The sequence below is a fragment of the Chenopodium quinoa genome, unplaced genomic scaffold (genome assembly GCF_001683475.1).
Source record: "Chenopodium quinoa cultivar QQ74 unplaced genomic scaffold, ASM168347v1, whole genome shotgun sequence".
In the NCBI taxonomy this organism is placed as follows: Eukaryota; Viridiplantae; Streptophyta; class Magnoliopsida; order Caryophyllales; family Amaranthaceae; genus Chenopodium; species Chenopodium quinoa.
In genome coordinates this window covers 1,809,796-1,881,884 of record NW_018745024.1, presented here as the reverse complement: position 1 = coordinate 1,881,884, position 72,089 = coordinate 1,809,796, and the positions used below count along the sequence as shown (strand labels likewise).

The following is a 72,089-nucleotide window of genomic DNA, read 5'->3' as shown; positions in this document are numbered from 1 at the left end:
GTACCGTACCCGTCCCCGGTAAGGGAGACGGCTCAAGTCTGGCGTACCCGTGCATCATTGGATATTACTCACTTTTGCTCTTCTTCTTGTTAATCTCCTATGGTATGATGTTCTTTGTGGGTTGTAATTGTTGTGAACAGAATTAAGTTCATTTTCCCCTCAATTTTATCATATTAAGAGAATAAAGGGTAAACACCTCACGTCTCGTGGTTTTTACTCCACATTGAAGGGGTTTTCCACGTAAAAGTTCTGTGCGTTATTTGCTTTACATTTCTGTTTTATTGCTACCAATTTGCTATCCATATGGTTATATGCTGGATGAACTATTTTCTTGACTATTTGTGGTGAATTGGGATTGTTGATCTTGGTTGATAGTCTTGGAGTAGATCCTAGTGGGTGTTGTGTATACTACTCGGGTCCTACAGTTGGTATAAAAGCCGGAATTTAATTTGACACAGTATGAAGTCGACTAGTGGTAGTTCGTGGTTAAATTAAAACCAACTAATTATTTAATTTGGAGACCTATGATGGAATATTTTTTATATTGTAAAGACTTACATGAACCAATAAAAACAACCACAAAGATAAATGGTAGCATTGTTAAACCAACAAAACCTAAAAAGATGGATGATAATGATTGGGTAAAGTTGAAAAGGAAGACTTTAAGGACGAGGAAGTACTAATGAAGGTTTGATATGTATTTCCAAATACATATCAAACCTTAAAAATATTAAAAAGTATTGTAAGCACATGGGGGTGAGAGAAATGAGGAGAGAGATTGGCAAGTGGGACCAGTTTTTAAATGTACCACTAGAAGCTTATATAATATCATTGACTATGTAGTGATATTAATTCTATGCGTAGTTGGTACCACTAAATGAATATATAGTACCATTGAATGAATATATAGTACTACTGAATGTTCAATGATACTATTTGATCACCTAGTGATACTATTAATTATCAAGTGGTACACTTAAATTCAGCACGTGGGGGTGAGAGAAAAGGAGGAGAGAGATGGGTAAATTCCATGAGAAATGTCTCAAATGCCCCTTGATATGTATATACAAGTACCTGTCAAACCTCCCTTTAGAAGGCCTCCTTTAAGGACTATTAGAAAATGGATTGATATTAGCATATTCAACCATGTGTCACAGGGATCCGACCCATATGATTTGTGGAAGAAACTTGAAGGTCTTTATGAAAGGAAGACCGCACATAACAAAGCTTCATTGATTAAGAAACTTGTTAATTTGAAATTGAAGGGTGGAAATACAATTCATCATTTTTTGAGCATCTTAATGACTTTTAGGATATTATTTACAAGTTGACTACTATGAAGATTGTTCTTGATGATGAATTGCAGACTTTGTTCTTATTGAGTTCCTTGCCAGTTGGGAAACTTTGGTTGTGACTATTAGTAACTCTACTCCGAAAGGTGTGATATCATTGGATGTGATCAAAGAGAGCATGTTCAATGAATAAATCTGACAAAAGGAGATGGGAGTTAATAATTCACAAGCTCTTGTTGTTGAGAACAGAGGAAGAGGCAAGAGTAGGGGTCCCAAAGGCCATGATAACTCAAGGAGAAGGCCCAAATCCGGTGATGGAAGAAATGTGACTACATGCAACTACTGCAAGAAGCATGTTCATATCAAGAAGTATTGTTTTTGTTTGAAAAACAAACAGAGAAAGAAGAATGATTCACAGAAAGAGGGAGATGATAAAAACACTACAACAACAGCTTCTAAGAGTGATGATGAGGTCACTTTGATTTGTGCAACCATTGAGTGTCATCATGTTGTCAGTTCAGACACAGAGTGGCTTGTAGATGCAGGGGGCTTCATACCATTGTGTTCCCAGGAGAGAGTACTTCATAAACTACAAGTCAGGTGACTTTGGTAGTGTGAAGATGGGAAATCAGAGCTCAGCAAGCATTGTTGGGTTAGGTGACATTCATGTGAAGATAAGTGTTGATTACGTGCTTACATTGAAGAATGTGCGTCATATTCCATATCTACCCCTTGATTAGTTGTCTTCTAACGTTCTTGATTTATAGGGCTTCCGACATACATTTGGTGATGGTAAGTGGAAGTTGTCTAAGGGTTCGATGACAGTTTCTCAAGGCGAGTTGTGTTGCTCTTTGTATAAGACATACTTGACTATATGTTCTGGTGAGTTGAATGTAGTTGAAGAGAAGAATTCTCCTAATTTTTGGCATCAAAGATTGGGACATATGAGTGACAAGGGATTGAAACTTTTAGCATGTAAATCATTGATTCCTGTTGATAAAACGGTTTCTCTTGACCCTTGTGATCATTGTTGGCAGGAAAGCAGCATAGACCTTCCTTTTCTACGAAGTCTACTAGAAAGAAAATAAAGTTGGATTTAGTACACTCTGATGTTTGTGGTCCCATTGAAATTGAATCTCTTGGTGGCAATAGATATTTGTCACTTTTATTGATGATGCTACTCAAAGAACTTGGGTGTATATGTTGAAGACAAAAGGCCAAGTGTTTGAGGTTTTCAAGAAGTTTCATGCCATGGTAGAAAAGGAGACCGAAAGAATGCTAAAATGTATTCAAACTAATAATGGTGGTGAGTATACTTTGAAAGAGTTCAAGTATTATTGCTCATAGCATGGCATTAGACATGTGAAGACAGAGCCCGGTACACCTCAACACAATGGAGTTGTAGAAAGGGTGAACAGAACCATTGTGGAGAAAGTGAGATGTATGCTTAGAATGTCTGATCTTCCTAAGACATTCTAGGCTGAAGCACTTTAGTGTGCGGTATATTTGATTAACTGTTCTCCATCGGTTCCTCATGGACTTGACATTCATGATAGAGCAAGGAAGGGGTGTGATCCTTCATATTCACACCTGAGAGTCTTTAGATGCAAGACATTTATGCATTTGCCAAAAGATTAGAGATCGAAGCTTGATTCCTAGACTAACCCATGTGTTTTTGTCGGCTATGGTGATGAAGAGTATGGTTTAAGACTATATGATCCTGAAAAGAAGAAGGTTGTGAGAAGCAGAGATGTAGTATTATTTGAGCATGAGAAGGGTGCAGATCTTCTGAGTACAACGTATACTTCTACTTCTGAATTTTCTTTTGATACTACTGATGATGCCTCTTCTCGTATACCTCTTGTAAATCAACTAGCATATGAGAATATTGTGAAGAATCATGAAGATGTTGGTAAGGTACAACCTGATGGTGATGTACCAATTCATGATGATGATGGTGTTCATATTGATGAGTCTTCATCATATGAGGAAGAAGTTTATGATGAAGAGATTCATGAGCAGGAGGGGAAACCTACCCCTCAATTTGAGGATACATAGGTTCAAAGGTCAACCAGAAAGCGCAAACCTTCAACAAAGTATCCAAGCTCAGATTTCATTCTACTCACTGAGGGTGGAGAGCTAGAAAACTATCAATAAGTTTTGTCTTTTGAAGAAAGATTTGTGGCTTGATGCAATGAAGGAAGAAATAGAGTCCTTATAGAAGAATGAAACTTATGGTTTCTGAAGCCTCCTAAGGGCAAGAAAGTCTTGAAAAACAGGTGGGTTTTCAAGAAAAATAAAGATGGTGAGAAAATAGTGAAGCGCAAAGCTAGACAGGTGGTAAATGAATGCAACCAGAAAAAGGGAATTGACTTTGATGAGATCTTCTCTCATGTTGTCAAAATGACTTCTATTAGAATTGTGCTAGGATTAGCTGCGTCTTGATCTTGAGTTGGAGCAGCTTGATTAAAAGAAGGATGATGAAGTTACCATTAGGGAACTTTAAAAAATACACACAAGGGTCGGCTGAAGTTCGTTTATAACCATTGCTTGTCATAAACAAATCAAATTTCCTGTACCATTGCCTTAGTACATGTTTAATCCCATAAAGACTCTTTTTCAGTTTGCAAACAAGCTTTTCTTTCCCTTTCTCTTCAAATCCTTTAGGTTGCTCCATGTAAATTTCTTCATGCAAGTCACCATGAAAAAGGCAGTTTTAACATCAAGCTGCTCCAACTCAAGATCAAGACTTGCAGCTAATCCTAACACATTTTTAATAGAAGTTATTTTGACAAAAGGAGAAAAGATCTCATCAAAGTCAATGCCCATTTTCTAGTTACATCCCTTTACCACTAGTCTGGCTTTGCGCTTCGCATTTCTTGTTCTTGAAAACCCATCTGCTTTTCAAGACTTTCTTGCCCTTGGGAGGCTTCAACACCTCATATGTTTCATTCTTCTGTAAGGACTCTATTTCTTCCTTCATTGCATCAAGCTAAAGATATTTCTATTCAAGAGACAACACTTCTTGATAGTTTTCTAGCTCTCCATCCTCAGTGAGTAAAATGAACTCTGAGCTTTGATACTTTGTTGAAGGTTTGCGCTCTCTGGTTGACCTTCGAACCTGTGCATCCTCAAGTTGAGGGGTAAATTGCTCGCCCTGCTCATGAATCTCTTCATCATGAACTTCTTCCTCATCTGATGAAGACTCGTCAAGATCAACACAATCATCATCATGAAAACCGTCATCATCATGAACTGGTACATGACCATCAGGTTGTACCTTACCAACATCTTCATGATTCTCCTCAACATTCTCATCTGTTGGCTGATTTATAGGGGTTATAGGATAAGAGACATCATCAGTAGTATCAAAAGACAATTCTGAAGTAGAAGTATACCTTGTATACAGAAGATCTGCTCCCTTCTCATGCTCAAAGAATACTACATCTCTACTTCTCACAACCTTCTTCTTTTCAGGATTATATAGTCTGAAACCATACTTTTCATCACCATAGCCTAAAAAAACATATGAGTTAGTCTTGGAATCAAGCTTCAATTTCTGATCTTTCGGCACATGCCACTACTAGAAAAAAGCCCAATTCCGACGGATACAGAAATCCGTAGGAAAAATCCGTTGGAGAATATACCATTTACGACGGAAAATTCGTCGGAAATGGTATATTTTCTGACGGATTAAAATTTCGTCGTAAATTTCCGACGAAATTTAGTAAAAAAAAAAATAAAAATAAATGAATAAAAAAGGAAAACCCTAATTAAAACACGGGCCTCCCCCCCACCCCCCACACCCCATTTCATTTCAGCACTCTCTCTCTCTATCTCTCGTTCGCCTCTCTTATCTCCTCTCATCTTCTCTTTCTCTTTCTCTCTCCTCTCCTCTCCTCTCCCCTCTCTTCTAACTCCCCTTCTATCCTCTCCTCCTCCGCCTTCTCATCTTCTCTTTCTATTTCCTCTCCTCCTCCCCTTCTGACGGTGGTGGTGGGTTTAAAACAAAGTAATGGTTTAAGGTGAAATTCGACCATGAAAATACTAGATTTAGTTTTTTCGTTGTCGAATTTGGCCTTATTAAACCAAGTTCGAGGTTAACTTCAAAGCTAATTCAAGTTTAAGGTATGTATGTATTTTTTTAATAATTTTTGGGTTTCCGGCCACCGTAAGTTTGAGGTTAAGTTCGGTCAGGGTTGGGTGTTATGGGTGGGTGGATCTGGGTTTGGCGAGGGTGTAGGTGTTTGTTTTGTCAAAAAAAAGGGTGTAGTGGTGGGTAGATGGGTAGGCTGTTGTTGGGTTGGGTTGGGATTTTTTTTTTCTTTTTTTTTGTTTAATTTTTGGGTTGTGATAGTTTGTTTTGATGGTGGTGGCGGCGTTGGTGGTTTTAGGTGGGTGGTGGGGTGGTTTTCTTAGGTGTGTGTAGGTTAGGGTTAGGGTTACGGGACGGGTAGCGTGGGTGGTGGAACGGGATGGGTTAATTAGGGGGTTGGTGGTGTAGGATAGTGGAACGGGACGGGTTAGGGAGTTGGTGGTGTGGGCTAGTGGAACGGGACGGGTTAGAGGGTTGGTGGTGTGGGTGGTGGAACGGGACGGGTTAGGGGGTTGGTGATGTGGGCTGGTGGTGGGGAGTTAGTTAGGGGCTGGTGTAGTGGCGGTTGTTTGATGTGGGTGGTTGTGGCGGTTGTTTATTTCGTGGTTGGTGGTGGTTGATACGCCGTGCCGTGGTGACGCGACGTTTTTTTTAATTTCTTAAAAACAGCTTCTGACGGAAATTTCCGACGGATTTTCTTGGTGCGGGAAAACCTCCTTCGACATAAAATTCCGTCGGAAATTCTGTCGGAAAATTTTCCGACGGAATTTCTGTCGGAAAAAGACAAATTTCCTACCAAAGCTTTTCCGACAATCGGTTACGACGGAATTCCGTCGGAAATGGGTTTTTTGACGGATTTTGGGGTGGTTCCGACATAATTTTTCGGTTGGAATTGACCCTTTTCTAGTAGTGTGCATAAATGCCTTGCACCCAAAGACTCTCAAGTGTGAATATGAAGGATCACACCCCTTCCATGCTCTATGAGAAATTTCAAGTCCAAGAGAAACTAATGGAGAATGGTTGATCAAATACGCGACACAATGTGCTTCAGCCTAGAATGTCTTAGGAAGATCATACATTCTAAGCATACATCTCACTTTCTCCACAATGGTTATGTTCATCCTTTCTGTAACTCCATTGTGTTGTGGTGTACCGGGCTCTGTCTTCTCATGTCTAATGCCATGCTGTGAGAAATAATACTTGAACTCTTTCGAAGTATACTCACCACCATTATTAGCTTGAAGACGCTTTAGCTTTCTTTTTTGTCTCTCTTTCTACCATGGCATGAAATTACTGGAAGACCTCGAACACTTGGACTTTTGTCTTCAACATATACACCCAAGTTTTTCGAGTAGCATCATCAATGAAAGTGAAAAATATCTATTGCCACCAAGAGATTCAATTTCAATGGGACCACAAACATCGGAGTGTACTAAATCCAACTTTGTTTGCTTTCTAGTAGACTTCCTAGAAAAGGAAGGTTTATGCTACTTTCCTGCCAACAATGATCACAAGGGTCAAGAGAAACTGTTTTATCAACATGAATCAATAATTTACCTGCTAAAAGTTTCAATCCCTTGTCACTCATATGTCCTAATCTTTAATGCCACAAATTAGGAGAATTCTTCTCTTCAACTACATTCAACTCACCAATACATATAGTCAAGTATGTCTTATACAAAGAGCAACACAACTCGCCTCGAGAAACCGTCATCGAACCCTTAGACAACTTCCAGTTACCATCACCAAATGTATGTCGAAAGCCCTCTAAATCAATAACATTAGAAGACAACTAATCAAGGGGTAGATATGGAATATGGCACACATTCTTCAATGTAAGCACGTATTCAACACTTATCTTCACACGAATATCACCTAACCCAACAATGCTTGTTGAGCTCTGATTTCCCATCTTCACACTACCAAAGTCACCTGACTTGTAGTTCATGAAGTACTCTCTCCTAGGAACACAATGGTATGAAGCCCCTATATCTACAAGCCACTATGTGTCTGAACTGACAACATGATGACACTCAATGGTTGCACAAATCAAAGTGACCTCATCATCACACTTAGAAGTAGTTGCTGCAGTGTTTTTTATCATCTTCCTCTTTATGTGAATCATTCTTCTTTCTTTGTTCCTTTTTCAAACGGAAACAATACTTCTTGATATGATCAGGTTGTCTTCTTGCAGTAGTTACATGTAGTCACATTTCTTCCAATACTTGATTTGGACCTAATCCTTGAGTTATCATGGCCTTTGGGACCCCTACTCTTGCCTCTTCCGTTGTTCTCAACATAAGAGCTTGTGAATTATCAACTCCCATCTCCTTTCTTCTGATTTCTTCATTGAATGTGTTTTTTTTTTATCACATCCAATGATATCACACCTTTCGAAGTAGAGTTACTCATAGTCACAACCAAAGTTTCCTAACTGGCAAAGAACTCAATAAGAACAAAGCCTACAATTCATCATCAAGAACAATCTTTATTAGTCAACTTGTTAATAATATCCTAAAAGTCATTAAGATGCTCAGAAAATGATGAATTGTATTTCACCCTTCAATGTCAAATTAACAAGTTTCTTAATCAATGAAGCTTTGTTATGTGCGGTCTTCCTTTCATAAAGACCTTCAAGTTTCTTTAACAAATCATATGGGTCGGACTCGTGTGATACATCGTTGAATATGCTAATATCAATCCATTGTCTAATAGTCCCTAAAGTCTTCCTTTTCAACTTTACCTAATCATTATCATCCATCTTTTCAGGTTTTGTTGGTTTAACAATGCTACCATTTGTCTTTGTGGTTGTTTCTTTTGGTTCATGTAAGTCTTTACAATATAACAAATCTTCCATCATAGGTATCCAAATTGAATAATTAGTTGATGTCAATTTAACCATTAAACTACCACTACTCGACTCTATATTGTGATAAATTAAATTCCGGCTCTAATACCAACTGTAGGACCCAAGTAGTGCAGGTTTTACTGGTCCTCATATACATGATGCCCTCCTATACATGTCAAAGTGACTTATGTTTCCGATCGAGAAGCTCATTTTACAATGTTGATGACTGTAAATGATTACATATGATTCTTCTTTTACAAATCAGGTCAATGATTTCAAGTCAATTGAGAAGTTCAAAATTTTCAACACCAACAACTTGTAAGTACGGTGTGGTAATTTGGAAATTTGTTATAGATCATTTCTATAAGCTATTCTTTCTTACAGGTTGTTGATGGAGTTCAGGTTCTTTAACTAGAAACAGCTACTGGTGCTGCAATTAAGGTACTAATTTTGCATTAAAGATCTTATTTGTATGTATTAGTACCAGGAGAGTACATATTAAAACAAACGCTTCTGTTTTTGCAACAGTTCTTTGGTAATGCTATTGGTATAAATGTGCCTTGCTCGATCACGATTTGCTCCTTGTCCAGGTTACTTAACCTACAATTAGAAATGTTACTAATTTGTATTCTAATACATGACATGTTTTACAATGTTATTTGGTTTACTACAGTTGGATCTGTACACTGTTGTTAATGGCTTTGTGATAAAGAACCGGGCTAAAATCAACCCCACTTCAGGAAAGTTCTTTGATTTTTGATGGTTTTAGGTTCTTAGTTAAAATTAAATGTTCGTATGAGCAGGTCAGCAACTTCTTTAGCCAGTTTACGTTTAAACCTGTACCACTGAGCTAGATTGATTTAAGGTGACAAGAGATATGTGGTTTGGTGCTGAAATTGCTCTCAAGGTAATAACCTTATTTTTTTATCTGTTGATATTTGCTAGTTTATTCAAATTAAATTGCTCTCAAAACACCTCATCCCCAGATTTTCATTGCAAGATTTTTTATGAAAAACATTAAGGAAAGTTGAAAGTTGTCTATCAGACCTTGCCTCTCCGGATCTCTATTGCCACCCTTCGATGTAATAAGCTCCAGTAATTGTGCCATTTGCATATGAATACTATACATTGTGTAAGGAGGGTGATCCCATCGTAAAAGGGTCCTTCCTTAGATGCCCATGGCTATTTAAAAGCCTAGGACTTTACACTTGTTAGGGTGTATTAGGATTTGAATTCCTGACTGTTTGGGGGACCTCGAATTAGAATTGATCTTGTCATCACGCTTTTTTTTTATAAGAAACAAGTAGGGAGTCAACTTGACTGTGTCGCTCTGGGTGTTGCGCGCATCTCAATGAGTCGCGCGCGCCAGGCGCGCGTAACTGATTGAGTTGTGCTGGTTTGCGGTTTGCCTTATACGAAAACGCGATTTTAAAACTTCCATAACTTTTTATTGCGAAGTCGGATTAGGCGTGTGAGATATCATTGGAAAGTTATGAATGTCTACTTTCTAATGCCGTTAGAATTAGGTTATAATATTTTATTGATCAAAAGTTATGGCTGTTAGAGTGCAAGGGTGTCGGTTTTAGGGCCCGGTTTAGTGTTTTGATCATAACTTCTTTGTTTTGGCTCGGAATTAGGCTTATAATATACCGTTAGAATTCTCTTTGAAAGGGATATCCATCTGTATAGGACTTTCATAGGAATTTAATGTTTGTTTCAACTGTTTTGCTCGCTTTTTCAACAATGTAGGTTCCATTGGATCCAATCATTGCATTTGACGCATTTGGGTCCGTTATTAATCAAGCTTAAACATGTATGAACATGTTTTAGGCCTAATTAGTAATCATACAAGGCTCTAAGATAAATTGGTTTCAAATATGGGTTTTAACTTACTTCATAATTCTTTTCATAGTCCATAAACATTTCAACTTTGATCTAACATGAAGAACGGATTTTTGTAACATCATCGCACTTCTTTTTGGGACAAGAGGCCAAAAGTAGGTGTCTACACATTGGAAATGAGATGATTATGAACTGTCCTGTGTGTCCAATCCAGTTGACTGATGTGCAATTTGTCTGTTGTCTGATAAAAAAAGTCCAATCCAGTTAACTGATGTGCAATTAACAACTTCCATTTGCAAAATACTTCATATGTCATTAGCCTATTTGCAATTTTTATTTTGAGCAATCACATATTTCCTGCTAAATTTAAGCAAATGTAGGGTTTTTTAGGTATTGAAACACATCCACCTTATATTGCAACAAGGAAAAGTGACCAATAGAGCCAAGTATAGAGTGAAACTGGAAATTTCAAATGGTGTAGTAATCGCAGACAAGGTTAGCAATTTAGCACTCAACATCGATACATACATTATTAATTGATAATTCTCGAGTATTTATTTAAAAGAGTTGCTTCCTTCTGCAGGAAATCAATGGAACTGAGGGACCCTTAAAGTGTTGAGTATCATTGGACCGAAACATACATGATCATCTGACTGATCTTTCCTGTATAGTAATTTCATGGCTCATATATAAGAACGAGGGACAAGTTAATTGAATTTTAATTTTTGGAGATGTATAGTTTGTTTAACAATTCTTTAGCAAAATTGACATCAAAACTTAAGGAGTTTGATTTATACACATTTGTTTTTCTGTTGGTGACAAGTGACACATCTTTTTCTTTCTCTCCTATAGGGTAAGGCACCAAAACTTAAGGAGTTTACATAATTTAATACTTCATATACGCTTTTCTAGATACATAATATGAACCCATTGCATGTGTAAGGAGGGAGATCCCATCGTAAGGGGGTCCTTCCTTAGATGCCCATGGCCATTTAAAAGCCTAGGACTTTACACTTGTTAAGGTGTAGTAGGAATTGAATTCCTGACTGTTTGGGGGACCTTGAATTAGAATTGATTCTATCATCACGCTTTTTTAATAAGAAAAAGTGAAGTAGGAGTCGCCAATGAGTTTTGGGAAAACTCATAAACCTCGTTCATGCCTTTCTTCCATGAGGAGTTCATGGAATAATTAGCACGAATCGTAAGTTTACCCATGCCCAAATTGGTCTACATAAACCAGAAATGAGTTCGGGAGCGAGGGTACTAAAATAACGTTCCTTTTAGGGAAGAATCGTTATCCTAGCCCTAATATGGCCTCTACTAGCTCTTCCTTTTTTACAATTTCATCACCAAACAATATATGCAACGCGATACCTAAAACTAAGTTAATTGATTTTATTTACACACATTAATTCATGTACGAATTACATTGCAACGTAGTTATTCTTTATTTAATTAAATTCGTGAATATGACAACTAAACAATATTCGTCTTGGCTTAAGTGATCAACCAACAATTAATTATTCAATTCTAATCTTATTTAATGCAAGATACTATGTGGAATTAATTAATTAAACCTTTTAAAGTGATCAAGCAACACTAATTAATTAATTAAAGTTCTTTTAAACAAGAAAATAAAAATTATTTATCTAAGTGCTCGGGAATTTACCACTTCTCTTTGCTAGATCTCCGTTTAGAACACTTATGGACACCTTCTTGTTGGGGAACCTCCACCGTAGTAACAAAATATCAAAAGGGGTGAGTGTTTAGGACAAGAGGGGTTAGGTAACACAAGCTCACAAGTTTTTCGCCAGAGTTTAGGGTTGATTTCTGTCTGTTTAAGCCTCTACTTATAGGGAATGAGTAGGTTTAAGGTTTTGAACATTCTGCCGCAGCAGGTGTCGTGCGTAACTAGATTAGTTACGCACGGCCACCCAGCACAAGTGATTGAGATGCGTTGCTATAGGCAGCGAAACTATTTGTCTTGCGCGCAGCTTTATGGCAAGACTCGATTTCCAATTTTTTAGAAATTCCGAATCTTTAACGAGCGCAACTCTGGAAATTGCGCTGAGTGTCACACGCAACTGAATTAGTTGCGTGCGCCAGCCCAGTGCGACTCCTTGAGATGCGCGCCTTGTTTTCTAATGCAACGCTTATTTTGACCTAGGCGCTCCTAAATCCGTCATTATTGGGTTTTAAGTACGGGCTTAAGCCTAATTATGATCGGATTTAATTAATTGGACTTTATTTGGCTTTGTTTCTTGGTTTGGGCTAGTCTTTTGTGTTTTGTGGTTTTAACCAGTTATCCATAAGCATTCTTCAATTCGATCCAACATGAAGATGGTTTTATTTATCGTCATTGCACTTCCTGTCAGGACAGGAGGCCAAAAGTAGGTGTCTACAATATGTATTAATTACAACTTGGATACAAAGCACGTAATTTCAATTTAATGAAGTCTTGAATTAGAACCACAAAACCCCTATGAATTATCAAAGATAATCTTATATGCGCATTTTCATAAACTACTCTGAATCATTGAAGATAACTCCCCTTTGAATTTATGTGTGTACATGTACAACTATAAACCAATCGGTAATATATAGAGTAGCTTACAAAATTTATATGTTGATCATCCGACCTTTACCTATTTATTGTGGTGTGGTACGAGCATTTCCACCCACATGTAAGAGTTATTTTCGTCTTAAAATAGAATATGAATTTTGAGTAAGTTTTTGTCCTTGTCCCCTATGGGCAGTCTTCAAAACAGGGGTGAGCAAGGATCAAGTATCCGATCTAAACTTTGGGATATCTAAATAATTTTTCAGATATCAAACCAATATCCAAAAGTTTTTGAATCGGATATATCGGGTATCTGATATCCGAAATAATTTTAATTTTTTGAATATGTTTTTAGAAAATGTGAAATAATATCCAATTTTTGGAATTTTGGATTGGATATATCCGAAATCATGATATATTTGATGGAATATCTCTTATCCGAAATCATGATATTTGAATTGGATATTCGTTATTCGAATTATTTCGAATATCGAATATCCAAAAATACTGATATCTTAATAGTTATCCAATATCCAAAATTTTCAATTTGGATATCCAATCCAAAATTAGTATCAAATCGAATATCCTAAAATATAGAATCAGATGCGATCGAGTCTTTGGATATTTTGATTGGATATCTCTTATCCAAAATCATGATATTTAGATTAGATATTCGTTATCCAAAATATTTAAGATATTTTTCGAATATCAACTGATACCTTAATATGTATCCAATATCCGAAACTTCCAATCCAAAAATAGTATTGAATTGAATATTTAAAATTATCGAATCAGATGCGGATCGAATCTTTGAATATTTGGATCATTCGATAGTTTTGCTCAACCCAATCTTCAACCTGGAATTTTTGTGTTTTAAATAAAGGGAAAATACATCTTATGTAAACAAATCTATAGCAAATATTAAAGTAGCAACCGCTGACATCATTCTATTTTAAAATTGGACACATGTGATGTTTTCGTTGAAAAAAAATCCTCCAAAACTATAAATGATGTCATCATTTTTTTTTTTTTTTTTAAAACAAATGATGAGTGATTTTATTTTATTTTTTAAAATTCTGGCCAATTACATTATTATTATTATTATTATTATTATTATTATTATTATAAAAATTTCAAAAAAAACCTACAAAGTCAACCAATTTACAAAAAATTGGTGGGGAGCCGAGATACAATCTGGGCCCCCACCCCTCTAGCTATAGCGAACCCGATCCTGCTGAAGATGTGAGCAGCTGCACGAGCACCAATATCTTGAGCCTTAGCGAACGCCTGAACCCGCTTCAGCAACGCAATAACATCCTTCTCTAATTCCCCCAACGAAGAAAAAGGAGAAAGGAAGAAAACCATAGCTTATAGCCCTGCAACGCGCCCCATACTTGTCTCGCTTCCTCTGAGCCGCTGCCGACACAACACGACCAGGAACGAAGTCAGACAACCCCGATTGCGTTAAAGGTGAAGACCCCGTCAAGTCAACACATACATCAAGGCCTCTATCCCAGGAATAAAGCAACACATCTGCTGGTCGAAGAGCCCCGTCGTTCCCTCCAGTCAACCCAACGTTAACCTCTTTTCGAGCAGAAATCCCAGACCGAAAACATATATCAACCAGGGTGTCACGAACAATGTTATGCTGATGCTTAATACTCACAATCCCAGCACAAGACATTGCATGATCCCCATAAATATCCCCATCAAAAACCCTTGAGCAAGCAGAACACGGTCTTGAAACGGAGAACAATGGAACACCCAACCGGTAGCAAAGAACACTACGGTAAGTCTTACCATTCATAGTCTGGACCAAACCCGATATCGGGGTTGTCCGCAACCAGGCCAAAGAGTAATCCCCCTGTTGGGACTTCCATAAGGCAACCTGACGCGCTGATAAGGAGAAAGTGGAATCCGCAGATGCAGTGACCTTCGTGAAATATATATCTGTCAATTTTTTCATGAGTCTGGGGGCAGCGATCTCACTAGGGTTACTCATAAGGTCAGCCTCCACAGTCCTGTTAAAAAGACTAAGAGCACCATTGAAGGCCGGACCGGGACCAACAATACTAGAATTGCTAAGAAGCGAAGCCTGAAGACCAGAAGACTGCAGACGCGGCGTAAGGAAAGCATATTATTATTATTATTATTATTATTATTATTATTATTATTATTATTATTATTATTATTATTATTATTATTATTATTATTATTATTTCATCATCATCATCATCATCATCATCATCATCATTATTATTATTATTATTATTATTATAAAATAAAGTCTTAAAAACGGTTTATTATCTTTAACAATAAAAATTTAATTAATCTTCCTTGGATACTCTTTTATCATTCAACAAGATGAAGCCCGTACGATGCATGATTTGTTAGTATTTTTAAAAAAAAATTAATATTTATGTGATTAAAATTGTTATTATATTAGTTTTAAAATATTAGATAAAATTCATAATCTCAAAAGATAATATTTTGTATTTAATAAATTTAAACTACAAAATTTCATTCGTCAATTTTGCTTACGTGGCATCTGAATTATTTAATTGTAAAAGAAATTCATAATATCTTATTTAATTGTCTACAACTTAAATTATAATCCTACATGGCGCATGGTAAGAAAATTAAATCCTACGTGGCTTTCTAAAAACTCAGGGAATATATATATATATATATATATATATATATATATATATATATATATATATATATATATATATATACATATATATATATATATACACTAGTTTTGTGCCCGTGCGATGCCCGGGTTGTTTATTGAATTTTAAAATATATTTTTAATCTGTATGCCAAATTTTAAAACATATCATTGATACAAAATTAGTTAGAAATTGATGTGTTTTTGTGACGATTTAAACTTGTAGACATGTAATGACTAATAATAATAATAATAATATTGGTGAAAAATATTTCTTGACCCTTAACCTGAAATAATGACCCTGCCTGAAATGACTGGTGACCTGACCTGTACAGGTTTACACACAGTAATAAAATTATATTAGATTGTGAAGTATATTATTTTAATCGATTAGAATATATTATAAACAATGGATGCGGTACATTTTGAACTAATTCTTTCACTCCAGAAAAATAAATTTATATGATAATTTATGAGAGTTCTAGGCAAATGATCATTTACATGTTCCCAAAATTGGTAACAAAGTTGATGATGTTATTTGGCTTCGTAATTTGGAAAACCCTAATTCTCCTCCATTTCAGCCTCCTTCTTGGCCTCAACCTTCTTATCAGGTATTTTCTCCGTCTTTCTTCAATTGCTTTACAAATTTATTGCTATTTATGATTTTTTTATTGGATGAATTAAAATCACGTGTCAAGTGAATTGTGCTACCTCCTTTGATTTTAACTTGAAACTTATACAAATGTTAAGAAATTATGTCTTCTGTATCCGTAACGCTTTGCTTGTGGACTATTCATGTACTCTTTATGGCGAACTTTTAATAGAGAAATTTTGTTTGAGCAAGAAAGCGTGAAAAAGCGGGTGGGTCTAAGAAAAATAGACAATTTTTATAATCAGGGGCAAGAACATTGACTTTCTTTCCAAAATGTTGGATTTAATACATTAAAAATATAAAAAATTAGCAAAAAATAAATTAAATTAAATAAATGTACAAAACCAGTTGGATTGACCTGAACCCAAAACTTTGGGTAAGGGTTGAACATTTCTTGACTCATAACCTAAAGTGACTTAATCCGAGATGACTCATAAACCGACCCTAATTGACAGGTCTATATAGTAATAAAATTCTATTAGATTGTGAAGTATATTATTTTAACCGATTAGTATATATTATAAATGGATGTTTTACGCTTTGAACTACTTCATCCGCTCAAAAAAAATATTATGATATAAAAAATAAATTTATATGATAAATTTTGAAAATTATAATCTAATAAATTTTTTGAATAAAATTATAATTCAATTTGTACATCTGAAATATTGTTTTTTTATCGAAAATAAAATCCTAAACTAACAATTTTATCCTAAAATACTATCCAAATAGAATTCTAAACTAATTTTTTTATCTTATGAATTCTACATATATGTATATATATATATATATATATATATATATATATATATATATATATATATATATATATATATATATATATATATATATATATTCATAATATCTTATTTAATTGTCTACAACTTAAATTTATAATCCTACATGGCGCGTGCTAAGAAAATTAAATCTTACGTGGCTTTCTAAAAACTCGGGGAATATATATATATATATATATATATATATATATATATATATATATATATATATATATATATATATATATATATATGTATGTATATGTATGTATGTATATATATATGTATGTATATATATATGTATGTATATATATATACATATATGTATATATTACATATATATGTATATATACATATATATATATACATATACATACATATATATATATATATATATGGGGAGGCTCTCGTGAGAATATTTCTTATGTGAGAACACTCTTTATGTTCTAAATTTTTACTCGTATGTTCAAAATTTTAAATCTGATGTTCCAAACTTTTCCTTAGGTGTTCTAAATTAAATCAAATGTTCTAATTTAGTACTCACATGTTCTAAATCATAAATTAGTTAAGTTTAATATCATAAATTTTATTTTAAATAACTTGTTCCAAAATTTTAACTTATATGTTCTAAATTTTAAAATGCGTATTCTAGGATTTTTAATTATATGTTCCAAATTTTAAAGCGTATGTTCTATTTTTTTTACTCGTATGTTCTAAATTTTTACTCACACTTTCTATATTCTATATCAGTTTGTTCTAAATTTTTATTCACATGTTCATAATCTTAAATTAGATATTCTAAATTTTACTCATATATTTAAAATTTCATAAAGTAGATTTTATAAATTTTTAATCACTTGTTCTAATTCTTAAATCAAATGTTCTAAACATATTACTCGCATAGATGTTCTAAATTATAACTTAGATGTACTAAATTTTTACTCGTATGTTCTAAACTTTTACTCACATGTTCTAAATTTAAAATCAGTTCTCATATAAGTATGAATTCTCACATATGAACCTATTCTCACAGGATCCCTAAATAATTTAATTTGTGGGACATCCATGAATTCATTACAATGTGACAAATAATTGTTGTACACAATCTATCTATATCTATATTATCATTAAAAATCAAAGGCATATGAGTGTCTCCATGTGTGTCTTTTCAATTTCATTTTGCCACATCATTTTTCATCAACTTATAAACTTGTCACATAAACGATTATATGTTATTGATGTATCAATTAATAATAAATAAATTTACAAAAAATTATTTTGTCCCAATTTAAAATTTATAACCGGCATATTTATAATGGTTTTAATTATTGATCTTATTTAAGAATTGAATAATTATATTATATTATTATTGAATAGCTTGAATTGGAGCAGTTTGTAAAGATTGTAACCGATAATCAATTGTCAATCAATTGGAATTCTACAACTAAATAATGAATGGGCGAGTAATTTATTTTTTTAAAAGAAGGAATGGGCGAGTAATTAATGAGTAATTAGTCAATAAATTCATCCCTATAAATAATTAAACGCAAAGTATAATTGCTGGAAATGACTCATTGACCCTCTTGGAAAAAGTTTTTTTTGGTTAGTTTTTCATATTTCTTATTTGTTTATACAACCTTATTTGGCCTTGATATTGGCCCTGCGCTGATTTGATATGCAATAGGTGAATATTATCGTATTCATGTTTTTATACATATATATCAATGCAAATAAATTTTAGCCTATATATGGTTTTACACTTCTTTTACAAACATCTTGGCTTTAATAATTGTGTGATAATATATATGAATTAGCTGTAGAGTATATTTTAGTCTCGAATTCCATTGATTAGCTCAATATATAACTAATTGGATGTAAAATATTCATATAAATCTCTCAAGGTTAGTGTATAAACTTCAATATATATTATACTAGATGAAGCTCATGCGATGCACGGTTTATTTATATACGCTAAAATTTATTACATATATAGATAAAATTCCTGATATCAAAAGATAATATTTTATATTTAATTAATTTAAACTGGGAAAATTCATTCGTCAATTTGCTTACGTGTCATTTAAATGATTTAATTATAAAAGGAATTAATAATCCCGTATTTAATTGGCTACCACTAAAATGTATTATCCTATATGGCGCGCTGAAAAAATTAAATCTTACGTGGTCCTCTAAAAACTCGGGAAAAAATTCCCCTTTATATATATATATATATATATATATATATTATGTAGCTAAATGCTTATTATTATTATTGGTCTTATTTTGTTGGTATTATTTGTACATCAAATAAATTAACGGGAGGTTAAAGAGTCAAATTATTAGTGTAAGTTGAAAAAATATAATATTATATTACATCATTATGACTCACAGTAGTAAATGATTCAATAAATAATTGTTCAATCATGTACTACCTTGGAATTTATTCTAGTTACAACTTTGGCTTATTATTTGTGAGATATAAAATATTTCAAAAACTCATAAAAATCGGAGGTAGTATTTCTTTTCAAGTATTTATTTGTTAACAAAGCTGATTTTTATTCTCAAGAAAGTTTAGCTCAACTCCCACCATTTTCTGTATAGCATTACATTATATGTTTTAATAAAATTAACAATTTTTAATTACAACATATATGTAATGAATTGCGGCATCATATGGATCATACACTAATAATTATATATAAATTGGTATGATAGAATTTGGGCGCACATGAGAGTCAGCCCCGACCCTGATCATAAGCGAGAGGTGCAATGGTTTAGGGAACAGGGTTGGTAGGGGCCCATAAGTCTCAACTTATAGAGTTTCTTATATGTATAAAAATTAACTCAATTCTTAAATGAAATTTAATTTAGCCTAACGAATTCTAGCTTGTAAGGAACGCTAGCTACTTACCTAGAAGCAAAAGGTGTCAATGATCGATTCATATAACTAACCTTTTTAACTTTTTGCACTTACAACTTTTCCTATCTCTCATGTGATTTTTGTTTAATTTTTTGGTGACTCATATCACTAGTTTATTTTACTTTTTTTTTTATATATTTTTATATAAAAAATAGTTTTGTGGGTATTTATTGAAAAACCGTATCAATAAATTAATTTTTGTTTTCAATTGTTATAATTCATAATTATTGATAATTAAATTCACATTTTTAGTAAAAGATTTGTTTTGTAATATGTATTTAAGAGAAATTGAGCACTTTTATATAAACGAACCACACTGCCAATATTATTTAATAAGGGCCCTTATTTTTTATTTTCCCTAGGCCCATAAAATTCCATGAATGGGATTGGCAGAAATGTAATGAACCTTAAGGACATATAACAATTTTATGATTTCATAAGTTTCATCCTAAATTATACAACAATTTTTTTAGTGGAGAATTATATCTACACTACTCATATCTAATTTGTGAGAGTTCATGTCTCTCACTATCTTGGTGAATACTTCTCTGACCACATCAATGAGAGCTCTCTCAATTGACTTAATTCTAACCCAGGTACATTGAACATATTTATAGTGGTCGTTCCTACCCTTTAGATTTTTCTACACATGTCTAATATTATATGTATCTAGATCTTTTTACATCAAATATCTTAAATATTTTTACAAGATATTTCTAAATACAAACCTCTCTTGATTTTTTAAAATTCATTCTAGAATTTTCTAAACTAATCTTAGGGTTTGTTGGCATCATTGTGGTTTTTTTTTAAGTTTTTTGTTTTTCAAAATCATATGATATAAGGCCTCGTTCTCTTCACCTTATATTTGCTGAACTGAAATTATTTTTACCGAAACAAAATTATATTTGCTGAACTTAAATTATTTATACTGAACTTAAATTAATTTTACTAAATGAAACGCTCTTCTAACTTCAATTCACATTTTTCTCTTTGAAATTTGGTAGAATTTAGTGAAGGAAATGTGAATTAAAGTTTAGAGAGCATTTTTAAAGAGAAAAATCAGGGGAAAAATCAGTCAAAAGAGTCAAAGAAAGTGTTAGGTGGGGCCTACAGACGAAAAATCCAAACGGATTTTTAAAATGGGTGGTAATCTGAGCATTAATTTAAGGATATTTTGGATTTTAACACCTGACAAAAGGCTGAAAATGGTTTTTAACACCCCCCAAAAAAAAACTTTTATTTTAACACCTCCCAAAAATATAAAAGTTGGAAGTTAACACCAGTTAACGATTTCCGTCACGGAAATTTAACGTGGGTCCCACAAATTGGCTTCAACTTCAATTTTCACCCAGCAAAACACGAAACTTCCTCTCTGAACCTTCATTTCATTGATTTTATCCATTACAGATTTTTGGTGCTCATAATTTACAGATTTACAGATTTTTGGTGCTCATAAATCAAACCATACAAAAAATAAATAAAAATTCAACACCGGTTCATCTTCTCCTTCGTTGGAGAACAAAGCGACTGAGAACTTCCATTTTTTTTACCACCAATTCCGCCGCCCATAAAGGGCCCTGTACGGCTACTGACCAAGCCTTCGCAGCCAGCAAACATGTTAACTGGGGACCGGCCACCAAAATTAAATCAACCACCCAAGAAACCAACCTTGCCCCATCCCGTTAGCCACCCAGCTCCCTCCCCCGACCGACGACCGGCGAACCCATCCCACCCCTTTTCCCCACAAACGCAACCCAACCCTCTCCCTTTTCCCCTGCTGCCCCGACCCAAGCCACCACACCGAAACCACAATCAAAGATCTGAATCGCCGCAACCACCACCACTACCACCACTCTTCTGCAACACTTTGCTCCAAACCCTAACGAATCGACCCGCCTTAACCTTTTCGGCCACCCTAACCCCTAAACCACCACACCGTAACTTTTTTCGGCAAACTTAAATTGATTTCTAGACGAGGTTCGATGGATCTGCGATTTGCTCTGATTTCGGGAATTGATGTTGGGAATTGATTTTTTGCGGTTTGAGTGAGGAGGTGGCTGCAGGGGTTGCGATTGTGGGCTGGTATTTGGAGAGGAGCTGATTTGGTTGCGAGAACGGGGAAAGGGAAGGGGGGTGGGTTCGGTTGGCAGCGTAGGGGTGGGGGAAAGGGAGGGGGTAGGGAAGGGGTGGCAGTTGAGGGGAGGGTGGGCAAGAACGAAGGAAAGAGTTTGGGATGGCAGCCATGAAGATGAAGGGAGGAAGAAGACGAAGAAAAGATGAAGGGAGGAATAAGAAGAAAAAATGGGATGGCAGCCACGAAGGTGGGTTTCGTAAAAAATTGAAAACGAAGGAGAGTTGAAGCCAATTTATGGGACCCACGTTAAATTTCCGTGACGGAAATCGTTAACTGGTGTTAACTTCCAACTTTTATATTTTTGGGAGGTGTTAAAATAAAAGTTTTTTTTTGGGGGGTGTTAAAAACCATTTTCAGCCTTTTGTCAGGTGTTAAAATCCAAAATATCCTTAATTTAATTTAAGGGGTGGTAATTTAAAATAAAAAATTAAACGGGTGGTTAGTTCGAAAATGGTTACATTTTTGGGTAGTAATTTAAAAATTAACCTAAAATGTACAACACAATGCCACACATATTATACACAATAAACTTCTCGATCCAAATCAAAAAATTCAAGCTCGTGCTATTTGTTCACGTTCCGTGAATTCATGTCTTCTTGATTTCCTTAATTTTTGTTGTCTTCCCTTTTTTTTCCTTAATATTGTGTGGTCTAACTCACTATATCCACGATTCTTTGTTCAACTAATAGACAAAAACAAATGAAGTATTAGTTAGATTTGAACAAGAATAAGTGTCGAAATGAACCAATTTTCATTTGAATATGAATAGTATAACAATTGAAATGATCAATATGAAAATGATCATTTATCAGTATCCCTACCTTATAAAAAGTAGAAAATAACTCTTAAGAATAGTGTGCTACCAACTATACCCTGAAAAATATGTACAAAAATATGTATTTATTTTTTTACTCTCATTAATATGTTTGCTCCCATAAATATATTCAATGTTTTTCTTATCAAACATATCATTAATTAATTCAAAAAAAAAAAATTAACAAAATATTGTAATGCCTTTTTTAAAATATTAAAATTATACTTCATATGTTATTATTATTATTCAAAAAGATAAAAAAAAAATGTATTTACGAAGAGATTGTTTTTTTTTACCATGAGACTATTTATTTTTACTCCTTCGTGGTTGCTCTTTTTATTTACAATTTTGTCGTCCTTTAATTGCAACAGTATTGTTAAGGTTTATTAGCTTTTGAATTGTACGTTGTTTGATGACACATAAATAACATTATGGAGTTTGAATAGGGTTCATATGAAATAGTGATATTTAAGCAAATATTATTAAGAGGTGTAAAGAACTTAAAAATCCTAAAATCAAGGGAAATTGATGGGAAAAAAAAAAAAACTGGTACGGAGTATTAATTATGGAGAGGTTTTACGGGGGAAAATATAACTAAGTGGTAATTGATTTAATATTAGATATAGATTTAGATATTAGATGGTTGGGAAAAAAAATAGATTATTAAGGGTTCGTTTGGCATTGATGTGTTTTTTTTGTTTTTTGGTTTTTTGTTTGTTAAAAGTATATGATATATTTCCCATAATGAATCAAAAATTATATAAACTTATTAAAATCATCATAATTTTGAAAACTGACAACAGAAAAATGAAAACACCTTTTTCTTATTTCCTGTTTTTGGTTTTTTGTTTTCAAAAAAAAAAAAAAAAAAAAAATAGGAAACTGAAAACAAAAAATGATGCCAAACAAGGCCTAAGTTTTTAGCTAAAACGAACATTTCACATAATATTACTCCATATGACCAAAGCTCAAATGAAAATCCCTACCTTATAAAAAGTAGAAAATAACTCTTAGGAATAGTGTGCTACCAACTATACCCTGAAAAATATGTACAAGAATGTGTAGAAAAATGTGTAAAAATATGTACAAAAATGTGTAGAAAAATGTGTATTTATTTTTTTTACCCTCATTAATATGTTTGCTCCCATAAATATATTCAATGTTTTTCTTATCAAACATATCATTAATTAATTCAAAAAAAAAATTAACAAAATATTGTAATGCCTTTTTTAAAATATTAAAATTATACTTCATATGTTATTATTATTATTCAAAAAGATTAAAAAAAAAAATGTATTTACGAAGAGATTGTTTTTTTTACCATGAGACTATTTATTTTTACTCTTTCGTGGTTGCTCTTTTTATTTACAATTTTGTCGTCCTTTAGTTGCAACATTATTGTTAAGGTTTATTAGCTTTTGAATTGTACGTTGTCTGATGACACATAAATAACATTATGGAGTTTGGATAGGATTCATATGAAATAGTGATATTTAAGCAAATATTATCAAGAGGTGTAAAGAACTTAAAAATCCTAAAATCAAGGGAAATTTATGGGGGGGAAAAAAACTGGTACGGAGTATTAATTATGGAGAGATTTTACGGGTGAAAATATAACTAAGTGGTTATTGATTTAATATTAGATATAGATTTAGATATTAGATGGTTGGAAAAAAAAATTAGATTATTAAGTTTTTAGCTAAAACGAACATTTCACATAATATTACTCCATATAACCAAAGCTCAAATGAAAATCAATTAAATGTTATTTAATAATAATTTTGTATTGTAAAATAAGGAGAAATATAAAGATTGAGAGGGAATTGAAATGTGTATTCTACTTATCTTTATATGATGGAGGTATGTATGTATGTGTGTGTGTATATATATATATATACAGTACAATTGATAGAATTTGCTTGGAGAATAATAAACCCTAAACTCTAGAAAGTTCTAGAGTGATACATGATGGACATCCACAAATATGTTTAGATAAGAATAAACCATATATCTAGAATATTCCAGAATGATATAAGGAGCATAATGGTCACCCACACGATATTTCATAACACTCCCCCTTGGATATCCATTATCGAATACTGTGCCTCGTTAAAACCTTATTAGGAAAAACCCTGTGGGATTAAAACCTAATGAAGGAAAAATAGTACAACATTCTTCGTAATACGCTCGATATGATGCCTCATTAAAAACCTTACCAAGAAAACCCAATGTGGGACAAAACCATGGTCGATGGAAAAAGAGTGCAGCGCGTATTTTCTCCCCCTGATGAATACATAACTTGAGATCTTCTAGTGCCGCAACAACGAATTCAATATGTTTGGATATCTTCTCATATGTAGTAAGTAAAATATAATACGTTGATCTTCTAATCTCCTAAGTTGAAATTGCATCTTCAATTCTTCAAGTCTTCACGTGAACATGTGAAGTGTCTTTATTTCACCATACATGTGTTTATCTCTAATATCATTATTTCAAATCTCTGTTTAATAGTTGATTTAAAAATTAAACTCATGCGATTATGACTTCTTCTGGAAGTTGTTAATAATAGAAATTGATGATCATTATTTGATCAAACATTCATTAATAATCATTTGATGACAAAACTTGACATTATTAATGTCATTCTTCAATCTCATATGAATTATAATATAACATATGTAATTATATACATTGATCATGGTTCTTCTGGACCATAAGAAAGCAGTCTCACGCATAAGTATCCCGTTCGTTTAGAAGTTTCGTAATTAACAACACAATAATTTTTCTACGAATACAAACAATAAATCTCACTAACTCTTATATACTCAAACTTTAGGTTAAGATGTCAATGATATAGTCACATAAAAGTTTCAAGAGTTTGATAATTGTAATATTCAAAAATTTGTAGGGCTGGTTATTTAAATACGTCGTATATAAGTTCTTCAAAAACTCTTCTTACATGATTCATAACATGTTATTAAATCGACGTTTTCAATAATTTCATCACAACTATAAGCCCATTGGAATATAAATATATCTTTGTAATTTCCTTCAAAGTTACAAATACGCCATACTATATATATTTTGAACATACATTCACATATACCACAATTATTGTATAGAACTAATGCATCAATATGAGATATAGAAAACAAAATATACAATGAGTAATGCATCTAACAACTTTCAATATACGCAATGAATAATCCATTAACCTATGACTCACACATGTATATGAACATACATAAGGCTCTAAATAATGCAAGACACTGTATAGTGTGGATTTAAAAATCCATATTTCATTAGACTTCTGGTCCATGATAAACTTATGATTATTATCATTATGTCGACATCAAAATGGACATATATTTCAGATCTCTTATTCACTAGTCCACTCTATTATGCATATGCATATTATTCATCAGTTCCATTATGTACCGCTATCATAAAATTCCTTTAACTTACATTCTACATGTTATTTTACTATGATATCTTAATACATTTCTCATTGGTACCACTTTCTTACATCATAGGTCATCTATTATAATAATTTAGAAATCTATACCACTTTTAGGGTATTTCATTCACTATGGTATTTATATACTATTACACTATTAGTGTTAACTGCACTATCTTGCCAAATACCATATCTATTAAACATATATTTATTTTGGAACCGATCATATACAACCTACACTTCACGTGTAGTGATTCAAGTACAATTGGCAAGATTTTATCTCAATGTATACACATAATTAATATGACCAAAATGTATCTTCAACGCAATGCAACATGAGTCATAATTGAATACAAATCAAATCATAAATGTGCAACATGTCTTGATAATGTATAGTATATACAAAAGTTGGCATATATATCAATTTTCAAACTACCATTATAGGGATCATAAATATTCTTTATTTATTTATTTTTTTTTCGATTTTCCCAACTTTTGCTATTTCTTCTCCCCCTAAGTTGGTAAAATATCTCTTTTATAGGGGCGTATAATCCTATACCAACTTAGTATATAAATTTGCATTAAAATTCATTTCATTGGGAGAATCACAATCAAAATTTATCTCTTCCGGAGAACAATTTCAATGAAGAATCATTTATTCATTAACTTTATATTTCATGTGTATTTATTATTAAATTTTCAATAATATTTTCTCTTCTGGAGATCAATGTCAATGGGGAGACATATGTTGTGCAGTTGTACGTTTTTCTTTCTTCTCCTATTTTATATGTGCTGACATATAATAGCCCCAATCAAAAGAATTGTTATACAAGCATAAATCACTTGCTCGTAATTCTAGTAGGTGATGATCTTCTGGATCTTTAAAGACTTAAATAGTATATTAGGTGAGCTTCTGATCACTTGATAGTTGACAATAATATATAAGTTATTTTGGTGAACTTCTGGTCAACCATTACTCCTTTATCATCCATTACTCCTTTATATAAAAAAAATCAAAACATATTAAATCTTGAAATTTTCATCAATACAAATTATTATAACTCACAATCCAAATATAACTAATCTCAATGTTACGTCTTGTCATTCAATTCATTTTATATATTTAATATTGAGAAAGCGTCAGCACATTATCAGATGAAACTTCAGGTTTCCGTTACGGGTAATTGTTATTAAACCCGGATGACCTAATTTAATTATCACATTCAATCACTTCTCTAAATTTGAACTCTAGTCAATTTTCAACACTAGCACTTTATTAAACTTACTATATGCATGGTCATGAATGTGATGTGATATTAGAACACTAACATGTGTTTCTTTATACAATTGGCAAGACAATTAACTAATTAATATTTTATCTAATAATTACTTATATATACTCTGCTGGAGTTTTGACTATAATCTTGATACATGTTAATCTGTTGGACATTTCATACTCTTCTGGAGTCTTTTACATAATCATGGAACATATGAATCTTACTAAAAGTGATTTTATTCTAGAAATGTAATGAGATTTATCATTTTCTCAAATTTGTGATGATTGTCAATAGATACTCCATTCCTTTTCCAAAAGTTTCTTATATTTTAACTCTATTGGATTGCAACGCTTCAGACGTGCTTTAGGTTCATTAATAACCTATATTGTCCTTTTGGGACGGACAATAATTTAATTGGAGCATTTATAATTAGTATATGATCAATAATTTTCTTTTTCTCCCTCAATATTCACCAATTACTCGTGAATTGTTGATAAATTCTCAACTTATCAACTCTTATTTTAATATAAACTATATATTTGATCCATATGTTTCAATTTATAAACTATAAATGTTCAAACATTATGTATTAAATCAAATGTAATAAATTAAAAATAAAAAAAAATCTTTCAAACATATATTTTGAGACATCTATAACATAAAACAAGTGTTGTGTAAAAAAGGGGATAGAATAAATTTGTTAAATTACAATATATCCTTTTACCCCTTTTCCCAATCAAATGGCGAATTTAATTAGTTTTAGAAGTGTAACATACATAATGTGCATATACATACATACAATGCTCCTGTTGAAAAACTATGGACCCATTTCACATCAAAGCAGTCCCCTCATGAGTCGTGAGGAGGAGGGGTTTTTAATGTTTTTCTTTTCTGGGCCTTAAAAAAAAAAAAAAAAAAAAAAAAAAAAAAAAAAAAAACATATCAAAGCATCTAGCTAGTAACCCAAGCCATTTTCAAGTGATTAAAAAAAACCCAATAATTACTTGTATGATAATTAACTTCATGCATAATTTATCCAATATGAATAATAGCATGAAGAACATAATATATGATAATAAAATGAATTAGCAGAATTCATCTTCATTCAAATATTGCATCCATTGCCCATCTCCTATATCACATAGTGATGAAGAAGATCCATGAGTAGCACTAGTTGAACATCTTTCGATAGGAATCGAATAATCGGAGCTCTCAAAATCGTCACATCTTCCCTCGGTGTACATGTCGATGCTCGACGATTGATCACTTGACATTTGAACTATGTTGGTGAATGAATGTTCTTGTGATGAAGATGCAATATTATTTGAGATATTTATCGCGGTTTTCTTGAATACTCGACATAGCGCATAGGCATCCTGCGTTTAGACAAGAAAAACATTTAGCGTCATTTATAAGGGAGGGAAATTGTTGGTGCAAAATAATAGTATTGTTGATTTTTTTGCGTGGACAAAGTCATAAAAGACAATGATTGATCTGAATGAGATACATACACAAATTTAGAAATCACCCGCATGATTAACCAACTAATCTAATTAGCAACAAGAGAATGAACGTACAATAAGTGTACATGTATAAGCTAGTATACATTAAAAGCGTACATATTAAAAGCGGTGCAATAGTTTTGTATTATATATCAATCTATGTTTGAATTAAAACAAATTTGTTTAAGAACCTAGCCTTGTACTAGTTTAAGAAAAAAAAATTATACATTTTTCTTTTATCGTCACTCTTCAAAAATATTGAGTACTTAGAAAATTTTGACTTTAAAAAAAAAAAAAAAAAAATTAACATGTTATTACTGCATGGACTTGGTGAATATTGAGGGAGAAAAAGAAACTTTAAACTCCAAAGGTGTGATTTTAATATTTTACTGTGAAAATGTTAGATTTTTAATGTGCAATTTCACACTCTAAGTAGAATCACTAACTTTTTTTGCTTGGATTTATACTCTAATCCCAAAGATGATACAATTACACTCTAAAATATGAGATATAAGAGTGTTCAAGTTACCTGTAAGCCAGAAGGAATTTCACACTCTCCCTCGTCGAGGCGGTATTCATGCATAACCCAATCACTTCTATGGCCATTAGGTGCTCTCCCTTGGTAGTACACCAATGTCTTCTTCATCCCTACTGCTCTCATTTGTGAGTTTACCTTTCGATCTTTGCCCGTCGATTTCCAATAGCCTGCCTTTGTTGCTCTATTTGTCCTTGATCCATTCGGGTATTTTCGATCTCTTGGACTAAAGAAATACCACTCCAAATCATTGCTTGGTAATAATGATTTACCTTCAAAAATGTATATATATCATCAAATCATGTTTTATGTTAATAGCTAGGTTAATAAATCTATGTGACCATATTGTTAAAATACAAATAACAACCCTCAATTTTTTGTTCACACTAAAAAAAAATGAAAGAGCATGATTTATTAAAATTAAATTACATATGACATTGTTTCAAAAAAAAAAAAAAAAAAAAAAAAAATATATATATATATATATTACATATGACATTTTGTGATGGTCCCAATATAATTTAAATTTTGTTGTTTTAAGAGCCTTAAAATGCAATCAACATGGTTGAAATAACTGATTTTTGAGTTTATTAATGTAAAGTGATACATTAACAAATTCAGATCAAGTTATATTATATATGATGGCTTGAGTAAAATGAAAGTAACATATCCAAGGAAGAATTTAGAAGCCTCATTTAGGAAGAAAAGTATAGACAGCAAAAAAGCAAGTAATTCTACTTTGATGTTGACCATTTTGCTACTTAACTATAATATAAATTGTTTCGGATGAAAACAATCGAATCTCGGAAGATCCTTTTATCTTGAGGGAACTTGGTCTCGGTCCGAACGACGCAGGAGCCGAGGGTTTCCTGCACAACAAATACACGTAAACTAGCCTCGGGGGGACGCCGAGGAAGGCCCCTCCGATGCTTAAGTCAGTATATTAGAGAGAGAAAGCTGTGCAAGAGTTTAGTTGCTTGAGGCTTTATTGTCTTACCAAGAATTGACCAAATTGTTGGCTTTTATACCTTGGCTAATGAAGGAGGCGGATTGGGCCCGGAAGTCAGTTGGGCTGGGCCAAGCTGATTGGGCCGTTGACTGACCTTGACATGGCTTTGAGGATGTTTGATTTTTGACTTTAGCACATTTGGAGAGTTGAACCTTAACCTTGGGCTTTTAATTGGATCATTCAGTGACCAGGCCCAATTGGACTAAATTGGACCCAAACAACTTGCCCCCCAGACCCGATTTGGAAGGATGACGGGTCGGGTTTGATTTAATCAGAAAAGGAGGGAAGTGAATGATTTGTTAATCCAAAAATGTGAATTTAAACCATAATTAACCCATGATTAATGAGATAACAACAGTTGATGTGGATAATTGCGGAAGTTGGACGGGTAGTGGGCGATTTAACTGCAAGGTCGTGTGTTTAACGGTTACTTAGTGGGGTGCTTGAGAGAAATTGAAACGCAGACTCCTTGAATTCCCATTTCTGGAGATATAAATAGAGGCGTGTCTTCTCTCCCCACTCATTCATCAACACAAACCCAGAATTCTCAAGAACGCTCAAGAGCCCGCATCAAAACTTCGCAAATTCCCCGAGCATTAAGCTTAGAAGCTGAGACTTGTCACTACCAATTCGTAAATCGGCGGCTTTTGCTTCAGATCAAGGTAAATTCCTTTGATTTTATTTCATCTTTCTTCGACTTTGCACTCTTTCCCCTTTTTCGACTTTTTCCTTCGAAATTCGTCAATGGTGAGGGGAGTTAGAGGTAGAGCCCGTGCTCCAAGAAGAGCAAGGCCGATTCCCGATCCTAGGAATAGGATTGGGACCTGGAATGGTCGAAGGCCGGAGTCTGACCCTGCTGATGGGATTAGGGCGACTCCCCTTTCCTCGGCTCCTCCTCAAAGAACGGATGAGCCGAGTGCTTCTGGACGGGACGATGAAATTCCCGCTGTCCTTTGGGATATCCTCCCTGGGTTTTCAGAGTGGGAGAATGCCGAAGTCGCTTCGGCCATGATAAAGAACCGCCCCTACTCATGGTGGGTAGAGAACGCCGATCAATATCGATTTGCCGAGCAAATTGAGTTGCACTACGGCATTTTTGAAGCTGATGGATATTGGTGCCGAATGCCCTCAGCATCCGATAGAATCCATCGTCCACCCCCGGGGTATGTGGGGGTGTACACGAGACAGCTTCAGTATGGGCTGAGGTTCCCTTTGGACGTTTTCGTCCGAGACTTGCTGATCCATTACAACATTTCCCTATGTCAGCTAACCCCCACCAGTATCCGAAGGGTGATGACATACTTATGGGTCTGCAAGTTCTTCAGATACGTGCCGAACCTGCACTGCTTCAGAAAGCTCCATCGGCTAGTGCCAAATATTCAGAGTGGGCACGGAAGCCATGGTTCTGGGTGGTATCGGATTGAGTCCCGGCCCCAATACTTGACCATGTGGCCAAATGACTCTTCAGACAAGGACTGGAGAGGTCAATGGATTTGGGTTAGGGCACCCATAGATCCGGGCCACCCTTACGTTTTCAGCGCTCCCCGGTATCTTGCCGAGCCGGATCCTGATATGGGAAGTTTAGGTCCTCCCGAAGATAGCGGGCCAGACCCGAACCTTAATCAGCAGAACATCTTCGGCAAGCTGCCGAACCGGGGAGGCAGCGGCCGAATGCAGCATATCCCGGAGACTTGGCTCCCCGATACGCACTATGTTTTCCAAGAGAATATGCTGGCAGCTGTCGGCCTCAGCCGAAAGTTTAGGGATGGTAATCTTCTTCGGCTGGGGCCGAGGCCTTTTAATTATCTCTTTTCTTCTTTCATTTTGCTTTCTTGTGATGTGCCGAACTAACTGAATTGACTTCTCCCCTTTTCTTTTTCAGAACGGGACGAGACCAACGTCGGCATTGATTACGCTCGCCTTGGCGTCAACCGAGAACGAGTCGTAACTGATCGGGCTCCCCCTATCACTGAACCAAGGCGCCGAGAGGTTCACCTAGACTCTTCCCACTTCCAAATTGAGGCTGTTGCTCTGTATCAGAGGCAGAAGCCTTGGTGGAAGAAGAGGGATCCCTTGTTTCAGCTGCTGGAAGAAGAAGCTGAAGCTGCCCGTACAGCCGAAGAGGTTGCACGGGTTATTGAAGCTTGTGAAGGTGGAGAAGGGTCCTCCAGAGTTGCTGAAGAAGCTGCGGCTAGGGCAGCTGAAGAAGACGAGGCTTTGCTGAAGACCTCGGTGAGCCTTTAGACTTAACTTTGTCTTTCTTCTTTTTTTTTTTTTTTTACTCACACTCTTCTTCCCCCCTGTCTGTTACAGTCTGAAGAGAGTAACAGACACAGAGAAGGCAAAGCTCCTGTTCGTCCCGAAGATCAAATACAAGAGTCTTCAGACTCAGATATGGACGAGCAGCCTCTTCTGAAAAGGCGCCGAAGGATGGCCATCATCGGCCCTCATGACTTTCAGCAGAGGCCGATGACCATCGGCGTCGCAATAAGGGAACCTGAGGAAGGCAATGGATCGCCGAGGGTTCCCCAGCCAACACCCCAATCTCCTCAAAAGACCCCTCCGCCACCTCCTGAGATGGAGGTGGATCAGAGGACTCCCGAACCTAAGGGAGGGGTCCAAGAAGAAATCAAGGAGAGTGCTGCTGAGCACGGAAATAAAGATGCCGTGATGTCAAGTGCTGAAGGCTTCACGGCAGATATCGCAAGAGAGGTTGAGGCTTTCGTCCTCACCCCTGAAGAAGAGGAGGTCATAGTACTTGACTCCTCTGAGAAGGACGAAGCTGAGACAACCAAAGCTAATCAAGCTCCATCGTCGTCCCTCCCTTCTTTCCAGACTCTGCATTCTGGAGAAATGGGTTTCTCGGCCCCCCGAATTCCAATCCCAGATCACATCTGGGACCTCATATGGGGTCAAAACCGAGAAGGAGCTGCAGCCTACTTCGGCAATTTTGCTGGCATGTCCGAAGTAGACAGGGCAAGGATCTGGTCGCTGAAGGCCACTGCTGGGATGGGCGAATCCAGTAGATCAGTTCCTGACCCAGCCAGGTCTAACCAACTGCTGATGATGCAGGTAATTTTCCTTCATTTCCTCCAAAACTCAGCTCTATTTTTTTTTTTTTTATTACTTATTTTTTTTTGTCTTCCTGTTTTCAGTTCGTGCACAATCAGACTCTCACTGTAGAGCTGATTGATACCCTACAAGATAGGGTAGACGCTGCTGTGCACGAAAGGAAGGTGGCTGAAGAGGAAGTTAAGCTTGCTAAGCTGAAGCAAGCAGCAGCTGAAGAGAAGCAGCAGGAGGTTGAGGAGTACGGTAAAAAAGCTGCCGAAGCTCTGAAAACCTTCTGCGATGCTATGGAGATGGAGGTTTTTCCCCCACTGATGGAAGGGGAAAAATTCCTCCAGGAGCATATGGGAGTGGACGTCTCCAAATTCAAGGCTGCTATTGAGAGCCGAATTCAAGAAGGAACTGCTGCACAAGCTGAAGTGCAGCAGCGTCTAGAGGCTCTTGAAGCCAGCCGAATGGCTGCTGAAGAGTTGCTCTTGGCCAAAGACGTCCAACTCTCAGAGGCTGCTGCTGCTGCTGAAGCTCAAAGAGCTAAATTCCAAGAGGCTGAGGATCAACTGCTGATCCAGAAAGTTGAAGTGGCCCAAGCTCAGACAAAGGCTTTCCAAATTCAGCAAGAGCTGAATGAGCTGAAGGGGTCCTCCTCCAAAGTCGCTGAACAGCTGAAGAAATCCAAGGAAGACTTGGAGGAGACCCAGAAGAAGCTGGCTGATGCTGAGGCTTTACTCAAAGTCCGTGTTTACACCCAAGAGGAATATGAGATGGGTTTCAGAAACGGATTCCGAGTATGCCGAAGACTCTGCCTTCATGCTGAGCCGAAGCTGGACTGGTCTAAATGTGCTGAGTGGGTCCAGAATCCCGAAGACCCTCACATGAAGTATGCAACTCCAGCTGAAGCTGAAATTCTTAAGGCTGAGGAAGCCGAAGAGGAAGCTGAAAGACTGGAGTTGGAAGCTGAGCAGAGGGAAAGGGAGGCTCGGCAAAGTGCAAAGCCCGCCTCTTCTGCTGCTGGAGCTGAGACCACCATTGGGCCCAATGAAGCTGATCAGTCTGATCCTCAGGCTGAAGCATAGGAACTCGGGCAGTCGTCTTCAGAATCCTGCGGTTCATCATGCGCTCAACTTTAGACTTGCCGCTTTCTGAATTTTTGCCTTTTGTTTTTTTTTTGCTTCAGCTTGCCTTATCGTACAACAGCTTATTATATTTTTATTTTGCCTGTACGTATTTCGGCAGCTGTTACTTTCCGCTTGTGGGCGGCTGCCGACTATTTTTGTAATTCAACATTTTTATTTCAAAGAAGTTCACTTTCTCAGCTTTCTTGTGTATTTTTTTTTTTTTCTTCTTCGCTTTACCAGTCTTCGCACTTTACTGCTTTCTTTGAATGATCTTTCAAATATTTGCTAAGTGCAGAACTTCGGCTAGCGAGAATCATTTCTGCTGAGACTTCTTTTTGCCGTTTGTACTCGGATGTTTTCAACTTGTGAAAAAACTGACATAAGTATCAAACTTCGGCTGAGCTGAAGGGTATTAGATCAGTTGTGCCATTTCTCTATTTCCCTCTGCCCCCCCAGAAATCTGAAGATGAGGTCTTCTGAATTCTGGAATGGCTGATAATTTTTCTCGGCTAAGCCGAGGATCTTTGAACACTTTGCTTTATTTTCTACATCTGTTTTTAAAGTACTGATTTCCCACCTGAGAGTTTTCACTCTAGAGATGGTACTCTTGTGACACTTTCTTCAATTCATCCAAGGGAACAACTATCCGAAACACCATGCCGGGGCAGCAGTTTATCTGAAGTACGAGGCATCATCATGCAATACTTCAGAGTTGCAACTACCACCCGGAACTGATTCATCCGAAGTACAAGGCATCACTATGCAATACTTCGGGGCTTTATCAGTTCCTATTTTTTAGGCTATGTTTCGGATAAGTCTATGGCCTTTTTGCCCAAAGGAACAGATTCTCCGAAGTACAAGGCATCACTATGCAATACTTCGGGCTTGTATCTTTTTTTGGCAGGTTTTACGGCTTGCCGAGGTACAAGGCATCATTATGCAATACCCCGGACAGCGCCGAATGAAACCTTGAATTTTTGAAAAACCGTAGAAAGCATAAAGAATAGATTGTACTATCCGAAGGATTTACACATAGTATTTTTTGAGCACATCGGCATTCCAATGGTTTTTCAGCTCGGTGCCATCCATTTGTTTGAGTCTGAAGGTACCGGGCTGAAGCTCTTGATAAATTTCATAAGGTCCCTCCCAAGATGCTGAGAGTTTGCCATGAATGCGACTTTTTTGAACAGCTGCAGCATTCCTCAGAACTAAATCCCCAACTCTGAGAGGTCGTTGATAGACTCTTCGGTTGTAGGACTTGCTCATTCTGAGCTTGTGTGCAGCCATCCTTTCTCGGGCTAGATCTCTAATCTCGTCAAGGAAGTCGAGGGACTCTTTCATGAGCTGCTCATTTTCCTCGGCTGAGAAGAGATTCACTCGTAGGCTTTCTGAGCCCACTTCCACTGGAAGCACTGCTTCGGATCCATACACCAGCTGAAAAGGTGAATGCCCCGTTGCCTCCTTCTCGGTTGTCCGGAGTGACCAGAGGGTTCCCGGAAGTTCCTCTACCCACTTGGACTTTTGATCCTCTACTCTTTTTCTGAGAGCGTTAAGGATCTGTTTATTTGCGGCTTCGGCTTGGCCATTACTCTGAGGGTGGCAAACCGCGGAGTAAGCCAATTTTATCCCGAATTGATCAGTGTATCGGCGCAAGGGCAGGTTGTCAAACTGTCTGCCGTGGTCGAACACAAAAACTTTTGGGATGCCGAACCGAGTTATTATGTTCTGCCAGATGAACTGTCTGACAGTTTGCTCAGATATGCTTGAAGCAGCTTCCGCTTCAATCCATTTGCTGAAATAGTCGATTCCGACTATCAGCCACTTTCTTTTGTATGGGGCCTCGGGAAAGGGTCCCAGAATATCCAACCCCCATTGTGCAAATGGAAGAGGATTAAGAATTGGCTGGAGATCTAGGCATGGCCGATGGATTACCGGTGCAAATTTTTGGCATTTCTCGCATTTTCTGACCATGTTCTTTGCATCCGAGATCATTGTAGGCCAAAAATACCCTGCCCTGAGAGCTTTGTGGGCTAAGGTTCTCCCTCCTATGTGGTTTCCGCAGATGCCGAGGTGAATCTCTCGGAGAATATAGTCGGCATCCGCTGGACCCACGCATTTCAATAATGGAGCGGAGAAGGATTTTCTGAGGAGTTGGCCGCCGAAGACGAGGAATCGTGAACTGATCCGCTTTATCTTGGAGGCCGAATTCCTATTCTCGGGGAGCTCGTCCCTGAGTTTATAAGCCAGGATGTCATCCATCCAGCTCGGCTCGAGTGCAGCGCAGCAGATTGATATTGCTTCGGCTACACTCTTTTCTCGGCGCACCTCCACATAGACAGAACGGCTTAACTCAGTCAGAGTTGAGCTTGCAAGTTTGGAGAGTGCGTCCGCTTGAGCATTTTGACCCCTTGGGATCAGCTCTACTTCGAAAGATCTCAGCTTCGCAATTGTCGATTTGATCCTTGTGAGGTAAGCTGCCATTGAAGGCTCTTTAGCCTCATACTCCCCCCGGATCTGATTGGCGACCAGCTGAGAATCTGTCTTGAGGTAGACATGCTCGGCTTCCAACGATATGCACAGGTCTAAGCCAGCAATGGCTGCTTCATATTCGGCCTCGTTGTTAGAGGCTTTGAATGAAAATTTTAGTGCATACTCGAAGGTTTTGCCTTCGGGAGAGGTGATGACGACCCCTGCCCCCGAACCGTTCACGGTGGAGGACCCATCCGTGAAGACGGTCCAGATTTTCCTCCTTGCATCCAGAGTCTCCTGATAGGAGCACTCGGCCAAGAAGTCTGCCAAGGCTTGCGCCTTGATGGCTGTTCTCGGCTGATAACCGATACTGAACTCGGTGAGCTCGAAAGCCCACTTTGCTAGTCTACCGGATTTTTCAACCTTGCCGAGGACTTTCTCTAACGGCTGATCAGTTAGAACCGCTATTTGATGAGAATCAAAATAGGGTCGCAACTTCCGAGCAGCCACCACCACTGCATAAGCCACTTTTTCTAACAATGGGTAGCGCGTCTCGGCATCCGTCAGGGTGTGGCTGACGAAATAGATCGGCTGTTGAACTTTTTCTTCTTCCCTTAGCAGCACCGCGCTTACCGTGGCTGGACTGACCGCCACGTATAAGTATAGGATGTCTCCTACGACTGGCCTTGCCAGTGTTGGGAGTTGAGCCAGGTGTTCACGGAGCTGCTGAAAGGCTGACTTTTGTTCGTCTCCCCATTCAATGCCTTTTGAATTTTGGAGCTTCAGCGCCTTGAAGAAAGGGAGCCCTTTGTCTGAGGCTCGTGAGATGAACCTGGACAAGGCAGCCATTCTCCCGGCTAGACGCTGAATATCCCTTTTTGTCCTCGGCTCGGGGAGGTCTAAAGCAGCTTGTACTTTGGCGGGGTTTGCATCAATCCCCCTCTTGCTGACCATGAAGCCGAGGAACTTGCCTGACTTCACGCCGAAGACACATTTCTTCGGATTCAGCTTCATTTTGTATTTTCTGAGGGTGGCGAAGGTTTCGGCTAGGTCCGTGACATGATCTTTTTCTTTTATGCTTTTGACGATTGAGTCGTCAACATAAACCTCCATGTTTCGGCCTTTTTGCTCGGCGAAAACCTGATCAACCAACCTCTGATATGTTGCCCCCGCATTTTTCAATCCGAAGGGCATCATTCTGTAATTGTACAACCCGGAACTTGTTATGAACGCTGTTTTAGCTCGGTCCTCGGGGTGCATGAAGATCTGATGGTATCCCGAGAATGCGTCCATGAAACTGAGCAGAGCATGCCCGCTTGTCGAGTCGACCAGTTGGTCGATCCTCGGCAGCGGATAGGAGTCCTTGGGACATGCCCTATTCAGGTCCGTGAAGTCAACGCACATCCTCCAGTTACCATTTGCCTTCTGAACCATTACAACATTGGCCAGCCACTCCGGATACTGACAGGGTTCAATGAACCCAGCATCTAGGAGCTTATCGACCTCAGCTGCGATGTTCTGGTTCTTTTCGGCGGAGTAGTTCCGCTTTTTCTGCTTAATGGGTCGACTGGAGGGGTCGACATTAAGCCTATGGGAGACGAAGTCCGGATCAATCCCGGGCATTTCTGCGGCTGAGAAGGCGAACACGTCTCCACTGGCCCGTAGGAGTTGGACGAGTGCCGCACGGGTGTTTGGCTCCAGTGACGACCCGATGCTAACACATCTGTTCGGATCTCCTACGGTCAGTTCTATTGACTCGGTCAGGTCATCCGTCTCCATGCTCTTAGAGTTGGATTCCTCGAATTCCGGCCTGCTATCAATATTAGCAGACTTTCCTGACCGCGGCTGGCCATCAGAGTCGTTCGGCTCTGAGGCGGAGTCAGCCTTTTGGCCCCCATCAGATTTCTCGTTGTCTGGGGCTTCATTAGCCGAAACGTCTGAGCCTCTCGGCTTTTTGGCGTTTCGGTCCCGGTGCTTTTCCTCCCCATCGCCACGGTCGCCTCGGCGAGACGTGGATGGCTTGAGGTGATTGCATCGGCGGGCTTCTTTTTGACTGCCCTTTATTTTCTCGGAGCGTCCCTCGTCTGAAACGTATATCATGATTTGATGATACGTGGAGACGACTCCTTGAATGCCGTGAATGAGGGGTCTCCCCATGATCACGTTGTATGCAGATGGAGCATCTACGACCAAAAATTCGGCCATGATATTCCTAGCTGCTCGGCCTTCGCCGATGGTGACAGGAAGTGTAATCTTCCCGTCAGGATACGAGGAAGAGCCGTTGAATCCAGACACCGGGTAGGGTGCGGGGGCCAGGTGCTCGGCTCCCATCCTCAGCTGGTCGAACGCTCCTCGGAAGAGGATGTTCGCCCCGCTACCGCCGTCGACGAGGGTCCGCCAGACGTTGCGGTTGGCGATGCCCAGAATGATTACTAGTGGGTCATCGTGGGGGTATACCACCCCCTCACAGTCTTCGGCTGTGAACAGGATGTTCGGCGCCGGTGACTGGGACTGCCGAAGCTCAGCCTGATGAATCTGATGGGTTAGACCCCTCAGTTGGCGTTTGGCTGTGCCTCGCGAGATTCCCCCGGAAATAACTAGGATGTCGAGGGACTCCTTGCCCTGAGGTCCCTTATCCTTCTTCCGAGCGAAGTTGAGGTCCTGCCGAGAATCTTTTTCAGCTTTTTTCTCCTCGCGCCTGTCCGCGAGGTATTGGCTCAGGTACCCCTTGCGGACCAGATCCTCAATCTGGTCCTTCAGCTGGACGCAGTCCTCGGTGCGATGTCCGGGTGAGTCATGGAACTCGCACCACTGGTCCTTTCCCCTCGTCTGATGCCAGGGAGGCAACGGACGAGGTTTTTTGAATCTCCCCTCGTCCTTCGTCGTGCTGAAAATCTTAGCACGGGGAAGGGAGAGTGGAGTGTATGAATCGTACCTTCCCGTGTAGGGAAAGTGTCTTTCCTTCTTCGGCTCGGCAGCAGAGGACGGTTCTGAGGCCTTAGCCTTCCCTTTCCTCTGTGCCGAGACTTCGGGCTGCTGCCCTTTCGGCATCTCAATTCTCGGACGAGACTGAGACCTGGATCTGTTCCACTCCTCGGCTCGGATGAACCTATCCGATGCTTCCAAGGCTTCCTCCAGGGTCTGCGGGGGATGCATGACCATGAAGTCCAGGAACTTTCCAGCTTGGAGGCCGTTCCGTAGCGCGAACACGGCCAGGCCTTGATCCAGGCTTGTGATTCCGGATGACTCGTTGCTGAAGCGAGTCAGATAGTCGCGGAGGCTCTCGTCCTCCGCCTGCTGCAGACTCATTAGCTCTGCAGTGGTCTTCTCTCGGCGGTTGGCCGTAGAGAATTTGCTCTTGAACTTGTTGGAGAGGTCGTTCCAACCGGTTATGGAGCCTTCCTTGAGCCCTTTGGTGATCCAGGATTGGGCAACACCTTTGAGGGTCGTAGGAAAGTATTTACACCAGGTAGCCTCAGACCTCGGGTTCAGATACATGTGCCCCTCGTAAGAGGCAATGTGATCCTTAGGATCTGAGGTACCATCGTAAGTAATATGTGCCGGGATTTTGACCGTTGGCACATGCTCTTCCAGAATCCACTTCTGGAAGGGCGAGTTCGATGGAACCATGACCGCCTTCCCCTTGTACCCGGCCTCAGGGACCTCGCTCCCTCCTCTCTCAGAGGTGGAAGTGGTTTTCGTCCCCGGCTGAGACAAGGTTGGGTGGGGTCCGGTATCCTCTGGGAAGGTGAGGCGGCTATGCACACTCACCTCCCTCGAACCCAAGCGTTCATGAACGCTTTGGCGGGCGAATTCCGGGTCCTTGGAGGGCCCCATGGAATTCTGAGCTTCGGAGTGGTCAGAGGGTTGAGGGTTCCTCCTCCTCTCCTTACTGGAGTTTCGGGTGTCCCCTCGCCACCTCTGGCCGAGCTGTCTATGTGGTGGAACTTGTCCACCATCATCCTGACCGATCCTCCTTTTCAGGTTTCTCGGCTGGTGATCATCAGGCATCTGGATTGGAGCCCCTTGAGCTTTAAGGAACTCCATGCAGATGGCCACTGCTCTGGCCACTTCCTCGGTGGAGGGTCCGGAGGGAGGAGTCTCCCGCGGATGTGACCTGGATTGCACGCTATGGCGCGGCGGGGAGTTCCTCGCTCCTGAGCCACTCGGTCTCGGGGATGGCCCCGGCTGCCGAGTGTGGTGCGAGGTGTTCTCCTCCTGGAGGCTAGGACCTCTTGAGGCTTCCCTTTCCGGAGAAATGGGGGCCTCCGATTCGGAAGAGGCTTGCTCCGGGGAGGGATAAACCGGCTGGCGTTCCCTCACCGTAATCCGGCCTCCTCCCTTCTTAGCCTTCTTGGAACTCCTTCCACTCTTAGTCATGGCGACTGCCGGAGTGTTTGATGACTGACGCGAAATTTAGTAGCATTCCCCACAGACGGCGCCAAATTGTTTCGGATGAAAACAATCGAATCTCGGAAGATCCTTTTATCTTGAGGGAACTTGGTCTCGGTCCGAACGACGCAGGAGCCGAGGGTTTCCTGCACAACAAATACACGTAAACTAGCCTCGGGGGGGACGCCGAGGAAGGCCCCTCCGATGCTTAAGTCAGTATATTAGAGAGAGAAAGCTGTGCAAGAGTTTAGTTGCTTGAGGCTTTATTGTCTTACCAAGAATTGACCAAATTGTTGGCTTTTATACCTTGGCTAATGAAGGAGGCGGATTGGGCCCGGAAGTCAGTTGGGCTGGGCCAAGCTGATTGGGCCGTTGACTGACCTTGACATGGCTTTGAGGATGTTTGATTTTTGACTTTAGCACATTTGGAGAGTTGAACCTTAACCTTGGGCTTTTAATTGGATCATTCAGTGACCAGGCCCAATTGGACTAAATTGGACCCAAACATAAATTATGATTTTTATGATTTATGATAATGATTATGATTTGATCATGATGATCATGCAACAAAATTATTCAGATAATTAGCAAAGTTGCCAAAGTACATAGAGGGTTAACTACAATGATCATGTTCTTTCATTATATATTATTTTTCTCTCTTATTTGCAGTTTTGTTCATCTCTTTTAGACTCTCAGCTCGGTCGCCCACCCTCTCCCTCATTCATTTATAAGCTGTATAGTATTATAGATTTAAGTTTCACGAGTATACAATTTAATAGTCACGGTGATAGCATAATTTACTTAATAAAGCTGTATACGTGACAACTAAATCTAGATAATGGGAGTATTTGAATTATAAAAAATAAAAATAAAAAAAACTAGATAATGTAGTAGTAATTTTAGATTATTGAACTGTGTATGCCTATTATGGTCAATTTTTTGTGTTAAGGAAAATGAATTTGGTAATGCATTGACCCTGTAATTAAGTGCTACCTTTTAACTATTTAAATTACTTATGCTTTGAGTTTTTCTGTATATATGCACTTGACTTTAGTACTATTAAAAACTATAATTTTACCTTTATTTACGAAGAATGTTGTAGCAAGAAGCCACACACTACTTTGTGTACATGGATTTGCTAAATGTGTAATTTATACGTCAAATAAAATTCATGAAAATACAAATTTTAAATAAAATATAGACCTGACAAAGCTGACTCATACCCTATTATCATCTTAATTGGCCAAACTAATTTTTAATAACCCGCAAGTTTTTTTTTTTCATAACAAATGGATACAAATTTACTTGAATTGACCCATACCCTAGTATTAGGTATAACATCTTTCACAAACTGTGAACTTAAAGACTTTAATAAATTAATGGACTACAAATAGTCAAATAATCAGTTTTGTGCACATCATTTCTTTTTACACTTGGTTAGTAAAGCTTACTACATGATCAATTATATTTTGTAAAGTTTGTAAAATAAATCATGCAAACATGCCAATAAAATAAAATAAAATAAAATAAAATAAACTCCATGATATATACATACGTACTTGGCAACTCCCATGGCTCAAACTGATAAAGATCAATTTCAGGGATTATTTCCAAGTCAATCTTATGACCATTGATCTTCCTCTTGAGGTAGTAAGCCACCAACTCTTCATCTGTTGGGTGAAACCGAAAACCGGGTGGTAATGCAACAGGTGCCATTAATCACACAACCACCCGGCAATACTTTATGTAGCGTATATTATGGTATGGGTTCAGTGGGTTCAGCTAACTTAGTTTCAGTGTCTTCTTCACTTACATCTAGAAAACCGACGTAAAAAAGCTGAGAAAGGAAAGAGAGAGGAGTATATGAGTAGAGGAAGCAGGAAAGCTTATGTAAGGAAGATACATTGTGATATAAAACAAAAAGAAAGAGATGTAAAACAAAAAGAAACCTAAAGAAACAAAAAGAAAATAAAGCAACTTCAATTCTTCCTACTATATATTCTTAAATATTAATTTGCTCTTTTTTCTCTGTTGTTAATATCTTATTAACTAGTTTTTATGATTCTTGTTATCGTTCACTTGAAGCTCTCTCGCTTTCTCTCTCTAAAAAAAAAACACACATTGTTGATCCCATGCTTGAGTTATGTCCTTTGGTATTATTATGGAATCAACCAAAGGTAAGACTTAGCTTAGCCACGTGGTTATGTTGGTATGTATTCGATCGTCGTCTTTCGCTCTCTATGATCGAATTCAGATCTTTTATCTCTCAGATGATCTGCTAAAGAGTTCTTTTTGCGTTCATTCACACAGATTTATATGACTAATTTGTACTCTTGATGATGTTAAAAGTAACATGAGTCTACGTAATTATGAACATGAAAGTCTGTTAACTTGCCTCTTTTTGTCCTGCTACACTCTCTTTCCTTTATCCAAAATATATCTTATGTTTGGTATCAGATTTTATATTAGATTGCCGACACTTTAGTATCATCATATCTAGGTGATAATTAAACATTCGTATAAGATAAAATATATTATATTAATTAGCTCGAATCGGGTTTAATTTGTTAATTAATCTCTTTTAGTCTGTAATAATCACGAGGAGCAAGCATTGTTGTAACTTGTAAAGACATTACCTAGTTAGCCAAAGATAAGCGTAGGATACGGCGATATAAGCGTAGGATTGGCCTGGTTCATCCTTCATTTGTCTCAAATGTCTTGTATGATGAGTTGGCAACTTGATCTACTTAGACTAATTATGGAATAAACATCATGTATGTCTAGGGTGATAGTGAGCCGAGCTTAAGTTTGGGGTTGATTATTTCCTAACATGTACATGATTCAGGATTTTGTTTCATTTGGTTATGGACTTACATTCAAATCAAATTGAACTCAAGTCGAGTTTTGGACCTTTCCTGATTGATTTCAAAGTTTAACTTGTGTAAATTATGAATTTGGTTATATAAATCATGAACAATTTATTATTCTCACTTGCAATGTTTCTAATTCATGCATACGAGTGCATCTTGTCGCATAGCCTTTAATTTCTATATGCATTTGTTGCATATAGGAGGGTAAAAGTGGAAAAGCACATTCAGAATGGTACTTTTTATAGTGTCAATTGTACATTATTGTACTATTATACATGTATATTGTACAATTTATGTTTTAGTAGTACTATTATATCTCACAGTAGTGTAATATTTTGATGTACCATTTACATACTTATTGTACTATTAGCATAATATTTATACCACTACAACATTTAATGACACTATTTATCTATTAAATAGTACTTTATACTCCCACTACAAGTTCAACTTTATTACTACATTGTCATCTATGGAATGTTTGCATAGAGGAGTTATGTGCTAGACCTTAACCCTAGTTGCACATATATTGCTTGTGAAGTATGGGAAAAAAAAAAAAAAAAAACCAATAGTACGAAGTATATAACTTTTGTATGATAAAGTATTTGGTAATTGTTTTTTGTAAGAGATCAGAATTGAGAAAGTACATTTGTTTGATTAATGTGAGGTTTTTATGTTTTTTTTTTTTGGGGGGGGGGGCGGGGCGGAGGAGAGCGGCAGGGACCCAAGGAAGACATGAGAGGGTTGTATTGCCTAGTGGTACAACCGTCGAATGAGATAATTTCTAGGAGAGAACGAGGGGATAGTTATTGCTCATCTGTTTTAATTGCTTTCCCAAGCAAGCCGTAATTGTTTCAATGTCTCTTTCGGCTTTATTAAAGAAACACGTTGAGATAATTCTTTTCCCTATAATTTTTTTAGTAAGGGGTAGGACCATTTCACGCAGAGAATTTTAGTGGATGTAAATATCTTGAAAATCACACTGCGAAAAACACCCATGACTCTTAATGTATAACTATTAACTATACAATACACAGCTTGTACAGTTTAACTGGCTGTATTTAGCAAACACATATACGAATCAGAGAGCTATACAAGGTCGGCTCGTGTAGCACCTTCAGTCCTTAACCTTGTCGTTTGATTCACCCCTCGTTTTCTCAAGTGAGTCATGCAAACGATACATGGAAGAAAGGGGAGTCTTTAACGGGAAACCATCTAAGTAAAACAAGGTTACTTTTTTCTCAAAAAAAAAAAAAAGGTTACTTTGTTATGTACAGACTATTGTGCTTTACAGATTGCATACGTAAACAAAGAATGCAAGGGTGCGTAAACTAAATTAACCAACGTGGGAAACCACAAGGCCAGCTGAGCGACATATACAGAAGTTAACCAGTCTATGTAAAGCAACGATTATATGGCGAAGGCTAGTGATGGATCAAATACACACATATGTGAAGGTAGTGATCTGGGTTCATTAGGTTGTTAACTACCCAAGAGAAAGGGATCTCGGGTTTTGGCTTGATACCTTGAATTCGAATGAGCTTGATCTCAGCACTTTCTGATGGCTGTTTCGCCTCAGTACGTTCACTGACTGATGCAGTCACCTCTTCTGTAATTTTTGGGTCACCAGCAACTTCTGGATGCACGTCTTGAACCTCCTCCTCAATTGTTTTCTCACCGTTGAGTGTCCCTTCTCCAAAGTACTCTGGCAGGAGAGTCTTCATAGCATCAGTTAAAGTAAAGCATTTTCCTGCAGTGATTCACATTTTGAGTATTTCGTCTCCAGGAAAAAGGACATCTAAGTAACCATTACATACACGCCTATAAATTATTCTACTGATATATAAGGTCAGAAATCCAAGCAAAGGCCCATCAAAGAAAATCTCTAAGCATCTCAGCAACGTATGATGGTAGTCAGTTTTCAGCTATACTCCCAAGTATATTGCATAGCAATTGGCGCCTATATAGTCAAATGCAGAACCATGGTGAACAACCAAGTCAACAGTTCCCATTAAGTGCTTAATCAGACTTCGTCAAGAACTGCCGTGATTTCAGAATCAGCACAAATAAAATATTCAAAACCATTGTAACATTTTTATGCTCAGTAAAAATGCAAGAAAGCTCAAATGCTTTCTTCATAATTCAAAGGAGAATTCAACCTGATAGTATCAAATGAATGATATTGTCATTTGCCGGTAATCAGAAGAAATCACAGAGTTGCCAAACATGACATGGGAAACAGAAACAGAAAATAAACATGATTAATGACTGTCTGAGGGCATGCAGTACAACTTGTAGAATTAAAACAGTAGTTGGCATATTTCACACAATGGATTTATTAGACATCCTAAATGACCACATCACCAGACAATTAGAGTTTTATCGTCTTAAGAAAAGGGGCTGGTCAGGATTCAAGAATTTGATCTACTAGTAATGTCCTTAATTTAAAGACATGAAATTTATACTGACCTTCATCTTTATTGAGTCCAACGGGTCTGTTTATGTAAGAAATTTTCTCCCAGCTGTCAATCTCAGGAGCCTTTTCCAAGTCATCAAACATCTCGGTGAAAATCCTAACATACAACCGTACTGGAATCCTACCTGCCATAATTGGTCAAACATGGCTTTTGAAATTGTACCAGAGAGGAACAAAGAAAAGAAAAATTTATCCAAAAGGTACCATAAATCTCAATTCATCCTAATTCATACTATCTGGCACAAGAACAACTTATACTCAATATAGTTTTTCATGTATATCAATGCAACATTTCTGGCAATTTATGCAATACTTTTGCCAGTTTTTAACATTAACGCAACAATTATCAACATAATACATGTGTGTAGCCTCTAAGACTCTTTTAAGGGAATGCAAAATGTAGAATTTGGTGAAAGGGAAATTCACCCTGAAAAGAACGAATTTCAAATTACTCAAAGTTAGCATAACATATACCAATTGCCCAAACAAGAGCACAGAAATCTCAATGAAGATTTTAAAGCAGCCTTTAATGAAGAAAAGTACATTCGTAAAACAGTTTCCTATGGAACATGAGTTTGTTAGTCATTTCTCAATGTGTGCTATGATATTAAAGGGAGGGTCAACTTAGTTGCAGACTTGCAGTATGATCTTGTGGCTTGGCTATAAGCTTGGAGACAAGAGAGAATCATGATGAACATTGATGAGACTTCTCGTTAAGTTTTAATTTGTATTTTGGAAGGGAGAAAGTCTCTCGGATGCTTATGCTCATAGGTTATACAGTTAATTATTCACATTTTCAGATCATCAATCATAAGCACTGTCATTATGCACTAAAATCAACATCACTAAATAGGTCTAATTATGTCAGTTCATAAACAAGTTGTGGGTCACTTTATGTGACCCTCATTTGTAAACAGCAACAGTTTCTTCATTAAAACTACTCAGAAACCACAGCCCGGGGGGGGGGGGGGGGGGTGGGGGGTTGTACCCCATCAATGGATAATGTTAAGATTTTCAAGTCTTGGATGGTTGTTAGCATGTATATTTGAACACGGGTCTAAGAAAGTGTTCTCTTCACTTTATTTCAGGTTTTCCTTGTCTGAATATTCTAAGCTCAGGTCTGATTTATATTTATGATCGAACTCATTATCCTAATATTGTCTAATCTCTCTGAAATTTTCTGATCTAGCCTGATCTAATCTGGTTTCAACAAGAATAAGTTTTAAAAATAAGGTAAAGAGAACTGAGTTTTCATGGAAATAACTATACAGCTAAATCTGGGCTGAAAAATCTGCTCTGCCCATGTTAAAAGCATCCATTTGCCTACCAATATACATCTATTACTGCCATTTTCTTGGATAATTACAAAAAAAATTGATGTTTCGGACATTGCTCTGGACAGTAAGCGTGAAATTTTGGTAGAGAATCCTTGGTGAATATGATTTTTTGTTCATTTAATAATCATCTATAGGCTCATGAATGACCATCATCATTTGTCTCCAAAGTTGTCAGTGATAACTATTTTGTTTTCCTCCTAACTTTTTTTTTTTTTTGAATAGTGTTTTCCTCCTAACTTAGCTATGTCTAAAAGGTGGAAAATATAAGAAAGGAGATCCAACTTCCTTGACAAGTTTGTTTCGCTCTCTATTTAACTACAGAGGGTCAAAAGCAGAAGTCATGCAAGTAAGTTCAGGACAGTTATATGATGCACTAGGAAAGTAGGGATGATCCCTTATGGAGTCGTAAGAGTTTGTGTATAGATAATACAATTTGAAAATTTTAGGCAGGCTTGAAGTACAGAACTACCTGTTGTGGCAAGTCCGGGATTATCTGTATTACCGGTATCAGATGAGGATTTTAACGATGGATACAGTTTTGCTGTGTAATCATCTTCAATGGCTCCTAGCTTCAGCTTTAATGTCACCTTAAGGAAGGACTCCAAATTGCCTGATACAACCAGATAGGTAAACTATTGATGCACAAACACAAATTCTGTAATGAATTAGAAGATGATAAGCTCAAAAGAGAAAGAAATAGTAAAATCCGGAGATAAAAGCAATCAGAAGAAGGGCCTATTATAGAAATTGTTCTTTGATTGAGTTCTAAAAAACCTTTTAGGTATGAACATGAAGTCTAAAGAAAAACAGAGAGGAGGGGTCCCAGTCAAAGTCAAAAAGTCACAAGTCCCTTATATATGCATCTAAGCATCAGCTCTTGAGACAGCATTTGAGTATGGTGTTTAAATTTTTGACATTTCCATGCCCTGGGAGGTAGCAAATGCAAAAAGCCACTTAAAGTAGCTTTCAGCAGAGAAGACTGAAGAGAGATATAACTTCCAAGAAAATCCTAAAATGAGAAACATTTAATCTAAATCCTAAAAATTATCGCAATTGTTCACTCTAGCATCCTAACCACATGCTTACAATTACAATTTCACCAAATTTAAAATTTTAGTTTAATCTGAGTTATTTCTAAATGAACCAATTAGATTAGCCTACAGTTTTTAGACAAACATCCAGGCCAGCGGCAAAGACGCAGGAACAGACATGGCGCAGAAACACATACAAATAAAAAATCTAAAGACAGTAATAAAAATGACCCCATCCCCAATTCATGAGGATCGACAAGCCCAATTCAAACAATATGGTGAGCTTACCGGATCATAATTTTCTTAAAAAAAAAAATATTAAAAAAAGGTAGCTTTTAAGTCGAAATAGCCCTAGAATCCTAGATGATATAGGGGTTGGATCATTAGGACTGTTGCTTACCGGTAATTGTAAAATGAGAAAGGGGACATATCAATGGGAGCAATCACTCACCTATGTCTCAATTGTAATAGCTGCAGTAATAATATGAACGTTGTGGCACAGCAGAAGAAGCCTAACCACTTGTAAATTTACACAGTAAACACCTAAAACTCAATCACCAGTCCATTTCTTTGTTAGAATTAGATTCATATGGGATTTTGGATACTACAAGGACCATGAAAAATCTACAGACCACTACAAGCCTGTGCAGGAAAGAACAATACTCCCTCCATCCCTAAATTAGATGCCTACTTTCCTTTTGGGGGGTTTCAGAAATTAGATGCGTATTTCTATTTTAAGAACGTACATTTTGACAATAATCCCCCTTTTTGATGAGTTGTCGTCAATTTTCTTTTATTTATTTTGTACTTTTGACATCATTTTCAAATACTTTCTCTCTCTGTCTCTTCAATAATTACCAACTACTTTTATTTCTCTCTATCTCTCTCTAACCCCACATGCACTTTGTACTTTCCAATCATGGTTTTTAAGGAATCTCTAAGTTCCTTAATTCCCGCGTAATTTTAGAAGTAGGCTAGAAGGGACAGAGGGAATACTTTTTTCCACTTCAGGAAATTCAATGTTTTATTCTGCCACAAATGAAAATGCTCTCACAGTAAAGAAGGCTAAAAGATATAAGTGGGTGGAGAAGTGCAAAAGTTGGTCTGGACAATGCTGAAGCATAGTACTAACACTTTAAGATGAGGTACCTCTCTTCTACGTAAATATGGAAGACTATGGGTAACTAACTTGTTTTCATAAACAACAGCCTACAGTAAGCTTAGCTCATGATACTCATCTATTCTATATCACTGCTTCCACAATCTGACAACATCTTTTCTAATGTGCTCCCGCAAAAGATTTGAATCCTTATGCAGCTATATAGATGATTGTCTAAATTTAATGAATAAGCTGTCTCACCATTTAAAACAGAGCGCCATAAATCCAACTGATCAGACTGTGACATGTTCATTACATTCTTGCAGTTTCCATTAATTATGTAGGCAGCCTGAAAAGACAGACAGACATCAATTATATGATGTACTAACAGAAATCAAGCTTAACTACAATGAAATTCCAACTGTAGAGGTAGAAACAGAAAACAGAAGGTGTTGCCAATCTAAAGTCTAAACCTGGAGAGTGAATTTACAATAAGTACACAATACCTGTGAGCTTTTCAGTCAGTAAGATTAAAAATCTTAGGTTGGCATATTACAAAAACCTTGAAATTAACATTATTACACTTAAGCACCAATGAATCAAGGATTTCAATCACATAGCTATTGCCTTGTCAAGTTGTCATGCAAGAGCCAGCTAGGCAAAGACATAATACTTCATTCTTTTATAATTGCAATAACTGGAGTTTAACACATACATGCACAACTTTAACTATTAAAATCTTTAAGAAAATTAATAATTATAAAGATTTAATATTATGAAAATAAACATTAAGATTAATCTAACAAGACCCCACAAGATTGTATTTTCTCTTACAAAGATATCACAATATAAAGTCATATGATTGTATGTGAATAGTGTCAAAATCCAATGTGTTTTTAATTTTTTATAATAAAAGAACGGGGAAGTATATTTTTGCCATATGCAAGGCTGCTGAACATCTCTCAATTCAGTGTCCAAGAGGATACATGGTTCCTGCAGATTATTTCATACATTTGAAAAGAAATAAGATATGACTTGTAAATGGAAGAGACAATTCATTATCAGAGAAGGTTATGTTTGATATGCCTTTGTTCAATAATTTCATAGGTATATGTTGGACCAGATGGAACTTGTTGAACCACTAGGATAACACATGGTAGAGGTCATCAAGCTTTATTGACTTGCATTGGTGACAGATAAGATCGTGAGCACAACTAGTGGAAGTGGAGAAGGGAGCATTAATAAGATAGCACAAGTACACTGCAAATGATACCAGCACGTGACAGTCAACATGCATTATTTCCAATAAACAAGCACAAGTGACAATAACAGAAGATGACCTTCACAAGGATACATGTACAGAGAATATACATGTCTTATAGCCGCTTAATGTAGTTTTTGTACATGCAACTTACCTCTTTCAGAGAATTGATGAAGCTCCACTTAACAGCATCTTCACCTTCACAAGGAGTTAGTGTATTACTTGGATAACCTCTAAAATGAACCTGTATATAGTACATAAAGTTAAATACAAAGTAAAGAAGTGATTCACTACAATGCATAAAAGGTACACGACATTACTTAGTAGGCATTCCATTTGAACATATACAGAAAATAACCTAATAAGGTAGAAAAACATGTGATTGATAAGGACTCTTTGTTAAAAAAGCTAAATCCAGGCCATAAGCAAAACTAATGTCATCAACATGCCGTCATAAAGACATAAACTCATAAGTCATCATTTAACCTCTTTACAATTTTTTCCCTGAAGCATATAGCCACAGACTTAACATTTCCATAAGTTACTGGAAGACAATAAATCCTTACAAAAAATGCTCGAGATGACAGCAGACAAGTGTAGAATATGAACCATACAATTCATCAGTTAATATATGAAATGTTTAAGACACGATAACGACCAAAATGCAACTTATGCTTCCCTTATTGAAAATCTCACATATAAATTCCTTGATTTCCAACTGATACACTTAAGCATTGTACATACTAAATACAGCCAAAATTAACAAATAACGTGACATGTTCAATTGCATTCATAATTTTAAGAAGATCAACCAGCACTTATACCGTAAGATTCCAAGGTCTCTCAGGCTCCGCACACAAAAGATCGAAAAGAACGCCCGTTGGTATATACCTGTACAAGAAACACAACCATGGTGAAAAATCCAAATTTAATATAGAAAGATGAATACAGGAAAAGATGATTTCTGAATGCCCCCTATGTACAAATATAGGTCATAAATGCCCTAAAAATGTTTAGACTCCAGAAAATTCGATCAATGAATATAGTCACTGCAAAAACAAGGGGGACAGTGTAGCCCACAACTATATACCAGTTGACTCGACATCTCATACTGATCTTGGTAGGGTGTACCTTATGTGAGTTATGACATACATCACTGCGAATACAGGCTAGGGTGTCAGATATGCTAGTCTCATGGTATACTGATAGCAAAACATGGGAACATATACAGCAATGAAAAATTCCAAGGATATGAGAAAGCACATCACTTTTAACATTGACAATTTGATAATTAAGGCGCACAAGGGAGAAGTCATGTTTCACATTTTCACAAACTCCCTAACTAATTAACACTCATTAGAAGCATTTAATATTGGATACTCCAGTTTTTAGTAAAGTATTCGGTTATGCTTGAATGATGATATGCAGCTACAGTGAAGTAGTGAACTACCCTCAACCCATATCAGGTGTTTTATAAATTACTATACCTCATATCTTAAGATGCTGCTGCATCTTTCATGTTTGGTAGCTTGATTATGATGACATTCATGTGCTCGCTCTAGCAATTTTTAAGCTGCACAAGTGCTGTGTCAACATGATTGTGTAATTTATTTACTAATATACAAAAGACTTAATTAAAGTTGAGGTATGTATTTTTTTTATTTGAGCCATAATGTAGAAAATTAATTAATAACTCATGAGTTGTTGACTTGTAGAGACTAGAGATAGCTGAAACTCTTAAGCTGGTTGACAGTTCAAGAATTTAGATTTATCCATTTCTTGCAGTTGTTTGAGTGGATTAGGGGTGCTATTTTTGCCAATCATAACATTGTTTAAAACATCTCCTTCAGGAATAAAACAAAGAAGCAGGGTATAAGAAAACATGTAAAACAGATCCATCAGAGCTTGAATTCATGAGTATAATGATTATGCTATTCAATGTATAAATCAAGCATTTACAGCAAGACCAGAACTTTACCATTTCAGGGGCAATCCTTTGTACTCAAACCAAATTGTATCTTCCCCTGGAGGAAGTGAGTTGCTGAAGAGGGGTTTAATTTGAGATGCTAGCAGTGGAAGATAACCTATTCGTGGCGCTAACAACTGTAATACCAAAAACCAGCATACATCAATAGTCCCTTCACACACACACACACACACACACACCCAAAAAAAAAAAAAAAAAAGACACACAAAACAAAAGGAAATCTGCTGTTATGTGTAAAACAAAGAGAGCCCTGTTAAGGAAAATAAAAGAAAATAAAAATAAATAAATAAATAAAAAAGAAAAAAGAAATAGCTCTTGGAAGCTCACTCCATAAGAAAAAGAAAAATTACAAGGAATATAATTTGTGAATTTTGACACATCAAACATTCCCTTGACTATACACACTCTGACACTAACTCGGTCACTCTATCTCAATATAGCCTCACTTTTAATTACTGTGGAATCTAACATATGGGAGATGGAAAAAGAAATATTTTCACCACAAAATAGCAAGACATTGATCTTTGTAAGGAAGAAGCAAATGGTGGGAATAAAACATACTTTTTCTCCATTGATCCTATTTCCTTCCTTGAGTCCTCAAATTCAAATAAAATTCTAATTTCATAATAAGCTCCAGGACACTGATCTTAATTTTCATTGCTTTCCCATTTCAAAATCTAAAGAATATTCTCCACGTGATACCTAAAGGTAACCATATCACATGCAAAAGGCATACTACATTCTCATCTTTTTGCAGTTGCAACATATCCTTACCTTAAATTAATTAAACAAATAAACATAGAGTCCTAGAATTTGATGATATTAAGTCATTGCTACTCTTCTTGTGATTGTGATGATACCATTATCAGAATTTGACACACTCCCTTTTCCTGTCATTCATCACGATCCTCCATTCTCCAGCACTCAATCTACGAGGAAAGTAACTGTTTTTCCAGAACATCCTTAAAAAGTAGATGTCGGCACTATTTCCATAAGAGTAAATATTCATTTAATTATCTGTCATTGGACATTAACTTGAGGGAATTATATACACCAATAAATCTTCCTGCGTGGGTTGCAACCCCAAAGGACAGCCTCTCCTATAATCTTAGAGTGATCAACTAGCTTAGTTGGTTAAGTCTTGAGGGGTTGTATAAAAGACATGGTAACAAATCCAATCTACATCATTGCCCTTATGGCTCTCTCTCTCTCTCTCTCTCTCTCTACACACACACACACACACACACAAATAAATAAATAAATAAAATCAGTATCTGGAGCTCTTTCTAAGGTTGATCGCATATACTAAAAACTTTATTACTTCACACATGAAGCCTTAGTTACTTCACAAAACAAGCATCAATGCTCTTGAGACCAAATTAACATCTTATTATAGAAAAGACCAAATTAAGATTAGTTGAGCACCTAGTCACACCTAAGAATAACTTACAGCACAAACTAGCATTCAAAAACTTGATGGTTCAATGCCTGTCATTCATTCCATGGCAAAATTCACTTCTTACCAACAGAACTACAACTCCTATGAGGTAGCACCAGCATCAATTTTCTACTTAGGCTATGAAGTATGAAAATTAAGAACAAGGAGGCAGCATAAATCAATTGAAAACTAGGTAGTCAGCAGGCCAAGGTGGAGCAAGTAGTGGTGTCATGCTCAGAGTGTGGTTAGCAGCAAATGGAGGAATTAAATGCCCTATTTGGGAGTACATTACTGCTCGATCACGAGATAAGAAAGCCTATTAAACCCTTTCGGACACAATCGACATAGTAGTTTGCCTCCTAAAGTAGCGCCACAACTGTAAATTATGATTACCCCTAAATGATTATCCTCACTCCAAGCATTACCTTACAAAGTAAGAAACAGTTTTAAGTCTTTATTCCAGTCGACACCACAACATACAATCACCAACTGAAAATGCCCAGCCAACCATAATTGGCAACAACATCGATTTGTTTTGCACAAATTAGTATCAACAATTCTAGCATAGACCAAACAAGCAACAAATTGCATTAATATATTTTACAACAAAACCAAGATTCAAATTACAATCAAACTAACAACTAGAATTATAATAAACCCAACAAGAACATAACTTGGAATTAATTCATATGAATAAAATTGCAACAAGAAAACCCAAATTCATGCTACAAAGAAAAAACCCAGAAGAAATTAGAAGTGAAAAATGAAAGAAACGAAGAAGAATGCAAACCAGAACTGGGGGAGGAGGAGGAAGAGTGGCGACTTCAGAATCATGGAGATGAATTTGAAGGGGTATTGCTCCTTTCCAAACGTACTTGAGTGCTTCTGTTCCTTCGTTACCCATCTCTCTGTTTGACTCAATTACGGAAATTCTCAATTGCCCCAATTATACCGCAAACACGGCAATATTGCGATTGATCTGCCGTTGAGAAAATGAAAATTATAAAATTGCTTATGATCGGGGAAGAACTACGGGTTCATGCACTCGTTTTAGTGACGGTTCAATTAACAATGTGCGTGCAATCTATTTGAGATAACGGGTCAGGTTCCGTTTAGATTTCAGGTTAAATAAAAAAATTTTGTAACTCAAAATATGATAAATGGGTTAAATCGGGTTGAGTTTGGGTTGGGTTCTCTCTCAGCAACCACATCAAGTTTGGGTCGGGTTAGGTTAAGAATTGACAACTCTAACTTATGTATAATGTGTGTGTGTCTCACTATTTGAAAGAACATAGGTGAAGTATTAAGAACATTTTATTTGGCTCGAATGAATCATAAGGGCGATACGGCATTACATAATACAAATGAAAAGAGATTTGAATCTCTGACATATTGTATATTTGTACGCATGACCTTAGTTTGAACCAGTAGCAAATTACAAATGGGAGTGAAAAAATTTGAATGTGACCTATCAGTCTTAACAACTAGTAAATTACAAATGGGAGGAGAGGGAATCTTAACATGTGACCTCACTCTTAACCACTAACAAATTACAAGGGGGTGAGGAGATTTGAACATGTAATTTATCGTACATAGACCCTCAATCTTAACTACTAAAACAAGAGTTGAATGGTAAAGTATTAACAACATGAATCAAATAGCACACTCCCATCTTGTTTACTGACATTGTAGAAGTTGTTGGAAATTCAAGGAATTTATCTAGACAATTTGATCAATGCTCGATTGGGCAAGCATACTTGATAAACCGGACATAGCCATGTTGTCTTTGGAGCATTTCATGCACCTCCGAACGATTTCCAACTTTTTTACATTCATAAGTAAGAGATATGAGGGAATTTTTTTTTTTTTTTAAAGACAATAGGTTTAATATTTTATTTGAAAATAAGATATGCGAAAGGGGAAAAAAAATACCCGAGTACAAAAAAAAAAAAAAAGTAGTAGAATTAAACCTATTCATTTCACCTTATTTTTTCAAATTGAAATTATTTTTACTTAAATTAATTATTCTTTGATTTTTTTTTTTTACTAATTCTCTATTATATATCTTTTTTAAACTTAATGATTTTTATTGAATTGAAATTGTTTATTTTATTTTTACTAAACTAACATTCTTTTTTAGTGAATACTCCATATTATTATTTTTAACGTGAACATGACCGAGCCTAAGCGAGGAGCATGAGATCATAGAGATATAACATAAAAATAGACTAGTTTGCCAAAATTGAAAGTACAACACTTAAAAAAACACACAAATGTTTAAAATAATCGAATGTATATTAAACATTGTACATCCACTAAGTTGTCTATACTGTCAAGGATTAACCCAAACGAAATAAAATTACCTTGATATAAATAAAAATTATGCTTGTATATACTTTATTGACATAGTTCATTTATGTAAGTGAGAAAAAAAAAATTCATACACTGATAGTGAATAAATACTTTTATAAAAGCTATCACATTGCCCTTTTTCATTAAAAACAATCAAGTGAGACCGAGTTTATTTCACCTTCACATTATTACTTATTTCAAATCAGAAAAAATAAGTTTAACAAATCATATAAAAAAATGAATTCTAAGGGGTTGTTCTAAATTACAGAATTGAGCTGAGCTGAAATGAATTGTTTATGATAAGGAAATTAGGAGCTGAACTAATTAAACTGAACTGAAATTAAACTGAAGAGAATATACCCTTAATATACTTTATTGTTTAATGAGCGATTTTTTTTATCGCTAAGTATAAATTTCGTAATGAAAAAAATTATAAAAATTACAAAACCATATTTGATGTGTCTTCTTTAACTTAGCACAGGTCAAAGTTTGATCAAATAAGAGAATCATATCTAATTAAAATAAAAAATGCAAATTTTTATAAGGATGGCCAAACCGTGTAGTCGGGGTTACTTTAGTGGTGATCATTGGGCGAGCCGGGTCGGGTCGAAATATAAAAATTTGTCCACTTTTCGAGCCGAGTTGGGCCAAGCTTCGGGCCAAAATCTATGTGCCCAAACCCGCCCAAACTAGCCGGGTTGTGCAAGGTTTTCGGGCCATTTTCACGCTGAAAAAAAAAACTAAAATTGTATAAAATTACTTTTTCAAACCCGCTCAAAAAATTTTAAAATCCGGCCATACCTGGGTTACTTATTCAAGGGTTACTTATTCTGGGAATACTCAGTCTGAGGTTATTCGGTCGATCGGGGTTACTCTCACACAGAAAACTCGCTAACCACTAAGTAACCTTAGAATAAGTAACCCCAACCACATGGTGTGACCAGCTACACAAAAAAGCACAAAAAAAAAAATTATAAGTTCAAATTAGATTAGAAACTAAATTGAGATGAACTTTTTTTTTTTTGAAACAAAATTAAGATGAACTTAATAGAGCCTAAATAATTAATTTATACCAAATTGATTCCTTATTTGATAAAAAAACACATGTACAATGCCTATAGTATATGAGTATTATTGTAAACCGAGTGTATATAAAACTCATACGGGGTATCCGATTCTAGATCAAAGTTGAACCGACCCATACTCTCATAGAGGCCTAAGCCCAATAAAACTCTAATTCCATCCAATCCCAATTTACGCAGCTAGTCTACTCCGCACACCAAAACCCTAATTTCAGCAGACGAACAAACAGAAGCAGAACAGAAAAGGAAAGAGAAAAAGGGCGAATTCGAAGAAGAACAACAACTGCACTCAGCCACCATGACGGTGGAAATTGATACAATGGCAGCTCGTCTCAACGTCGATCTCTCCCAAATCGACTGGGACAATGTTCGTCTTCCTCCCGGCGAAGATTTCGGCATCATAAGGTTGTTTAATTTCTTCTTTTTGGGTGTAAAGATTCTTCCTTTAATCAGTTTTTTGAATTCGATTTCAGTAATTTTTGAGTTTTGAATTTGGAGCAGTGATGATGAAGATCTTAGAGAAGAAGAAAACTCAGATTTCGACATTGGGTTTTCAAACATTATTGTGGTTGATCATCTTCCGCAAGTTCCCAAGGAAAAATTCGATAAATTGGAAAGTGTTATTCGTAAAATTTACAGTCAAATTGGTGTGATTAAGGATGATGGGTTTTGGATGCCGGTTGATCCTTCAACTGGGAAAACCCTAGGTTATTGCTTCATTGAGTTTAATACACCTCAGGTTAATGTTTTTAATTTTATTTTTCTCTTTAATTTGGTTGTAATTGATGAAATTTGGTCGATGATGGTGTTATTTGGGATTTTCTATGATAGGAAGCTGAACTTGCGAAGGAGAAGACTCATGGGTATAAATTGGATAAGTCTCATATCTTTGCTGTTAATTTGTTTGATGAAATTGAGAAGTTTATGAATGTTCCTGATGAGTGGGCTCCCCCCGAAACGAAGCCGTATACTCCTACGGTAAATTTGATTACTTTTGAAATTGATTTCGGGTTTATGTATTCAATTTGTAGGGTAATTTAGTTCTTTAAACTATTAGTGGATTGATTTGCTAGTGAATTTTTTGGTATTAAATTATACTCGTTAATGAATATGGTGGCCGAATACATAATCAACTGAGTTCAATATGAGGGATATAATACTGTTTACTAATGAGGAATTCAGATAGCTCTTTGAAAGATATGACAAGCAAAATTTTAATAGCTGTTTTTGGTAAATGTAGAACGATTGCTTAATGCTTAATCCCGCATTACCTGTACGAATAAAAGAATTGTTGTTTTGGAGAATTGGGGGTGAAAAGTTTGATAATTGTCTCAAATTTTTTCAGAGATTCTTGTATATAGACATTTATTTGTTGCCTACCTTTTGAGATGTTGTTTGTCTTCCTTTTTTTCGTGTCTGTTTGTGTTTTCATGCTAAACAGTTTTCAGTTCTCTTCCTCTATCTCTTTTATTGTACCTTGGGTAGCTGGGTATTGGTCTTGTTCATCTTGGGTACTCCCTCCGTCCCTAAATTACATTCCTCCTTTGTATTTTGGGTATTCCAAAATTACATTCTACCTTTCTATTTTTAGTAAGTTTTTTTTCTAAATATCCCAAATACACTCTCTTTTTCAGTTGTACTTTTAATGTATAATTAATGTATTTACATTCCACTTTTAATGTTTGGTTGGCTAATGTACTTTTCCAGCCTTTAATTTTTCAGAATCTTTGTGCCAAATTACAATGAATATGATTGGTTAAAAATTTTCAATTAGAAGCATGTGATTGATCCTTTTTTTTTTCAAAGGATTGATGACATGTCATGAGTAATCACTAATTTATCTTTGTTTTACTCAAAAACATTATTTAATGTTTTGTACTTCCCATTGCATTATCTAATTATTGTTATTTGTCTTATTTTTTCCTCCTTAATTCCCGTGTAAATTTCCAAACAGGAATGTAATTTAGGGACGGAGGGAGTACTCTTTAGTCTTTACACTGCTTCCTTAGAATGCCAAACTTCTAATAAGTTGTTGTGATGCATTCTGGTGGCTCTCAGACTAATTATTTGGAACGAAGTGAGTTACTCATGTGCTCCACTTTTATGCTTACTCTGCTTCCATGACCTTGCAGGAAAACCTACATCATTGGCTCACTGATTCGAAAGCTCGTGATCAGTTTGTTATTCGTGCTGGCCAAGATACTGAGGTCTTATGGAACGATGCTAGACACATGAAGCCTGATCCCGTTTATAAGCGACCTGTATGTTTTATTAAACTTTTTCTTCCTGTTCCTCTATACAAATTGTATTTTCTTCCCTCTATTCGTTATGAAGCTAAAGTTTTTATCTTGACTTTCTTTCACTGACATATACATGTATGAGCTTTATTTTGATTTGTTTATTGAACATATTTGAAATTTCTTTTGTAATATATGCAGTGTTGGACCGAAGGTTTTGTTCAATGGTCACCTTTGGGAACTTATTTGGCTACTGTCCACCGTCAAGGAGCTGCTGTCTGGGGTGGGGCCTCATCTTTTAATCGCATACAACGTTATGCTCATAATATGGTTTGCTTCTAACCTATAGCTGTATCGTGCTTGAGGTTTTATAAATTGATTATTTTCCTACGGATTTTAATTTTTGATTCCTCTGTAGGTTAAATTTATTGACTTTTCTCCTGGAGAAAACTACCTCGTTACTTACAGCAGCCAGGAACCAAGCAACCCACGTGACACACATGTAGGTGTTTTTGCATTTTACCAAACCCTCTTTTTGCTTTACTATTAAGCTTTATTATGTTGAAACATGGATGTTACTGACCTAACTTTGTGCATGTGTCAGAGGGTTGTAATCAATATCTTTGATGTAAGAACGGGAAAGGTGAGGAGAGACTTCAAAGGAAGTGCTGATGAGTTTGCAGTTGGTGGAACTGGTGGTTTGACTGGGGTCAATTGGCCTATATTCAAGTAATGACCTTTGACTTCAATGTGAATCCAGTGTACATCATTTTATATTTTCTTATATGGATGTTTCTTTTGTGTGTTCAGATGGGCTGGTGGCAGGGATGACAAATATTTTGCCAGAATTGGGAAGAATGTTGTGTCTGTGTATGAAACTGAGACATTTAGTCTAATAGACAAGAAGTCCATTAAAGTAGAAAATGTTATGGACTTCAGTTGGTCACCTACAGATCCGATTTTGGCACTTTTTGTTCCAGAGCTTGGAAACCAACCAGCTAAGGTAAGTCCCATGTTTTTATCTGCTTCCGTTGCCTTGTATAAATTGGTGTCCGTGTGAAGGGGAATAGGCAGTATTGGGTAGCTTAAGATGTATTATTAGCTTGTTGTTTAGGCAGTTGTCATCTACTAATGTTTCTGTTTTCTGCAGGTGTGTCTGTATCAGATACCTAGCAAAGTGGAAATCAGACAGAAGAATCTTTTTAGTGTCAGTGATTGCAAAATGTATTGGCAAAGCAATGGAGAGTACCTAGCTGTTAAAGTTGACAGGTATACAAAAACCAAGAAAAGCACATATACTGGCTTTGAGCTTTTTCGGATCAAGGAACGGGACATACCTATTGAAGTCCTGGAGCTTGAAAATAAGAATGATAAAATCATTGCGTTTGCATGGGAGCCCAAAGGCCATAGATTTGCTGTAATCCACGGTGATAATCCTAGACCCGATGTAAGTTTTTACTCAATGAAGACCGCTCACCACACAAGCCGAGTTTCTAAGCTGACAACTCTTAAAAGCAAGCAAGCAAATGCTCTTTACTGGTCACCTAGTGGTCGATATATCATATTAGCAGGGTTGAAGGGGTTCAATGGGCAGCTTGAATTTTTCAATGTTGATGAGCTTGAAACTATGGCAACAACTGAGCATTTCATGTGTACAGACGTTGAGTGGGATCCTACTGGAAGGTAAAAATTGTTAATCTGAGTTTTTTTAACTAGCAATAATAATATATCTAGCATTTCTTTACTTTTATCTGAGGCTTTGTTCCATGCATTATTTAAATTTTTCTTAAATGTTTGCTAGGTATGTTGCAACTGTTGTTACATCAGTTCATGAGATGGAAAATGGCTTTCATATATGGTCGTTCAATGGGAAACTGCTTTACAGAATACCAAAGGACCATTTCTTCCAGGTAAGATAACTACTGAATATTACAAAGCTTGAGTAACTTACTTCAGATGACAGATTGACTTCTGAAATTTAGACAGTTGGGAAAATTAGGATGCCTCGTCTATAGGCTGTGAATACTTGGTTGACACTTTTGAATTGATTTAGTGATATTTGGTATTGAATTGTGATGTGTTCATGATAGACGTGTGAGTTGTTTGGTTGTCTCCTGTCTTCTGTGACATTGTCAACTTTGCTTATTATTAACTAGACTCCAAAATTAAGATGCTCTTGTAGGTTGTGTATGTCAATATTGCATGGTTATATTGCTTTCGTCTCTTTGGCCCCAAATATGATTTGGAAGTTTTGTTATTATTGCAAGTGCTGTCTTGATGCTTCTTTGAATCGAATATATGATTTTAGTCTTGTAGTTTTGACTGGTTTGTAGAAATTCGAGTATAGTCAGATTACACTACAAGTCTTTTTTAATTATTAATATTGATTATGTTTAAATCTTTGAACATACTATCAATTTAATAGAGGGTTTGGTAGTGGATGAACAATAAGACTTCTGTGAAGTTTATTTCAGTGATAAGATGTACTTGTATATTCTTAATTATGAGATATTGGGACTATTTAGTTTTATTTCTAATTAATTTTCTTTCTCAGTTTATATGGCGCCCCAGACCACTGTCCTTGTTGACTCCAGAAAAGGAGGAGGAAATTTCAAAGAACCTGAAGAAGTACAGCAAGAAATATGAAGCAGAAGACCAAGATGTGACCATGCTGTTGAGTGAACAAGATCGTGAGAAGAGGAGGTTGTTGAAGGAAGAATGGGAATCATGGGTTAACAAATGGAAGAAATACCATGAAGAAGAGAAATTGGCGAGAGAAAAGCTTAGAGACGGTGAAGTCAGTGATGATGAAGAAGAGGAATACGAAGCTAAGGAAGTTGAATATGAAGAGGTTGTGGGTGTTGAAGAAGAAATCGTTGATTAATTGCACAGGGCGTACGACCACATCAATTTTTTCATCTGCTTCACCATAACTTGAAGGCGCAACTTGCTTACTGCTGAGAGGACAACTTTTGGCAGATAGTTTTGTTTTTTTTTTTTTTTTTTGTTTAATTAATATGTTCGTTGTATGGATCAGTAGAGTAGGCCTTTATTTGGCATTTGTTTGTCAAATATGTCAATCCTATTTATGTGCAAGAGTTTTAAGATTTATTGAGATAATTTTACTCCTTGTAAGGCGTATTACTGAAACACAATATTTTGGGGTTTTTAGTGCTAATCTTTCTGATTTTGTCATGTGTTGCTAAAGTTTTGTTGGAAAATTAATCGTTTTCCAATGTCCATGGTGTTTGAATGATTTTGGCAAGGGTTGGTTATAGTATGTCTGGCTTCAGAATTGATAAATGTTGGAGAAGCTCCTAAAATACTTCTGCTGTCTTTTGTACAAGGTATCAAGTCTAACCATTCATGCATTTTTCGTTTTTCTTTATTTGACTACTTTTTTGGTGTTTAGAGAGCCACAAAGATGGATGATGAGAATTGATCCCAAAATCTCTTGGAACTAGGAGGGGAGTTCTAACCACTTGAGCTATCCCTCACTCTTCTTTATTTGACTATTTGCTTGAGAATAAACAAACGTCTAAGCTAGGGGGAGTCGGATAAGTGTTTTTTTTTTTTTCTTTTTGACACAAAGAACTTTGTAAATAAAGAACAAAGACATATTACAACCTAATAGCTAAATAAAAACAAACTAAAATCAAACTAAACATACCTCCTAAACTCTAGCCTCCATTGTCAATTTCGAAGGGACTCTCATCAGATTTCACCGGTGGAAAGCCCCGATCTTTATTTTCGTTTAAGTTTTTTGTTTCTTAGTTTTCAATAATGTCTCCCTCGAAAGAAAGAGTTTATCTCATTCGAAAGACAAGGTTTATTCGATCTCCTTCGATAGACAAGGTTTTTTCGGACTCCTTTGAAAGACAAGGTTTTATTTGTGTTTAATTTGGTCTCCGGTTGTGCGGGGCTACGATTGATTATGGATCGGATTCGGGTTACGGAATCAGCACAAGAATTTACGTTCTCCCAAAATTGCGAAGCGGCGACGAATCCAATCAAAAAGTTGTATGAGACAATGAATCGAGAAAGTGCCGAATTATTATATTCACGTATTTTGATTCTTAGCCCTTCCTTGATTAATTCTTTTTTTATTTTGTTAAATTCGTTTACATTATTGTTAATTGTCGATTTTAGATGACATATGACTTTAATTAATGAAATTTAGTGTCCTTTGAGACTTCTTTCAAAAAAAAAGAAAAAAAAAATCAAACTAAACATACAAACAACAAAATAACATCTTGTGGAGGAAGAACAAAGCATATGATAAAACCAGAAAAGCCTCGCACCATAACATTTACTCAGAGACAATCTAAAGAATCAACCAAAACCTTACTGTGACTGAGAGTTGCCAGATGGACCAAAAACCTCAAGATGGACTTTGAGCGCTGTAGGCGTCATTCAAAGCGCGCCTACCTAAGCATGTTGAAAATATGCTTGGCAACCATATAAAGTGGGAATTAACATTATACGATTAGAGATAAGACAAGTAAGGAGCCGCCAACAAGTTTTAAAGAATTCATAAACCGTTCACGGATTATTTAAGGCAACCACGAATAAGGGACAACAATAGTCAATAACAATTGATCCGTGAAAGTTACACATTCATAATCCATGAGTTTACTAACTCCATAGGGTTTAGAACCACGAAAGGAGGACCGGGGATGATGGTGAAGTGAGTCAAGGAGTCACATCCGCCTAATTGGCCTCTACTTTATTCTTATAGTGAAAAGTAATTCCTGCTATTTCAAAGGCACATAATACAAATATTCAATTTTCTCAAAACTAGATTAGAGTATAAGTTGGTTGAATATTATTGCACATATATAATTCTAAATATTGTGATCACTTGAATGAACAAAAAGATTAAAAAGGAACCTAAACTGATTGTCCAAATTATCTTATTAGTCGTTATATTTAATTACATATTCCCTTGAACATGCAATATGGTGATCAATAACATAATAAAATCATCATTAACATTGGAAACAATTTAACCATAATATCTTTAGCCAAATCAAATCATAATAATAAACCTAATCATGATACCAGCAATAAAAATAAGAGTAATTAAGTAAATAAAATTACTCACGTTCCATGCTTTTTTAAATTGCTACATCATGAATAGACATTAGTAACGTCTAGGAAAATAAATAATAAAATGAAAATTAATTCAAATGAAAGTAAAGTTGATTTGGGGCCAAACCCTAAAAGAGTTCTACCTTTCATGCCTTGGTTTAAGTGTAAAACTCCGAGTAAAGAACGGACTCCAGGGAGTGCTTTGAGGAGGAATGTGAGAGATGGGAAGGCAAGTATTTAGCTAAAGTATAAGAGAGAAATAGAGAATTATTCGGTGCCCCGAGACTATGAAATCAGCCTCGTATTTATAGAGGAAATGTGAGGGGTGAGGTTTGAAGACCTGGAAACAAGGTGCGCAACAGAATAAACTGTTTTGGCACATTATATTCTTCTGGCACGACAGATATGACGCTACGCGACAATACATTTTATTACTATAAAATGTCAAAACACGTAAAAAGATAAAACCAGATCTAAGAAATTGTCGTGACACAACATGTTTGTCGTGGCACGACAATGTCTACCCGCATACAGTGCAAGAAAATAGAGGAATTTGCTTACCCTAAAGCCTAAACATTAAAGATGGGAGCCTCCTTCAAGATTTAGATTTACAGCGCGCGATGATTGACTCTGGCATCACCAACACCAACAATGGGATGATGGTAACTGAATGAATACTCAAATCATCCCTCAACCTAAAAGCAATAGTAGGTAAAGCAAACAAACCTCTTCTCGCAAACCACCCTCCTCTTGCAAACTCCAAATGCCGGCAAAACTCTTCACTTGTACAATTAACTCCACCTTCTAGAAAACAAAACACAGGATTCTACGCACCCAAACTACCGAGGGAAAACACACATCCAATCCTAAAGCTCCCCTTCACCCAAAGACTTCTTATTCCCAAGGAAACATAGTCCAATTCCGAAAAGGAAACTAATAGGACCACCAACTCAACAAGCCAGGCACTGCCTAAACTTACATCCCCTAAATCCAAGGGGAACCCTATCCAACCAAACTCAACGAACAACAACACTTCGAAAGCTTCCATAACTAGAACTACCCAATGAAACTCCAACTCATGAACAAGCAGAGCAAGAGTATGGTATTGTTGAAATACACAAACTCAATTTATGAGGTAGCTTCACTACCACAAAAAGAAGAAAAAGTAACTATAGGCGTCGTTCGAAGTGCGCCTACGTTAAAGCATGTTGTGAATATGCTTGGCACTCATAGGAAGTGGAAATTGACATATACGATTAGGGATAAGGAAAGTAGGGAGCCGCCAACAAGTTTTTAAGGAACTTGTAAACCGTTCACGAATCATAAAAGACAACCACAATAAAGGGACAACGAAGGCAACAACGATTGACCTATGAAGGTTACTCCCCATTCATAATCCATGATATTACTAACTCCATATGGTTCGGAACCACGAAAGGAGGATCGGGGATGATGGTACGATGTGAGTCATGGAGTCACATTCGCCGGTATTGGCCTCTACTCGGTTCTTATAGTGAAAAGTGATCCCTGCAATCTCAAAGGCATGCAAACAAAGATTCAATTTGCTCTAAACTATTATTAAGCTAAATTGGTTGAATATTAATGCAACACATAATTATAAAATATTTGTGATCACTTGATTTAACAACAAGATTAAAAAGGAAACCTAAGCCGGTTGTCCAAATTATCTTATTAGACGTGATTTTCAATTACATATTCCCTTTAAACATGCAATATGGTGATCAATAAATATAATAAAATAAACATTAACATTGGAAGCAATTTAACCATAATAGCGTTAGTCAAATCAAATATAAAAACCAATCATGATGCTAGCAATATTAAAATAAAATAAGAGTAATTAAATTAATTAATTACTCACATTCCGCGCGTTCCTTTAAATTGCTACATCATGAATAAACTGTTAGTAACTTCAATTAAAATATAAATCAAATTGAAATAATTAAATTAAATAAAAAGTAGAGTTGATTTAGTCCAAACCCTCAGTTAATTCTACATTTTCACACCTTGGTTTTAAGTATAGAACTTTGGGTATTGTATGAACTCCTTGGAGTGCTTAAGGGAAGAATGATGTAATTAGGAATATAGGTTTAAGGCTTAGAATATAGGAGAGAGAATAGAATAATTTTTGGTGTAAAAGAGAGGAAGAGAGAAGGATTTGATGATCAAGCTTGTTGATGATTGGAAAAGGGGTGATATTACCTCTATTTATAGAGAAAAAAGAGAGGTCGAAAAAACAAGATAAGATCTGAATTAAATCGGAATAAAACTCGATAGACATCAGTCTTTGCGGTTTTTGTTTTTATCATATCTTTTGATCCAGAAATTGGAATAAGATGAATAAGATATCGTTGGAAAGATCTTGAAGTCTACCTTCTAACTCAATTAGAATCATATTAAAGTATTTTATAGAATAAAAGATATGGCCGAAATAGTGAGACGGTGTCAGTTTTGGATAGAGTTTGACATTTTATTCATATCTTTTTCGTTATAGCTCGGAATTGATATTATAATATATCATTGGAAAGATAATTCAAGGGCTATCCAACCATATAGAATTTGGATAAAAACTATGAGGCACGAAAATAATATCTGCCTATCTTTTAACGTCTTTCAATTCGGATAAAATTAGGATTTTCAAAAAGAAAAGTTTTATTCAATTTCAAACTCTTTAATCTTATCTTTTCAAAAAGGATAATCAGGATCTTTTAGAAACTTATAGAAGCTTCTAATTAATCCTAATTGGTTTAGGAATTTGATTAAATAATTTGAACCCTCCACATGATCATTGGGTCGTAGGTAAGGTGGGCTTATGTTCGGTTTGAGCTCAGTTTAATATTTTGGTCATAACTTATTCGTTACAACTCAAATTTGGGCTTATAACATATCGTTGGAAAGCTCTTTTAAAGCCCCATCCAACTATTTAATCATTGGACCCATATTATGGACCAAAATAAATTGGATTAAACGTTTTTATAAAAAGGACACGAAATGAATGATTTTAAAGGACACGAAATGAATTATTTTAGGTTTAAAGGAACGAAAAGAGGAAAATAAGTTATGATTTGGAAAAATGGGCTAGAATTTGGGTTGGTTTATGAAATGGAAATATGGATTTAAGCACTCTAAGATTAAATACTCAACCCAACCAATAATGGCAGTGAAAGGTTGTTCATCATCGGGTTTGGTTTTGGGGAGACATTTTAGGTGTCTACAGTAACGCACAATACACAACTGCCAAGTTGGACGGGCATTCTCTAGAATTAAATAGAACGCCTTTGGTAGAAGAACGTTATTATATTGAATCATATAAAACGCCTCTCTTAGTTAACAATTAAGTTTGATTTTTTTGATTTTTTAATTAAATTATAGATTTACCATATAGAACACCCCTAATAGTTAAACATTCTATTTTATTTTAACATATTTTAAAATAAAAAAATAAAAAGTAAAAAAACTACCAATAAAAACCCTATATATTCCACGACCTTCCTCTCTCCTTGTTTTTTTTTTCTCCAACTCCTCAACCAGCCGTTCATGGCTTAGAGCTCCTCCATGAGTCTAATCCTAACTCCAATTAACACTTATCCTCTTAAGCACCTTCTCCAATGGCGTAAAACCTATCTCACCCTCTACCCAAAAGCTTTAATTTGGAACTTTAACCATGGCGAGGCAACTAGGTAAAATTCAACATTATTCATACGTTATGAACAATGTACATAGCCGCCTAATTTATGCATCGGGCTTTCGGAAGCCACACCGTCTCCTCCGTTCTCCACTGTCATTCCCATCACCAACATTCCCATCATAACCACACTCTTCCTGTCCGATAATATTAGTCGTGAAGTCGTCGAATCCATCTTAACCCTGCTCTCCGACATGATATGGGGGCTCCCTTAAGGTTCTTTTGGGAGTTTTTAGTATGGAAATGAACATTTTCTTCGAGAAAAGACCAAAGGTACCCACAGTTAAGGCTACCGAGTCATTTTTAAAAGTGAATCATTGCGTATTGTCCAGCCTAGGTCGTCGGTTTTTCCTACCCCACTTGCCTAACGTTAAGGACTACTGGTGTCCTTTTGAACTCGTGGTTTTTATGCCAATAACTGTGTGTTCTCTTCTCTTCCTTCCATTCTCCAAGTTCAATGGCATATGGGATACAAAGCCAACAATGGTAAGCTAAGTTTGGGTATCCCTTGATGAAGCACGTTCGAGGACAACTCCTTGATTTATCAAACCGGTTGTTTGTTGCAAGGAAGATGTTATGTGGTTTTATGTATAATGTTTGTATCATAGGGGATATTAAGGCTTCTTTGAGTAGTTTACTAAACTTACTCCATAGTCTGTAATTTTTTATTCCGTTGGTTAAGCATATGTGTAAAAAAAAAAACCCTTCTCAACATTTATGCTATGTTCCTCACTTATGTCCTTTGATCATTTCTTATCTTCCTATATATTTTGTGTTTTACACGGTCTTTAATGTTTAACTTTGATCAATATAATTCTATTTCGTTTAATAAAATTTATGAAAAATTGATGTTATGAAAATACAAATTGCAACAAATTTAATCAAATAATTTCCTACATTATATGTTTTTGTTTTTCAGATATAGTAATTACAAATACGTCTAATGTTTTATAAGTTTGACTACGGGAAATTTATAAAAAAAAAAGGGCAAAATTACAACCATTGACACCAATTTTGGGGGGTGTTACAATTATTGACATAAACTTGTATCACTAATTATTTTGACACCAAATTTGATTAAAAGAACGTAAATAACATTAATGATACATTTTTTTTTTGAGGAAAAGCGAGGGAGCTTTCATTAATCAATTAGGGACAAATTGTCCATTAGTACATAAGGCATAACATCGCTAGGACAACAATTTGACCATACTTGTTCCACCCCATACGGCAAAAGACGAGCCAAATGGTGAGCAACAAAATTCCCCTCCCGCTTTACATGAGACCAATTGATAAAATCAAAATGAGAGCAGAAAAATAAAATGTCATCAAGGATTGAATCTAATTCTACCAGGAAAGTAGTAGCCTTCAAAAGTCTTGAGAAAATGCTGCTGTTGTCCGATTCAATAATGATGTTCTTGAGGCCAAATTGCTTTGCAGTTTTTTTCGCAAAAAGGACAGCCTTACACTCAGCCAGCTCTGGAGGCCAGTAAGCTCTTACCCTTCGAGTCGCAGCAAAAACCACTCCCCTGTGTGATTACGTGCAACAGCTCCTAATCCCACCCAACCATCAACATTCAGGGTAGCATCACAATTGATTTTGATGCAGTCTTGAGCAGGGGCCTTCCATGTTTTCGGGCTGGTGGGTTTCTTTGTGCTGTGGCTGCCATAAATTCTGGTGCTGTATTTATCATAATCTTCTACGAGCTGCACCATACGAATTATGACTGAGCTGTGGGAGGTATCCTTATTATTAAACACCTTATTATTGCGCCTTTCCCATATAAGCCACAGCAGGGCAGCAGCCTTCTGTTGCTTCTTCACATTTTCTTTGTTCCAACTTTCAAATAGATCCTTGAAGTCAGGGAATGCATCTAGTGACAACAAGCTTTCACACTTGGCTTCAGTCCAAAGATCCTGGACAGCAGGGCATTCAAAGAAGGTATGATAGAGTGTCTGGGCTTCTACTTTACACCACGGGCATTTATCATCTTCTGACATGTGCCTATACTTTAGAAGGGATTTCACAGGGAGTGAATTAGTACGCATACGCCAAAGTAGATGACGAACCTTAGGGGTAGTCCCAAGGTTCCAAAGCTTAACCCAAGCCTGATGAAAGCTATCGAAATTACATGACTTGCCTAGCATGTAGGCAATTTTCACAGAATAGCAGCCATCTCTGGTGAAAGCCCAGGTGATACGATCCTCTGGAAGTCTGATGCTCAGGGGGATTGAGAGGATGCATTTTATGTCTCGTTCAATGAAATTTCTGGTTAGCAATTCATAATTCCACTCAAACGAATTAAAGTCAATGAGATCACTGACTTTATTAATGGTGTCAACTCTGGTGGAAATTATCTTGCTGCCATGCTCATCTGCAACCCACGAATCCTCCCATATGTCAATCTGGCACCCATTCCCCACTCTCCATATAAGCCTTTCCTTGACAAGCGCTTTAGATCCCCAAATACTACTCCAAGAGTAGCTGCCAGCATGTCCCAAGGAAGCATTTAAGAAGTCGCTGTTGGGGAAATATTTTTTCTTCATTACCTTACCCAGAAGTGACTCTGGACACGTTATTAATCTCCAAGATTGCTTGCCAAGCATTGCTTCATTGTACACCGACATATCGCTAAAACCGAGACCCCCAAGGCATTTTGGGGTGCATAGGGAGTCCCAATTTATCCAA

At 36.5% G+C, this 72,089-nt stretch overlaps 3 protein-coding genes and 1 long non-coding RNA gene across 5 annotated transcripts in view; 2 read left to right on the top strand and 2 right to left on the bottom strand.

Moving 5' to 3' along the window:
- Nucleotides 1–9,132, top strand: part of LOC110708269 — a 22,689-nt gene extending 13,557 nt beyond the window's left edge. The window contains exons 2-3 of the long non-coding RNA XR_002508678.1: nt 8,621–8,677; nt 8,765–9,132. This is a non-coding gene — a long non-coding RNA (uncharacterized LOC110708269). The remainder of the gene's footprint in view (nt 1–8,620; nt 8,678–8,764) is intronic.
- Nucleotides 9,133–27,921: 18,789 nt separating this feature from the next.
- LOC110708969 (NAC domain-containing protein 86-like) lies at nt 27,922–43,559 on the bottom strand. Its single transcript, XM_021887198.1, has 3 exons — nt 42,993–43,559; nt 29,374–29,651; nt 27,922–28,718 (listed from the first exon to the last, which is right to left on the bottom strand). Exons 1-3 carry the CDS (start codon nt 43,147–43,149, stop codon nt 28,428–28,430), a joined length of 726 nt encoding a protein of 241 aa, XP_021742890.1. The 5' UTR covers nt 43,150–43,559; the 3' UTR covers nt 27,922–28,427.
- A 1,727-nt stretch (nt 43,560–45,286) lies between these two features.
- On the bottom strand, nt 45,287–56,016 carry LOC110708268 (autophagy protein 5-like). Of its 2 annotated transcripts, XM_021886359.1 has the most exons (8): nt 55,723–56,016; nt 53,486–53,610; nt 52,332–52,398; nt 51,662–51,751; nt 50,508–50,595; nt 48,586–48,726; nt 46,773–46,904; nt 45,287–46,053 (listed from the first exon to the last, which is right to left on the bottom strand). In XM_021886359.1, exons 1-8 carry the CDS (start codon nt 55,834–55,836, stop codon nt 45,728–45,730), a joined length of 1,083 nt encoding a protein of 360 aa, XP_021742051.1. In that variant the 5' UTR covers nt 55,837–56,016; the 3' UTR covers nt 45,287–45,727. The 2 variants fall into 2 exon arrangements, with proteins under 2 accessions (XP_021742051.1, XP_021742052.1); XM_021886360.1 differs by lacking the exon at nt 48,586–48,726.
- Nucleotides 56,017–58,535: 2,519 nt separating this feature from the next.
- LOC110708266 (eukaryotic translation initiation factor 3 subunit B-like) lies at nt 58,536–63,798 on the top strand. Its single transcript, XM_021886358.1, has 11 exons — nt 58,536–58,771; nt 58,868–59,105; nt 59,198–59,344; nt 60,499–60,627; nt 60,805–60,933; nt 61,022–61,105; nt 61,208–61,332; nt 61,414–61,606; nt 61,754–62,286; nt 62,405–62,513; nt 63,158–63,798. The coding sequence occupies exons 1-11, from the start codon at nt 58,665–58,667 to the stop codon at nt 63,485–63,487; spliced, it is 2,124 nt and encodes a 707-aa protein (XP_021742050.1). The 5' UTR covers nt 58,536–58,664; the 3' UTR covers nt 63,488–63,798.
- The last annotated feature ends 8,291 nt before the right edge of the window (nt 63,799–72,089 follow it).

Bases quoted from the DNA above. Each gene is read 5' to 3' on its own strand.
- LOC110708969 (XM_021887198.1), bottom strand. From the start codon at position 43,149: ATGGCACCTGTTGCATTACCACCCGGTTTTCGGTTTCACCCAACAGAT. The intron at 29,652-42,992 runs GTACGTATGTAT...ACATTTTTGAAG, and splicing joins TGAGCCATGGGAGTTGCCAA to GTAAATCATTATTACCAAGC. The intron at 28,719-29,373 runs GTAACTTGAACA...GTCTAAACGCAG, and splicing joins AAATTCCTTCTGGCTTACAG to GATGCCTATGCGCTATGTCG.
- LOC110708268 (XM_021886359.1), bottom strand. From the start codon at position 55,836: ATGGGTAACGAAGGAACAGAAGCACTCAAGTACGTTTGGAAAGGAGCA. The intron at 51,752-52,331 runs GTATAAGTGCTG...TACTATATACAG, and splicing joins AGAGACCTTGGAATCTTACG to GTTCATTTTAGAGGTTATCC. The intron at 46,905-48,585 runs GTAGTTCTGTAC...CAATTATGGCAG, and splicing joins TCCCGGACTTGCCACAACAG to GTAGGATTCCAGTACGGTTG.
- LOC110708266 (XM_021886358.1), top strand. From the start codon at position 58,665: ATGACGGTGGAAATTGATACAATGGCAGCTCGTCTCAACGTCGATCTC. The intron at 58,772-58,867 runs GTTGTTTAATTT...AATTTGGAGCAG, and splicing joins GAAGATTTCGGCATCATAAG to TGATGATGAAGATCTTAGAG. The intron at 59,106-59,197 runs GTTAATGTTTTT...TTTCTATGATAG, and splicing joins TTGAGTTTAATACACCTCAG to GAAGCTGAACTTGCGAAGGA.